At 38.9% G+C, this 72,089-nt stretch overlaps 1 protein-coding gene across 1 annotated transcript; it reads left to right on the top strand.

Moving 5' to 3' along the window:
- The first annotated feature begins 43,096 nt into the window (after positions 1–43,096).
- On the top strand, positions 43,097–45,906 carry LOC149236270 (bZIP transcription factor 16-like). Its single transcript, XM_089372362.1, has 7 exons — positions 43,097–43,281; positions 43,469–43,526; positions 43,659–43,707; positions 44,006–44,307; positions 45,065–45,142; positions 45,317–45,442; positions 45,538–45,906. Exons 1-7 carry the CDS (start codon positions 43,157–43,159, stop codon positions 45,781–45,783), a joined length of 984 nt encoding a protein of 327 aa, XP_089228488.1. The 5' UTR covers positions 43,097–43,156; the 3' UTR covers positions 45,784–45,906.
- The last annotated feature ends 26,183 nt before the right edge of the window (positions 45,907–72,089 follow it).

Raw genomic sequence — 72,089 nt, 5'->3', positions numbered from 1 at the left:
TGACCATCTCTACCCAGCCAAGGGTCAGTACCAATACAGACCTGTGATCTTGAGCCAATTTTCCATGCAAGACTAGAACCAATGATGTGGAATGTGTCAAGAATGGCTTTCCAAATTGTGGATACGTTGATGCAATTTTTTCTCGGTAGACATATCCATTGGTTTAGAGAGAGCGGGTGAATATATTTCTGTGTGACTACCTGAGTCAATAAGTTATCTGTGGATTGTAATCTTCGGCCACTCTTAGCAGCAAGGGCCTGAGAGAAGCTGATAAGATTTTTGAGGCCCCATCCTCCCCATTTTTTGGGCAGGGAAATTTTGTCCCATCTGACCCGTGAAAAATTTATACCTTCCTTAGTCCCCCTCCATAAGAACCCACAATAACATCTTTGAATATTGTTCAGGATGCCTTTTGGAATCCAGGACAATGACATCTAATACACAGGAATGAGTTCTAAGATAAACTTGATGAGGACGAGTCGACCAAACAGTGATAAACATCAGTAACTCCATGAGCTAAGCCTTTTTTATTTTGGCTATTAACCACATCCAATCAAATTTCTTATAGTCACTGGGATTTAGATGGAAACCCAAGTATTTAAGGCCTTGCTCAAATTTGATATGCTGGAATGGAAACTATTCGAGCACATAAGTGATATCTGCTCAAGAGAAACCTATGGCAGATAGAGTAGATTTTAGATGATTAACATCCATTCTAGTGGATTTATAGAATAAATTAATCATACCTTTAAATGCATCAATATCGTAACAAGAGCCATCCAAGAAAATGAGGACATTGTCAACAAAGAGTAGGTGAGTTAAATTGATGTTGTTTTCCACCAACACTCCAACTAGATTCCTCCTTCTCTTGGCCTCCCTAAACATTCAGATGAGTCCTTCCATGATTAAGAGAAAGAGTAGATGATATAGAGGGCATCCTTGATGTAAGCCCCATTAAGCATGGAAGATATCTGATGCAGCGTCGTTGATTAAAATTGCAAAGGTAGAGGAAGAGATACAACACATAATCCAATTGATAAAATTGATGTTGAATCCCAAGTGTGTGAGTAGCATCAGGATATATAGCCAATTTTCTTTGTCAAAATCTTTCGATAATTCAATAATTAATATCATACATTTCCATTCTTTTAACTTTTAGGCTGTGTAATCCTTCTTGTGAAACTCCAATAGCTTCATGTATTTGTATGTTATCCCAAAAGGAAAATTTATCATAAGATGTATGTTGGGAGATGATGGGCTGAATCCCGTTGACAATGATTTTAGCTATGATTTTGTAAATAAAATTACATAGCGAAATGGGTGTGAAGTCATTGAATGATTTCGGGTCATCAGTATTTGGAATGAGGGCGATGAAGGTTGTGTTAAAAGAGTCATACATTCTCATAGAGGTTTTGCATTCCTCAACATCTTTCAATAAATTCGGTCCAATCAACTCATAGAAACCCTAGTAGACTTCCACTGGCAAGCCATTCGGCCCAAGAATTTTGTCTTTCTTGAACCATCACAAAGTCCAATTCTCCCAAGTGATTAGAGCCATAAGCTCTCTATTGTTATCCTCATCAACAAAATGAGCAAAGAATCTAGCAATTCACATGATTGCAACTAATGTGGAATGTCAAGGAGCTGATAAGAGTGATCTAAAATGTTGAGTCCCCATACCAACAAGGTCCCTAAAATTAGATGTCTTAGCTCCATTTTTGTCCTCTAGTGACCAAATGGCATTAATAGCCTTCCTACCCTTGACATATTGTTGAAAAAAATTGTATTATCATCTCCATCCTTTAACCAAATTTCTCTGTTCCTAAGCTTCCATGCTTCCTCTCTAGCTCATAACAACCATATTATTGTTTCTTCCAACTTAGTAACCCACATTTTAGATTCTAGAGAATCATAGCCTCCATCGCCAGGCTGCTCTAAGAGCTCTAGTTTAGTTCCAATGTGTTTTATTGATTCCTCCTCCCTCTTCTTCTTTTTCCCAGCCCACTCAATAGTCTTTCTCTTAAGCCTTTAGAGATTACTGGAAAATTTCCTAGCCACATAAAGCTCTCCCTCATTGGTGCATGTTCACCAGGTATACCGAACCAAAGCCCGAAACTCCTCCTCCTTCAACCAACTTGCATTGAACTTAAAGGGAGCCCTTAGCTTGTTAATGTTGTCAGACATCTCCAAGTAGATGGGGTGATGATTAGTTATACCTCCTATCCCCACCCATTGTCTAAATAAAGGTATGGCTTGTGTCAAAGATTCCTTCACAGAGAATTGATCAAGTTTTCGAGAAATCATAGCTTCACCTAATCTCTAATTCTTCCAAGTGGGAAATATCTTGGACATATTAATATTTATCATATTGTATTTGTATGTCAACTGTGTAAAGAAATCTCAGAGTGAGTCCACATGGGCATGATCTCCCCGGGTTTCTGATATGCCTAGGGAGAAATTAAGGTCCCCCCAGAGGATCAGGTTATCCATTTTCATGAATGAATGCCCCATCAAATTATTCCAAAACACAACTCTTCTAGTGCAAGGCCCACATGCATTGATGATATGAATTTCCATGCCCAAGTCTTCCGATATATGTCTACGGAAATAATGCCTTCCCCTCCCCAGGTACTTAAAATATTGATGGATTTTCATTTGGCCCTAAGAGCCAAACTACCAGAACACCCTCGGGCATCAATGGCTAAACAGGTCCAATCCTTAAACATGCCTTACAATGCATTTATAGTGTGAGAGTTGTGCCCAAGGGTTTCTTGCAGGAAGATGATATTTAGATAGTCCGATGAGATCAAACACTCCAAAGCTAGATTTTTGGGGTCACTAGCTAACCCAAGACAGTTGAATGAAAGGCACTTCATTAGGGACCATATTCTGGGGTGTGCTTTGCTCTACGAACCCCATTTAAAGATAATTAGCGGTAAACAACAATATCCTGGAAAGCCTTATGAATGGATTTAGATATGTGTGATTGATGACCTATATGAATCTTAGGCAATTTAGAGGGATAAAGGGCACCTAAGCCAAGTCTAGAGTCTTGCTGACAGGAAAATATATGGGGAGGGCGAGATAAAGAATGGAGGTTGTAATGAGGTCGACTATTAATCTCAGAAGAAACCTCCTTAGAAGGTGGGAACAAAGGGGCGGGAGTCGGGTAACATACAATAAAATTTTCAATTTGACACGATACAATGCCCAACCCATAATAAGATAAAGGAGCCCCAATGAGAGTGGGTGTAGGAAAATGAAAACAAACAATAGAGTGATAAATGTGCAAAGAGGGGGGATGAGATTTTCTTGCAGAAAAGGAGGCCACCACGAAGCCGAACTAGGCCCCAAATCCATTGTTAGTTCCCTGGGACACCCTCCTCTCCACATAGGGACACTACTTAGATGCCTCATGTAGAGGTGAGTCATGCATGAGTGATGTAGACTTGGCTTGTCGCCTAGACTCCATACCTGCCTAGAGCTTGGCCTCCTCAGCTCAAATCTTATTAGATTTTTTGTTAAGGAGAGGAAAATCTCTATATACATGGTTGACCTCATGGCAACAATGGCATCAAAATGGTACACCTTCGTAGTCCAATTTCTGCAAATGAACAAGCCCCTTGTAATGCAACACTGTTTTGGCCACCAATCCCTCTCTCGTGTCTAGATGAACCAAGATCCCGACATAAGAATTATTACCCGATTCAAGATACCCTTCGTCGTAGTCCAGGAATTGACCCAAATCATCCCCAATGCAACGAAAGATATCTTAAGACCATAAATGTAAAGGTAGTTGAGACAACCTTACCCATATAGGTCCAACCCCTAGTTATTCCCTCTATGGATCAAACAGAGGAGTTCATGGCTTAAAATGTATGGGGGCCATTTCAATGGACCAATACCTAGAAAGGGACCAACTCTCCTATTCCTCTCTGCAGAATTTGAAGGCGAACCAACCCTTGGACATGGTGAATACCTCTGGCATCACATCCATCAATAGACTCCAAACTTCTTGTACCCATTTCCTGAGATGTGAGGATGATTATTTCCTACCTCAAACCTAAACAAACAACACCTTGTTAGAATTTTCCATGATATTGTCGAATCCGATACCATCACCAAGAATTAGAACTTATCGCTCTATTTTAACTTTGTGCATTTCATCTTTTTTCCTTTCCTTTGTGAAGCTGCTCCATCATCGATGCCAAGAGAGGGTACTCTTGTAGGAGAGGGTGAAATATTCGTCGAAACCCAAGGATATACAACCCATGCATCCTTGACTACCCCTTCGGACAGTAATCCCTCAAAGATACCCACAGATTATGAAAACCCTAATCCCGATAAGGGAGCTTCGGCACTAGAAGAAAACCTTATGGAAATCAGTTCTCCAGCAGACGCATGAGTCCTCAAGCCTCCAAAAAGTCCAATTACCCCTTCTATAGAGAACCCTAGGTCACCAAGTGGACCAGAGGGGGTCCCGACGAGCGACAGGCGTACATTAGGGCTATTAGGGAAAATGCAGTTATCAACAAAAGTCAGAGCATCCAAAGAAGTACCAGCAATACTAATCCCTAATTCTTGTGACCCCGACCATATGAACTCCTTTAATGTTGTAATCCCTTAACTGAGCTGGAAATCGGAAAAGTGACTCGTCGAGGTAGAACGAAGAGAAAGATGAAGTTGAAAATCTCCTCCAGGGTTAGTGAACGATGAATAAAGCCCAACGTTCAGGGAGGTAGATGGCAAAGGTTGAATCAAATCCCGAGTTTGATGTGTCGGGTCTTGCCAGATGGACACCGCCTCAAGTGGGTCGACATAATAATCTACTATATCTTCCTCCATCTTGACATTGGAACTTATCCTCATGCAGTAGGGGAAATCCCCACAACCAGTGGAGAATGATCACAGATAGTCAAGTGTAAGAGGCGGGGGAGGCATTGACCAGAAAACATCAATAGAACCGGTTAAAACTGCAAATGACCGTGATGATATAGCTTCAATCTGAAAGAAACTAGACATACAACTAAAAATGGGTACGATCATTGTAGGGCTATAATGAACCCCCTCCCCCCACCATGAAAAAACGTTAATCGCGTCTTAACGATATCGTAGACGAATTCCAAATCGTAGAGCCATCTTCCTCATGCAAAAAAAAACTCAAAATATTTTCCAAAATTATATTATTATTATCAATAAATTAAATATTACATTTATTTTCTTAAAATCAATGAATATATGTAATTTATGATTAACTTATTATTTAATATTCCTAGCCCAAAAGGTTAACTCAATTAGTCAAAAACAGGTTAATAATTTTTAAGTCAAAAAAAATCTAAAATATATTATAATTTAAAATTATATTATTATTATTATTAAAATAAATATTAAATTAATTTACTTAAAATCAATAAATATATGTAATTTATGATTAATTTATTATTTAACATTTCTAGTGGAAAGAGTTAACTTAATTAGTCAAAAACGTCTCATCGAAGTCAATTCTCCTCAAAATTCTTAGATTAAGTGCTATTAATAAACCGGTGAAAAGTGATCTCGTCAAGTTATTAAATATTCATTATGTTTTTAGAAATCTAAATTATGAATTTTCATTATTATTCTTCTATGAAGATCATTTTTTTAAAATCTAAATTATTAATTTTCATTATTATTCTTTTATAACAATTATTTTATTATTAGTTTTTGATGAAATATAAAATTAAAGTAAAAAGTTGAATTTAAAATTCAATAATAATATTATTGATATATTTCTTAGACAATTACCACTAAAACGACTCATTTATTTCCGTAGGACAAAAGGCAACGAGCATTTGTATCAAAATATCATTATCAGGGGAATTTGTTAAATTTAGTGAATTGTAAAATCTTATTTAGTTTAAGTATTTGATGTTTTATATATGTAAAAGATAAATTTGAGTTATGTAATTTATATAATTTTAATAGGAGTTGGTTTTAGAAGGAGTTATGTAATTTATTTTAAGTATTTGATGTTTTATATATGTAAAAGATAAATTTGAGTTATGCAATTTATATAATTTTAATGGGAGTTGTTTTTAGTATGATTTTTTATTATTATTTAGTGTTGAAATTGTATATGGATTTAACAGTTTAAAAAAATTAAGACATTAGGGATTACTTATCAAATTTGTGATTTCAATACATTTTTGTTAAATTTTAGAGAAATTAAACCGAAAAAAAACCACTATTTTTTTTTCAAAATATCTCACTAAAAACAACTAGATTTTAATGTTTTATAAAATTTTCTAAAAATTGAAATTTTATATATATTAAAAAAATACATCTGTAATAATACAACATCATAATTTTATTGAAAAATTCACCTTCAAATTTTAATTAAAATAATTAAATAATTAAACCACTTTTTTATATTTTGTATTTTATTAAAAGTAATTACAATTATATAAACTTTAACATATATTTTTATTTTTTATATAGTGTATTCATATAAAAATATTTTTTAATTAAATTTAGTTTAAATAATTGAAATGAATATCCATTATCTTCTTCACTTAAATTTATTTTCTTTTAAAATAAATATTAAGCTTTTAATTAACTTATTATTATAATAATCTTAAACCCTGAGTTGATAAAATCTCAAAGTTGACAAATCTTTCACGAACTCACTCAATAAATAAATTATACAATATTTCTATTTATAAATTTTTTTTTTTTAATTCTTCACTAAATCTACTTGGAATGCATTTTTTAGTTTTTACAATTTTTTTCATTCTTTTATGTATTTATGTTTTTCACATATTTTACATGTATTTATTTATATGTATTATTAATTAAATATATTATTCAAATTTTATTTATTAATTTTCATTGTACTTCTTTTTTCCTATGTTACCTGATCTTTTTATAAGTTTTAACTATAGATTTATTGTAATTACTTTTCTTTTAATCTAAGTTATATAAAATTATTTTAAATAAAATAGATTTATTTAAAAAAAAATATTAAGATATAGTTTTAAAAAAAAAAAAATTATTAGTATTAGAAATTATTATTCAATCATAGACGAGTTTGTTACACTTAGGATTACTAGGGAGGAGTATGACAATAATGAAATTAATGTTATATATTGCATTGTTGAGTTTAGAAAATAATTTGATATAGTGCCCAAAACTAATCTTTGGAATAAATTAAAAGAGCCAAAAATCCTTTTCAAGTTGAGAATTGTTGTAATAAGGTTCTACAAGAATGTTATTACCTAGTTTAATAACACTAAGGGCTAGTTCATAGAATTAATTGTAAAATATGAATTAAGAAAGACAACCCTCTATCCCCTACGCTTTTTGGCCTATACTTATAAAATTTAGAGGATTTCCTGGGAGAAGCAAGACGTGTCAACACATCTCTAGTTTGAATAATAATCATCCTTCTTGTTTGCGTTAGCAAATTGTTCTTATAGTAGGGAGTTTGTATAACCTTGACAAGCAATTGAAGTTTCTCAAGGATTTTTCTCTAGTATGATTATGACTTCTAACATTAACAAAATTAAGGTTATGATAATCAAATCTAAAAGAATCACTTACGCTAATTTCATGTATCACAATAATAACTCGATGTAAGTGACTTGAAACAAAAATCTTACAATCTATCACCATGATAAGCTCAATTGCAACTATAACATTGAGGAAAGGGTAAATGTGTTGAACTTAAGGCACCTAAGTTACTCCTCATATATAAAAAGTCAAAATGTAAATTCAACTATACATCTAAATTAAATTAAAATATCAGTTAATATAACCTTTAAAGAGCACAAGAAAATTCAAATATTATAAAATAAGCAACAACACAACATAAAGAATTAGACTGCACACAAAGATTTTATCTTGGAAACTTTTAACTGGAAAAACCAACTAACCCTTAAGCTCCACCACTCGTATATTCTCAAACAAATATCATGGTCAGTCTACTATGAATGTTGACCTTGGGCCATACCTAACACCAATGCATTCATTTTGCATCATCTCATCTTTTATCATCTCTCATCATAATTATATCATGTTTATTTATAGGCATAAGAAAAACATAATTCATAGCATCTCAAATCACTATAGGTGATTGAAGATCATTGGCTAAGATCCTAAGAATCTTGGGACTCATAACTATTTTTAGATTTTAGTTGATTCCCTTTAGACCACCAATCGAACATTGTTCTAAGTCAGCTATGTAGTTACACTTGATTGTGATCCCTTGGACTGCTCTAATCAACTATCGACTTCTTTCAATTGCTTGACTACCCATCAATTTCGACCAAAGTCGCTATTCTTCCAACTTGACTATTGACCTATCGACTTATCTTCCTAGTTGATTTGTTCTTGACAAAAATTATTGAGATTCATTCCTAGTCATGTTTCCCAACCAAATTGTTCGATTAACTAAACTCCAATCGATGAATTACCTACAAAAAGCAAACACTTCAAAAAGATAAAGGGTGGAAAGTTTATTATAAACTTGAAAATTGTTGTAAATCAATAAACTTTTGGCTTTGGGACTTAGATATAACTCCTCTTTAGGATCCTCGTCACTCATAATATATTATATGGTTGTGAAGTTTGGGGTTTTGATACTTCTTGAGAGTAAGGAGAAACATAACATAAATTTGAAAGCATTATATAGCTTATAATCTTAAAATTAAAGGTAATGAAAATTATCATAACATTGTCATAAAAGTGAAACTTTGCTTGATCCAGGTGGATATTGGTGGCCACCCACCTGTTCCACTTGGACCCCCAACATTATTTCTTTTCAGTTTCCTTAATTTTAGCACAACTTTCTATTTTTGGAAAATTTTCAGGTCTTGAACTTCTGGAGCCATTTTGAGGCCCTAAATGATGTTTTTTTTCGAAAATGTAGCAAGCCCGTAGCCTCTAGGGTAGGAGCTTGAGGGGAAAACTTATTTTCCTCGGATATATATTTTTAACGAGGTATGATGTGTGCCAAATAGATGTCATATGTCTAAATTATGATCCCAAGATGATGGTGTTCCAACTAATCCTAACATGCCCCACAAACTTTTGTCGCTTCATCTCTTAAGGTTAGGTTTTTAGATGTTTAGGGTTTTCCATTATTCCTCAATAATAAAAAGGCCTCCGAGCGTCATTATTACATAGTCCATAAAGCATGTAGCCATCACATCTCTCCTCATAGATAAGCTACCATCGTCTAAGCTAGTTTATTTACATTTTGCATGTAAACAATTTTCAGTATTAATTATTAGTGAATTGAAGGTCATTTTTCGTTGTAGATCTATGTTTCTATTTAAATCTATATTTCATTTCATTCCTACATAAATCCAGCTCAGTGGTATCAGAGCGGTCTGTTCTTTCTCTATTGTTTTGTGCATGTCCCTAAAAAGGTCGAGGTATAAGGAGTTAGGACTTGAGCTAGTTGAACCCTTTCAAGATTGGCTTCATCGACCTTGACAACCTCCCAAAGTGGAAGAAAATAAAGACGAGGGAGCAAGAGATCCTTTCAAAATGCTACTTGAAGAGGCTCTAAAGTGACAAAGGAACAAGATGATGGATAACTTTTCCCAGATCCTTTGACAGGTATCAATGGGAAAATCATCTTCATCTGACCGTCACTTCGGAGGCACCGCCGCCTTTAAGGTACAAGTTAACTTTGAAATTCCTATATTTGAAGCCCAAATAGATGCAAATCTCTTAGATAAATGGTTAAATATGTTGGAAGGATATTTTTTAGTCCATAATTTTTCCAATAATGTAAATATTACTTTTAGACTCCTCAAAGCTGCCCCCCATATCAAGGGCTTGTGGGAAACCTACTATGAGCAAAAGGACAAGAAGGAACCCTCACTATTTCCAGCTGCACCCACTTGGAATTCTTTCTGAGACACATTTAAGGAAAATATTACCTTGTCGAGAGCTATGAAGATAAGCATAAAATGGACCACACTATGGCAGGAAAGGGACCAAGACGTTTCAGAGTTCACAAATATATTTCATACCCTTTGCATGAATATGGATATCAAGGATTCTGAGCAGCATCTAGTACTCAAGTATCACGACTATCTTCACAAGTACATCTAGGTAGAGATGGAATTAATGGACATATCCTTGCTTAGTGTAGCATATTCATATGTTGTCAAGGTTGAGCAAAAAATTAAATAGAAGAAGCGAGACCTTGGATCTGCGAATCCGAAGCATGGAAAAGGCACCTCCAGACCACAAAATAAAGGAAAAACACAAGGTGAGGTGACCCAGGACAACCCATTGAAGCCACAAGAAAATAATAACACCATGAAGACAAAGGACGACATAGGAAAATGGTGTGAGTTCCACAAGAACCCAACTCACAAAACAAATCAATGTCATGCTAAGCAGTCACCGGTGGCTGAGCTAAAAGCTTCATAGTCAGATGCATTTTCCAACTCTGAATGAGAACCCAACAAGGGGAATGGAAAGGGGAAGAATATTATCGATGCAAATCCTTTTTCCATTATTTCCACCACCAAGGTCCAGAATATTGAGTGCGAAGATCCATAGGAGGGGGAGCATCTCTTTCACTCACAGATATGGGTGAAGCATTCTTTGCTACAACTCATTATCAACAGTGGGAGCCAAAAGAATCTCATCTCAGTTGAGGTCATGAAGAGGTTGGACCTATCGAAGACACCACATTTACAACCATACACCATCAGATGGTTGCACGAAGGGCAAGATCTCTGCATCAGCTACCAGTGTCGCCTACCCTACAACATCAAGCCCTTCACAGATGAAGTATTATGTGATGTTTCTCCCGTTGAATTTTTTGATGTATTATTAAGCCAATCATACTTGTGGAAGCATCAGGTTGTGTATGAGTCCAGGACTCACACAGTTTTTATTAATTTGGGCAGTAATCTATATAGGATACCGAAGGTAGCCCCACCTACCATTATTTCATTTAGTCTATGCTAAGCAATATAGTAATATCATCTCCCAGACCAGGAAATTTATTTTCTTTCTTATTCACTCTCAAAGTAAGGGGAATATCATAATGACATCCACGGCCCCTGGGAAAGGTACCTCCATGCAACAAAAGTAGGTGGATAAGATCGTGGAAGAATACAGGACATCTTCTCCTTACCCACAGGCGTACCTTTGCACTATCGATTCAAGCATTCAATTGATATGACTCTTGAGGCACCTCTACCCAATGGTCCGATATACTGTCACTCTCTTCTGGAAAACGAAGAAATCAAGTGGCAGATCCAGGAGTTACTACAAAAAGGGCACATTTGAACAAGTTCCTCACCTCTTGGGAGCCCAATTGTACTCGTACAGAATAAGGATGGGACTTGGAGACTTTGAATTGATTATCGAGCACTAAATAAAATCATTATCAGGAACAAGTATCCAATCCCAAGAATTGATGACCTTCTTGACCAACTCAAGGGGGGCCAACCACTTCATCAAGATTGATTTGAATTATAACTATGTTGGGACAGGGTCCCCTAGGGTCAATTTTGAGGTGAAAGCCCAAGTTTTGTGGCAGAAAGCCCAATTTTTTGTTATGTAAAGTGTAAAGTCTAGCAAGTTGTGGTCGCAGAGCGTGTAGATAGTAAAGTGTCATAAAGGGTTTTACCCTTTTTTTATGTAAGTTTTGTCAGCTTTAGAAGATCTACCCATGGTCTGTGGACCATGGGATTGTATAAAAAGGAGAGTCTTAGAGAGTCTAAGGCATCATAATGATAAGTGATGATGAAGATGAATGTAATGTGTCAGTAGAAGAGAAGAGCAAAGAAGTCTTAGAGTGAGAGAGAGGCTCTGCAGCTGAGTGCGCAGTGGCCTAAAGTAGAGTCCGCAGTTGAGTACGCGAACCCCTGCAGCTAAGTGCGCAGGGTAGATGGTGGGCTCCAGTATTGTAGCAATAATGCTACAACTCCTGGAGCTTCCTATCTCTAATTTTATCAACCCGGTAGTTCGTACAAACTTGAAAGCGACGGTGCTGTATGCACAAGTACTAGCTCTTGTCGCAGCTGTCACTTGGTCAGCTGGCACAAGTCCGCTAGGGCTCAAGCCAACTTCTATATGCTCTCAGAAGAAGCTTGCTAAATGATGGACGAAGGCTATCTCAGAGGAAATTAATCTACTTTGCAAAAATGAACTGAAAGCCAACCAAAACATGGAAACCCTAGTTAACCCTAATCTGACTAGCTTAACCTCTATGATGCAATGGTGGGAGTGCAAGTGTCTGGAAATGATGCCATTACTTCTAATGATGTGAAATGCATGAACTTAAACTACTTTTATTGAAAAGAACATGTTTTTGTATTTTTTCTTAAATGGTTGGAGTGATGATGATTTTGTTTCTTATTAGGGTTTGGTTGTGCAGAGGTGGTGCGAAAGGAAGGAAAGCTTGGGAAAGGACAGGGGGGCTAGGAGAGGTCCCAGGGGATCCTTAGCATTAGTCCACAGAAGTCTACAACGTTCGGATGCTCGGCAACCAAGTTTGCAGGCTTCTACAGGATGTCTGCAGGGGATCCTACAGGAAACTAAGGAATTCTACAGGAAATCTGCTAACTTCTACAAGATGTGCTGTAAGTGGAAGTTTTGGGTGATGGTGAAGTGATGGAACAGTATGGGTGGATAGGTAAGGTGGAGATGGAGCTTGTGATGACTCAGGGGCAGAGAAATAGGACGGAGAAAGAGTGCACGAAGTGGTTGGTGGATAGAAGGATGGGATCAACGAAAGGTCAAAAAGATGAAGCTACGTGGGCAATGGAAGAGTTGGAAGGTGAACGAGCTAAACAGAGGTCGAGTAGATGGCTTTAGGCGTGGTTAGGAAGAAGAAGAAGAAAGTAGAAGGATATGGAGCAGTGTAAATAAAACAAATTACTTATGTCTTGCACCAAAAACGAGAATTCATTAACCAGTGCTACCTGTGCTATTAAAACAATGAACAACGCTGTAAATCATGAAGAAAAGTAGTGCATGGAACTGTAGTGACGAAGTATGGCTCAAGAGCAAAATGCATGAAAGGATCCACGATTAAACCGACTGTGTTGCAGCTTGCATAAAAGTAGAAAACACTGCGTTTTTTTGGTGGTTGGTAAGACTGCACCCCAATCCCTAAACAGAGATGGCAGTGTAGGCACTAACAACCTTTTTCTTGGAGCTCCAATGAATTACAAACCTCCTATCCTAGTCTAAGCAACTGAAAGTAATTTGACCATAAGCTAATCCTACTCAATCTTGTTAAAGAAATCAAATCAGCAAACTGTATTCTTTGAAATGCATATCAAAACAAGGAAACACAATGCTGGAAAGAAAGGTAAATAACACTACAAGAAGAGGAGATCTATTGCTCTCAGGTTGGGCCCTAACCTGAGAGCTATAGCTCCCTTAAAAGCTCAGAATTAGATCCAAATCTGCTTGCCTTTATTCATAATCAAAAGTCTAATGTCATGCCAAAACTGGCTTACAAAACAAACAAACACCGAGCTGTAACTCGTGCTCAGAGATTACAATAGTAATTCAGAAGGTCAAAAAGCTTCTAACAAAGGCTACGGCCTTCATATTTATACACAATGAAGATCAAGCTGGCTTCCTCCATTCGTGGAGCTTGGCTGTCCAACTGGAAGTCAAAACTGCTGTAAACTGCTGATCCTGTAGAACGTGTTGGCTGCCTTTAAGCTCGGTGGGGAGAGCTGTTGGAGCTCGGAGTTAAGGTGAAAATCACGAGGAAGGTCATCAAGACTGTGGACAACCTCCCTATGAATCCGCAATGTCACCTTTGCTGTCTCCTTGTCTCCATTTACGTGGTCTTTTGCTCTCTTTAATGCCACAAACCTGAAATCATCATGTATTAGTCACATAGATATAATGCCTGCCCTTCTTCCTACAAACAACACGAATATACTAAGAAATGAATGCATAAGTGGTAAAAGATGAATGGTTGAGCAAGGTAAGTAGGCCAATATGAGCCCAAATTGTACCAAAAATTGGGGCTCATCATCACCCCCCAGCTAAAATATTTGCTCATCCTTGAGCAACCTTGCTCCAGCTCCTTGTCCTTGGCCGAGAACTAGGGCCCGGAGCATGCTTTTCCTTTCCTGTTCTTGGTGGCCCTGCCTCTTCTGCCCCTGGCGGTGACGAGGGTGGCGCTGCCTCCCCCTTTCCTGTTTCCTTGAGCCGGGCTTCGGAAGCCGATTGGCCTATCCTTCGTGTCCAGGAAGTTATTTTTGGGCTTCCCCTCTCGGGGGTGGCCGATGTTTTAGAGGGGGATCTTTCACTGGGTGAAGTAGGGACACCCCCTAAAATGGTTTGGCTGCTGGGTGGAGGCTGCGGCTTGCCCGTGTTTATTCTTTTACTTCTCATGGCTTCAAAAGGTAGAGGGATCTTCCTCTCTCTCTTCTCTTTTGGCTTTGGAGGTGTACTGAGGGCGGCTAGCGCAGCGGCTGCCTCCTTTTCGAGAATGCCAGCCTTCTCTTTCTTGCGTTTTGCTTTCTCAGGGCTCCCTGTAGAGGGCCCCTTCTTTTCTGATTTCGGGCTTCCTGTAGAAGACCCTGCTTTACCCACTTCCGGGCCTCCTGTAGAAGACCCTTCCTTTACCAATTTTGGGCTTCCTATAGAAGACCCTGTTTTAGCCACTCTCGGGCTTCCTGTAGAAGCCCCTGTTTTAATGATCTTCGGGCTTCCTGTAGAAGCCCCTTTTGCCAATTTCGGGCTTCCTGTAGAAGCCCCTGTCTCTGTTTTCGAGCTTCCTGTAGAAGCCTGTTTCTGCTTTCCTGTAGACACGGGTGTCACCTCCTTTGCTTGCTTTGCTGCATGGGTTTTGCTTTTTGGTTTGGTTGCAGGTGCTGATGAGGTACTTGGGCTGACGTGGACCACCTCAGCTTTGTCCGTTCTGCTCTTCAACCTCTTTTCTCTTGCTGACAAGATGGGTGTGTCCTCTTCTTTGTCGTCCTTTTTCTCATGCTTCTTCTTTTGTTCTTTCCTCTGCATTGTGGTCGGGGTCTTCTGGCCTGTTTCTCTCTTTCCCTCGGCCACTGATCCTTTTTCCTCACTGCTGGAGGAACCCGTTTCTTCAATCAACATTTTTATGTCTCCATCTCTTGTCAAATTCCTGAATGATTCCCATGAGAGGGGAACCTTATATGAATGAAGCGCATCCTCCACAAGCAGTTTGATCAACCCATGGTGGGCTACCTGATCTGGTATGCCTTCTTTTAACTTTGTGGCACACTCAATTAGGGACTGTAGCAGGAAATAAGGAATGCTCAGTTTCTGTTCTACAGGAAGATCAATCCGGTGCCTCAATTCAGTGAGCAACCGAAAGTGATACCCGTACACGATGCTATAACGACCTTCACAGGTTATATACTTCATGATTTGCAGGCTAACTTCGTTCCATGGTGGCAACAAACTTGTTCTTCGCACCCCATTTTTGTCCTCCGAGAATTCCTCCTCAGGTGGAAAGAATTCTTTCTTGGCCTGCTGGCTCAACTTCCTTTCTTCCTTATCCCATGGCAAACCCATCGGAAGGTCAGTAATTTGACTGATATATTGCGGGGTGAGCTTGAGGCTTAGACCCCTGAAGTTCACTGTGGCCAGTGTCTTAGATTTCGGCTTCAGAGCCTGCAAAAATTCTTCGGCCACTTCATCGTCGTAACCCTGCAGCTTATCACAGAAAGATATCCATTGAACCCGTGTGAAGAGCTCCACCACTTCCTAGTTTTCCCTTAACTTGGTTGAATCAGTGGGTTCTCGTCTAATAAACCCACCCGGCATGATAAAACGGTTTTCTTGACCAGAGGTGGTGATTGTGGAAGAAATTTGGTTTACTGAGACAGAGTGTAGAATGTCATGCACATAATCCACAAACTTATCCCTGAGGAACTTAACACAGTTTAATTACTCTGACATCCTGTAGAATGACAGTATAGGCACAGCAGACAACAATTTCACCATTTTTCTATGACCAGACTGTGGACAACAATTCTGCCACCTTTAATAACCAGTTGCATTATGAGTTCAGGGTTACCTTTTTAATTGGCCACCTTTTTACGTGAGGCACCCGCTTTCCTGTAGAAAACTGCATTCCTGTAGGATGACAGCGTTCCTGTAGAATGCAGCGCGCGATTTTCGGGAGAGACTGCAGTCGGTCTGCGCCTTGGGTGTGCTTCTCAATCGTTCCGATGGCTAAAGTCTCGGCGTATCACACTGCAAAAGGATCAGGATAGCCGCTCGAGTTCAAAACGGTGGTTGATAAATGCATGAGTGCAATCTAGCCGATTAGATTTTGAATTCGGCGGAATTCGTGGCGCGGGGGGTGAGTTGTCCCCGCCGGACCGTTGGGTGACGTCAGCCCATCATTCAACTGTGCGTTCACTTGCTGCCGCACCAATTCCCACAGATCTGCCGCCGCCTCTTCGGTTAAACTCGTTCTCTTCGACGGGATCGCTCTCACGTGCATGTTGCCCATTCTTTTTGTCATGGCCGCCACCCACACATCCAACTAGACCATTAACTGGCCGACGTGGCCGGCCAAATGGCCATACGGCCGCTCAACCCATTCACCTTTACACTTAGCAATCAATCAAAGTAACATTCATGCAGTCTGATGGAAGGAAGGGTCGAGACACTTACCTGCGTGGCTGCACACGATGTTTCGGCTCTTTGGACGCTGATGAGTCGATTTACCTGCTGCTGGCGAACTTACACAGGCCCGGAGGTCCATGTTCACAAGCTGCCATTGATGGATGGGATGTTTTAGTTGCATGCGCTCACGTTTCACTGCATATGGCCAGCGCTGTGAAGAGTATACACTCTAGCGGGCTCAACTGTTACAGGACTCCCGCGGGATGTCTGGTAACAGTTCTTCCTCCTTGGGTGCATGCTGCACGACGATGGATGGCCTCCCGATCAGCCTCTCGGGGCTTCTGGATGACTGAGATGGATATGGTATGAGATCTCCAGCGTTTTTTGTTTACGATTTGCTTTTTCTTGAGAACTCATCGATCTGCTTTGCTGGTGCAGGTAACTTTGTTGCATGTCGACAAGGATGGTGGAACAAGATAATAGCAATGTGCAAGGGTGATAACAGTGGCTTGCATGCATCCAAACCGATCCTTAGCCATTAGATCTCTTCATGAAATGAATTCTGGGCCGTTCTAGGCTTCTACAGGAAGTTTCTTGTAGAAATACAGAGCTTCCTGTAGAAAGGTTGTGTTTCCTGTAGAGAGTCTGCACCTTCCTGTATAAAATCTGCATCTTCCTGTAGAAAATATGCGTCTTCCTGTAGAAGACTCAAGCTGTAATAAAATTGCACATACCTTGGAAAAAATGAGTATTCCTGGAGGGGGTGCTGGTGAGGTGTTCTGACTGCATGATGAGGACCCTTGGCTTTGAGTTGAGAGGCTTCCTCTCCTCCATAGAACACCTGCATGCAATTTTACATAATGAATCTGCCGACCTTGTTTTTTTCTTGTGTTTTTTTTTTCTTTTTCTTTTTTCTTTTTTTTTTTGAAAGATAACAGGGGCGCCTCATTGAGGTTTTCACCCTTGCCATCTGCCTTAAGCGCCTCAAAGAGGTTTTCACTCAAGGATCTTTTTCCCATCTCCCTTTTTTTTGAAAAGACAATAGGGGCGCCTCAATGAGGTTTTCACCCCTACCACCTGCCTTGGGCGCCTCAGAAAGGTTTTCACCCAAGGATCTTTTTTTTTTTTTTTTAGATTTTTCAGGGTATGCCCAAAGCAGGGGCAGAACCCTTCTCTATGACCAACACTGCCTTCTCCATAGTCTTGATGAACTCTTGTCTTGAGAGGGGCTTCCTGTAGATCTTCAATCGATGCCCATTGACAAGCATGGGGATGGCTTCCTCATCAATGGTCTGAATAAGAACAGATCCATTGTCATGACATTTTTCCACTGAATATGGCCCTAGCCATCTAGTTCTCAGCTTCCCCTTGAAATCTTTGTATCTGGAGTCATACAACAAAGCCCAATCTCCCGGCTGAAATTGCTTGTCATGGAGATGTTTGTCATGCCACACCTTTCTCTGAAGTTGAACCACTTCTGAGTGAAGGAGGACCTGCATTCGGTGTTCATCCAATCCATTCAGCTGCAATAACCTTTCTTGTTGTGCATGGCTGAGATCTAGGTCCAGCTGAGCTGCCATCCTCAAAGTGTTGTATTCAAACTCGATGGACAGCAAAGCTTTCTTCCCATAGACCAGCTCATAAGGTGTGAAGCCGGTGGTGGTCTTCCAAGTGGTGTTGTAAGCCCATGTGGCTTCAACCAGGCGATCTGCCCAGTCCTTTCTGCTGCTGCTCACCACCTTAGTCAAGATCCCTTCTAATGCTCTATTGGTGACTTCCACCTGCCCATTTGCCTGAGGGTGATAGGGGGTGGAAGTCCTATGCTTGATCTTGTGATGAGCTAGTAGATCTTCAACCAGGTTGGATGTGAACTGGCTCCCTTGATCGGTGACCAGCTCTCTTGGGTAGCCAAACTTATAGAAGATGTTTTCTCTTAGGAACTCGGCCACCTTTTCTTCTGTTGCTGCTTTGATTTCTTTAGTCTCTGCCCACTTTGTCAAGTAGTCAGTACACACAATGATGTAAGACCTTTGCCTCGAAGGAGGGTTGATTGGGCCCACAAAGTCCATACCCCACTTCTCAAATGGCTCAAGAGTCACTTGAGGTTGGAGAGGCATCTCATCCCTTTGGGTCGGTTTCCCCATTCTTTGGCATTGGTCACACTGACTGACATATCTTCTGACATCTTGATGAAGTGTGGGCCAATAGTAGCCTGCCTGCAGGATTTTGAAAGCAGTTCTCTTTGCTGCAAAATGTCCTCCACAAGGCCCATCATGACAAGTGAGGAGGATATCAAAGACTTCCTCCTCCCTTACACAACGCCTTAAGATCTGATCGGGGCCAAGCTTGAACAGATTGCCCCCGATCCAAGTAAATGAGGCACTTTTTCTGATGATTCTGCTCTTCTCTCTTGAAGATAGGTGCGGAGGGAACTGTGTTGAAACAAGGTAGTTTGCTATATCAGCAAACCATGGAGAGAGTACTGAAATAGCAAACAGATGTTCATCGGGCATCTGGTCATCCACTGTTCCATCCTCATCTGCAGACGAATCCAATCTAGATAAAAAGTCAGCAACAACATTTTCTCTACCTGGTTTGTCAACAATGGTCAAATCAAACTGCTGCAATAAAAGTAACCATCTAATAATACGAGCATTCACATCTGGTTTATTCATTAAATATCTAATTGCAGCATGGTCAGTATGTACAAATGTTTGATAGCTAGTGATATAATGTCGGAACTTGTTCAGTGCATGGACCACAGCCAAGAATTCTTTCTCGGTTACAGTGTAATTCAGCTCAGCTTTGGACAAGTTTTTGCTAACAAAGTAAATGGCATATGGAAGTTTTTGCTCAACTTGTCCTAAAGCTGCACCTATGGCTTTGTTCGAGGCATCAGTGTGGATGTGGAAAGGTAGGACCCAGTTTGGACCTCTCAGTATTGGGGCTGACACCAACTTGTCCTTCAATTCATTTAAAGTCCTCTGACAATCGTCAGTCCATTTAAACTCCACATCTTTTGCCAACAGGCCAAACAATGGCGAGGCTAGCTTGCTGAAGTCTTTAATGAATCTCCGGTAATATCCTGCTAATCCCAAGAAACTCCGGACATCCCTTACCTTTTGAGGAGGTGGAACCTTCTTGATGAGAGAAATTTTGTTAGGATCCACCTGTAACCCTTGGCAAGAAATGGTATGGCCTAGCACGGTCCCTTCAGTCATTAGGAATTCACATTTTTCAGGACTAAGGGACAAGTTCATCTCAATGCATTTGGTTAGGACTTTTCCCAGATTGGACAATGCTTCCTGGAAGTTGGCCCCATAAGGAGTAAAGTCATCCATATAGATTTCTACTGCATCATGGACCAGCTCCGAGAAGATGCTTAAGACAGCTCTCTGGAAAGTAGCAGGAGCATTGCATAGCCCAAAGGGAAGAACTCGGTAGGCAAAGGTACCCCAAGGACAAGTGAAGGTGGTCTTATCTTGGTCTTCCGGGCTGATTTGGATTTGGTTGTACCCGCTAAACCCATCCAGGAAAGAGAAGAACTTCTTTCCTGCCAGTCCATCCAACACTTGATCTATGAAAGGTAGAGGGAAATGGTCTTTCTTGGTAGCTTTGTTCAGTTCTCGGTAGTCCACACAGATTCTCCATTTCCTATTTTTCTTGGGAACCAACACCAGAGGGGACACCCATTCACTATCTGAGATGGGGTAGATGAATCCGGCATCCAACAATTTTTGCAATTCTTCCTTGACAATGTCCTTAAGGGCTGGATTCATTCTCCTCTGGGGTTGCCTAACCGGTTTACAATCCTCTTTGATGTATATATGATGGGTACAGACCGAAGGATGGACTCCTTTCATCTCCTTATAGCTCCAAGCAAAAGCATCTAGGTGCCTGGCCAACAGGCTACACAGCTCCTTTTCCTGGGAAGGAGATAGGGAGGAGCTGATCTTCAATGCTCTCTCAGGGCCGAACTCCACATTCTTGAATCTGGGAGTAACAGGGTTGGTTGTACAAAGATCCACTAAGGTGCTAGCTTGGGCATCCTCCACCAATTTCTCTAAGGGTAGTGCACTGGAAGGTGGATTCTGGATCAAGGTCTCGATCAATTCATCCTCGGTTGGGGGGTCTCTTCTAGTGGTATCTAGGGTGCACATAGGTGCTGAGTACACCTCGTCTTCCTCTCCTTCCTCTAACCAGAGTGGTAAGTCATGCTCTAAGGAGGGTTGGGCAGGAGGGTATAGGACTAGCTTCTTGGACATAGGACCATTTTTGATGGTCATATTTCCTGCACGACAACTTATGTAAGCATCTGCAGTAGCTAACCAAGGCCTTCCCAAAATGAGAGGATATCCCGTAAGCTTTGCCTTTGGTTGCAGAACCAGGAAGTCTGCAGGGTATTCCCAAGAGTCAATAGAGACCAAGACATCCTCCACAATCCCTTCGGGAGTCACGGTGGAGCGATCTGCTAGTTGCAGTACTGTCGAGGTCTTCCTCAAGGAACCCTGAAGATTGAGTTTGAGCATGGTATCCCTGGTCATCACATTAATGGCAGCCCCCAGATCGATCAAGTTGTGAGGTATGATGGTGCCATTGATGTGGACATCTACTACAGGACTTCCAGGATCTAGGTACTTTGGGCAGATGACTTGTCCTAGCATAAGGTCGGACAGTTGTCCTATGACATTAATGGTTGAAGCATCTTTCTTCCGCATGCCTAGGTGTTTGAAACACTTTTCCTTAACCAGTTTGTTGTATATTGGCACATCCTTGATGGCTTGGAGAAGTGGTATTTTCACACACAACTGCTTGAGCTCACCCAGAAGCTCATCCTCCTCTGGGTTGGGTTGTGTGGTGGCTATTAGTCTCTCAGGAAAGGGTGGAATAGCCTTTGGTTCACTTTCCTGTTTATCTTCCTCATCTTCTGGGGGAGGAGGTTGGCGATCTGGAAGAGTCTTTCCAGATCGAAGATTGATCTCCTGGATCTCCACAGCATAGGTAGGGCATGAGGTTTCCCCAGTGTATACCTGCTGGGCCTGTCTATTGTTGGGGTTCGGGTTCGGTTGAGCAGGCATTTGAGGTTGCCTTGGAGGAGCAGGAGGTAAAGGCTGAGGTTGAACTGGTGGTGGAGGCAGAATGGCAGGAGGAGTGTTGTATTGGGGCCTCCACCCCGACTGAGGTGCATTCCACTGAGGTTGTGGCTGGGCATGTGAATGATATGAATGAGAAGTAGGTTGAGTAGGGTACTGAGGTGGATAAGACCAGGGAGGAGGCATGGACCAGGAAGGATGAGTAGGGGGACCCCAAGAAGGCATAGGAGTCGATTGGTTGGGGTTGTAATAAGCTTGAGGTGCCCCTTGCAATCCCTGCTGATGAGGTCTAGATCCTTGTGGCTCCTTTGGTTGAGGTAATAGAGAGGTTCAGTGGGAGCTTCTGTCCCTTGGTACATGGCTTTAAACCCAGGTAAGGTTGGACACTGATTTGTGGGATGGTCCTCCTCATAAACGAAACACACTTCAACCGAATGCAATGGGCATTCGTTCTTAGGGTGTCTCCTTGTGCACCTAGGGCAGAAGACAGCCAAGGCTCTCTCAGCTTCTTCTTTCTTCTGCTGGATCCTGAATGTGTCTAGCTGCATGGCAATGGTCCGTCTCACCTCACTCTTGAGATCTTCTAATTGATTTGCAAGCTCATGTTTGGAGAAAGGGACACTAGTTGAGAGGAGGTTTCCTCTACCTCGTTTCCGAGCTGCCCTGGAGTGGTTTCTAAACACCGTCTTGATGTCCTCATAAGGCAGTTGGTAAATGTCCCCCCCAGCTAACATGTGAAGGGTATCTAAGAGGTCTTCAGGGACTCCTCGGAGCAGGACCAACTTGAGGGATTCAGGGTCAAGTGTGCACCTGGCCCGCTTATAGCTAAGTTGGAACCTCTCCTCGTAATCCTCTAGGGACTCATCATTTCCCATGGTCATCCGAAAGATTTCCCCCTTGGTTTCCTTGGACCTACAGTAATCCCTGTACTTGGTATTGAAAGCTTGTTGCATCTGAGCCCAAGTGGTGATACTATTCCCAGGTAAACCCATGAACCAGCGTAATGCTGCATCCTTAAGAGTTGAAGGGAAGAGTTTCAGCTTTTGCTCATCTTCAGTATAGTCATAGGTTCTACAGAGGACAGGAAACTCAAACAGGAAGGTATCAAGATCTTCAGTAGTCAGTCCATGGAAGTGAGGTAAGGCGGAGGGGCTAATGTTCTTCATTTTCATCTCTCCATTGGTCTCTCGGATGGGGAAGGCACCTTCTATTCTCTCATCTTCTCTTCTATTGTTAGCCATAGCTTCAGATGGAGTGGTCTCTAACTCTTCTTCTTCTATAGGATCTTTGTCTATCTCAGGATGTTCACCTATAGGTTCTTCTGGGTCACTGTCACCAAAGAAGAGAGAAGGGTGATTCAGTGATGTGGTGGGGGTGTTGGGTAGGAATTTGCCTGATTTATCTCGGTTCCTACGAGGCATGAAATGGAGAAAACTTCTTTTTGATTGCTTTTGTTTTTTTTCTTGGTACCTGCAAAACTGAAACAGATTGATCTACAACTAACTATCTTACTGAAATAAAGATGTGGAATTGAATTGAAAGCAGGAAAGAACTAGTCTACTTTGCTCAAATGAAATTGCAGAAATGGAAATGCTAGTCTACGCTTGCAGAAATGAAATGCTAATCTATGAAAGCAGGAAATGTCTATGCTACTTTTGCAGAATGGAAATGAAATAAACTACTGAGCAGAAGGTAAGAGTAAGAAAATAGAAGAATAACAACAATCACCAATACTCTGACGCTTCCCCGGCAACGGCGCCAAAAAGATGGTGGGCTCCAGTATTGTAGCAATAATGCTACAACTCCTGGAGCTTCCTATCTCTAATTTTATCAACCCGGTAGTTCGTACAAACTTGCGACGGTGATGTATGCACAAGTACTAGCTCTTGTCGCAGCTGTCACTTGGTCAGCTGGCACAAGTCCGCTAGGGCTCAAGCCAACTTCTATATGCTCTCAGAAGAAGCTTGCTAAATGATGGACGAAGGCTATCTCAGAGGAAATTAATCTACTTTGCAAAAATGAACTGAAAGCCAACCAAAACATGGAAACCCTAGTTAACCCTAATCTAACTAGCTTAACCTCTATGATGCAATGGTGGGAGTGCAAGTGTCTGGAAATGATGCCATTACTTCTAATGATGTGAAATGCATGAACTTAAACTACTTTTATTGAAAAGAACATGTTTTTGTATTTTTTCTTAAATGGTTGGAGTGATGATGATTTTGTTTCTTATTAGGGTTTGGTTGTGCAGAGGTGGTGCGAAAGGAAGGAAAGCTTGGGAAAGGACAGGGGGGCTAGGAGAGGTCCCAGGGGATCCTTAGCATCAGTCCACAGAAGTCTACAACGTTCGGATGCTTGGCAACCAAGTTTGCAGGCTTCTACAAGATGTCTGCAGGGGATCCTACAGGAAACTAAGGAATTCTACAGGAAATCTGCTAACTTCTACAGGATGTGTTGTAAGTGGAAGTTTTGGGTGATGGTGAAGTGATGGAACAGTATGGGTGGATAGGTAAGGTGGAGATGGAGCTTGTGATGACTCAGGGGCAGAGAAATAGGACGGAGAAAGAGTGCGCGAAGTGGTTGGTGGATAGAAGGATGGGATCAATGAAAGGTCAAAAAGATGAAGCTACGTGGGCAATGGAAGAGTTGGAAGGTGAACGAGCTGAACAAAGGTCGAGTAGATGGCTTTAGGCGTGGTTAGGAAGAAGAAGAAGAAAGTAGAAGGATATGGAGCAGTGTAAATAAAACAAATTACTTATGTCTTGCACCAAAAACGAGAATTCATTAACCAGTGCTACCTGTGCTATTAAACCAATGAACAACGCTGTAAATCATGAAGAAAAGTAGTGCATGGAACTGTAGTGACGAAGTATGGCTCAAGAGAAAAATGCATGAAAGGATCCACGATTAAACCGACTGTGTTGCAGCTTGCATAAAAGTAGAAAAGACTGCGTTTTTTTGGTGGTTGGTAAGACTGCACCCCAATCCCTAAACAGAGATGGCAGTGTAGGCACTAACAACCTTTTTCTTGGAGCTCCAGTGAATTACAAACCTCCTATCCTAGTCTAAGCAACTGAAAGTAATTTGACCATAAGCTAATCCTACTCAATCTTGTTAAAGAAATCAAATCAGCAAACTGTATTCTTTGAAATGCATATCAAAACAAGGAAACACAATGTTGGAAAGAAAGGTAAATAACACTACAAGAAGAGGAGATCTATTGCTCTCAGGTTGGGCCCTAACCTGAGAGCTATAGCTCCCTTAAAAGCTCAGAATTAGATCCAAATCTGCTTGCCTTTATTCATAATCAAAAGTCTAATGTCATGCCAAAACTGGCTTACAAAACAAACAAACACCGAGCTGTAACTCGTGCTCAGAGATTACAATAGTAATTCAGAAGGTCAAAAAGCTTCTAACAAAGGCTACGACCTTCATATTTATACACAATGAAGATCAAGCTAGCTTCCTCCATTCGTGGAGCTTGGCTGTCCAACTGGAAGTCAAAACTGCTGTAAACTGCTAATCCTGTAGAACGTGTTGGTTGCCTTTAAGCTCGGTGGGGAGAGCTGTTGGAGCTCGGAGTTAAGGTGAAAATCACGAGGAAGGTCATCAAGACTGTGGACAACCTCCCTATGAATCCGCAATGTCACCTTTGCTGTCTCCTTGTCTCCATTTACGTGGTCTTTTGCTCTCTTTAATGCCACAAACCTGAAATCATCATGTATTAGTCACATAGATATAATGCCTTCCCTTCTTCCTACAAACAACACGAATATACTAAGAAATGAATGCATAAGTGGTAAAAGATGAATGGTTGAGCAAGGTAAGTAGGCCAATATGAGCCCAAATTGTACCAAAAATAATATGAGCCCAAATTGTACCAAAAATTGGGGCTCATCAGTAGTCTTGAGTTTGTAAGCAGAACTGGAGTATCAATAAAGAGATTATTCCATAAATATCTGTGTTTTGTCTATTTACTTCTGTTATGAATGAATGCGCTATTATGTTATGATGGGTTTATGGTTTAATACTGTATTTATGCGCGATTTTGCATGATTACATTGTTACATGAACACAAGTAATAATAACTGTTTACTTGAACAATATCTTAATGCATGTTAAAGTTATCAGATACTTAAGCCGATCTGGGTAAATATAGAAGTAGGAGTAATCACAGAGCCACATAAGTGGTTGATTCACCTGTTTAGGGTCCACGAAAGACAATCGTAGACCTTCGCAAAAGTTTAGAGGTCGATTAAGAGAATTATATCGATAAGCCCTAAAAGGCTTATCAATCTGCGTGAAGGGATATTTAGGGCATAAAATGACATTACACTAATCTCTGGGTGCAGAAACTTGGTTCCAGCATCTCGCCATACTACTTTGGGTGAGACTTCAATCCGTGCTCCGCAAGTTGATGCTGAAAAGGCCAATAGTGTAGGGATTTGTTTGACAAACTTAACTCTGAACCAGGGTCAGGACCCACTAAGCCAACAAATGGTTTCATTGCCGAGACTGGGATCTGCATAAAGAGATGTGTGATGTTACATCACTGGAATCCAACTATAAAGGAAATTGAGGATTGGTTGGATAGAAAGATCCACGAATTTGCGGCGTAAGAAAACGGAAATCCGCAATTGACGAAAGAACAGTGGTTGGATAGGTATCTATACACAGAGATACACGAAATTTTCTTCTGTTCATTTCCGATCAAACTATACGAGTGGATCGCTAAATTGGCGGACATCCAAGGAAGGTGGAGGCTTCACAGTCCGATAGCGTGGACCCCGGAGTTAGTGCGTAGATTAGAAGCCTGTGAAGATAAGATCGTACGCACTGTCGATCACTGGCTTGATCACATCATAGGAGGATTTGTGACAGAATTGACGGTTGATACCTCGGTCAGCTACAACAAAGCAGAGTGACGCTTCTTCAAGGGACTGTGAGGTAAGTATTTAAGGTCTTTGAATACTTGGATTAAAATCCTCTTGTGTGAAAAGTGGGTTATGCAATTACCTTGATGTTTGGAGCTATGCGAAGTGGAAAGAGCTTTAGGGATAAAGGGAGAACAAGCCCTGAATACAGCCCGCTGATTGGGCCTCCTCTGAGCGACGACAAGGAAGCAGCACGGGCTTCTCCACAGAGCGTTGTCCAATTAATACAAGGATTTCATGAATACCTCATCCACCCATGCCACCTCTGCATTCACCTCCACAGCATACACCTTCGCGCACATCGCCACCACCTCCACCATCGTTCGATATGACGAATACGATGAAATTGCCTGTTTTCAAGGGCCTGGGAAATGAGGACCCGAACCAGTTTTGGTTCATTGCGAAGGTCGTATGGACAACCCAAAATATTACATATGATCAGATGAAGAAAGAAATGTTGCTTACTACTCTACAGGATTGCGCATTAACCTGGTACATTAAGTACTGCATTGATAACCCGACATCTCCATTAGTAGACATCCAGACCACGCTGAATAAGGAATTCAGTAGGCCCAAATCTGAATCACAATAAGTCGTTGGATTCAAGGAAATCATGATGAGGCCTGGTGAAACACCCTAGGAGATGGATCAGAGATTGAAATTCCAAATCCGCGAAGCTAATATGAATCTTACGAATGGGTAGCACCACGTATGGTTTGTAACTTGGCTCTTGCCTCACCTAAGGGTTGCCTTATCACAGTAAAAGATTGGGACTCAGGCAGAAGCCCTAGAAATTGCGATGAAGTTGCATGAGACACTGATTAAAGATGCTGCTTTGGAAGTTCAATAGATTCACACAGAGTTGCAGAATCTTTGCCTAGAGTTTCAAAGTCTAAAGAAGGATAGAGTGGCTCAGCCAGAGGTGCACGAAGAAGTTTGGTGCTTGAAATGCAAGAGTCAGGGCCATGACAAAGATCACTTCCCAGTCTTCGCGAATTATGTTATAGGAGGAGGGCCAATGCCTTTGAGGCCGGAAGCTTAAGCAAGGCCAAGTACAGGGCTCGCACTATGGTGCATTATCTTTTAGGTTGTTGGAAAACATGTGACAGACAATTGTCACTTGCTGCAGAAATTTGTGCAGACATCGCAACAACTCTTCTACAACTTCTGTAAATCGGTGGGCCACGAGGAGCGTAACTGTCGTAGCTATGAGTTGATGATGGAACGAACGCCTGCATATCGAATGCAGATAGAAACTCAGCCTTCGGATCAAGGTGCTAGGGAGCACGAGGAGGATATAAGGGATGCGGTCGAGGCCGAGGAGGAGGACGACCTGGTAGAGGTCGAGGACAGGTTATTTGCTACAATTGCGAAGTGTCAGGACACTACGCGCGAGAGTGTATGAGCCCGACATGCCTGTCGTGCAAATATTGCACTCAATTTGATCACGCCATAGAAAACTGCCCTGTATTAATAACTAAGATGCGAGAGAAGGGGACACAGCTTCACCAGCCTACCCAGAACCTACAGATGATGAGGGTTGAACCCTGCGAAGATGATCCTAATGTGAATATCATGCTACGAAGTAGAATGACGACTGACGAAGATAAAGGAAAGAAGCTAGAAGAAAGTGAGTGGGTCCGCAAAGCTCCAGAAAAGGAGGTTGGGTTTGATCTGGAGTGCGCAAGGGAAACGTTCATGGAAGCAAAGAAAATCTTCGTTGAGGACTCTACCTTAGGAAGTCAGGATAAGCTATCTAAAGAAATGGACCCCTCTATGATTACTACCTTCTTGGAGACCTGTATGAAGCTGATTTGCGATAGAAAGGCCATAAAAGGATTATAGGAATTGATAAATAAGTGTGCCAGAAAAGAAAATGTTCTTGAGGGACCGTGCATAGTCAGGAAAATTGGTAAGCATAAGGCAAGAACAGGGCATGAGATGGGGCTCACTACGCAGATAGGAGAGTATGAGATGGATCAAGTTATTCTGGATCTGGGGTCAAATGCAAATGTTTTGCCTAAACAAATGTGGGAGAGAATGGGGAGACATATGTTGCAGTGGTCTCTGATTCAACTGAGGATGGAAAATCAACAGAAGATTATCCCCATGGGAAGATTACAGGGAGTAATAGTAGATATTTAAGGCACAAGCGTGTTGGCTGATTTTGAGGTGATTGAGATCATTGTTGACAGCAATCCATACCCTACACTCCTTAGGATCGATTGGGATATTGACATGAATGAGGTAATCAATTTGAAGAAGAGAACAATGTTATTTGAAAGGAAATCACTCCGCATAGTGGTACTTTTGGACCATGCAGAAGGATCGCGCTATACTGAACCAGTTGTGATTATGAAAGTGACGATGATTTGGACCAAATCTATAAAATAACAGCGCAAGATCAAGACTGGGTGATTCCGACAACAGATGGACGCATTTCATGGGACCACAAAAGTTCTTGTACATCAGATTCAGATGAGGAATTGGAACACTAGTAGAATAGGTTGCACGAAGTATCTACGCTACACTGTAACATGATGACTAAATTGTTGCGCTGTGTATCGTCGGAGCTAAGAAGTTTGTATTATTATGATGGTTTAATTGATGTTCATAAATTTTTGGATGCATTTGAAAGAGAAGTGCCAAAGAAGCATCACTTCCAAGCCTTGGACTTGGCGCTACACCTGCAAGATGGTGGGGTACGCATAAAGATAGTTTTGATGGATGGCGCGAGTATAGAAAAATGATGAGGTTGCGGTTTGGTCGCCCAAAAGTATGGTTAACAAAGAAATATGATGGAAGGAATGATACGTGCAATCATTTGGCAAAATGGACTGAGGTTTATGGAGCAGAGCCACAACCTGAGTGGGTGCATTTATTCTGTTATACTTTGAATGTAATACCAATGAATTGGTACGTGGAAACAGAGCTCCGCCATGGCACTGAAGAGTGGGACGTTTTGGGACAGGGATTTTTCATGACATTCAAATTTGAGGATGGATTCAAATGCATTAATGAGGCATTACAAGAGGTCAAGGTAACGATCTTCAGAATACCGCAGGGTCCTTTAGATTTGATTCAACCAGATTAGACCACCCAGCTGCGCCCACTGGAATGCTACAATGTGACTGTTGAAGAAGAAGACGAGGATCCTGGGAACATTAATATCCCAGAGGCAAAAGGCCACCACAAAATGGAGGGACCACAAATAGAGAATCTAGATATCACCGCACCACTGAAGACTAGACAAGTGAACATAGCCATAGAACCAGAGCCAAAGTTTGCGAGGATTGGGGACTATTGGGATGATGTCATAGTAGATAAGGTCGTTGAATTGCTCCGTGAGTATCAGGATTTGTTCCCTATGAAGTTTTCAAACTTGAAAGGAATAATAGGGGACTTGGGTGTCATGAAGATTACCTTGAAGCCAGACGCAAAGCTGATTAAGCAAAGGTGCTATCACCTTAATCCAAAGTATAAAGAGAAGGTTCGCTTGGAGTTAGATAAAATGCTTGCAGCAGGTATTATTTAACTGGTAGAGGAATCTGATTGGGTGAGCCCAATGGTAGTTTAGGAAAAGAACCAAAAGGATGAAATAAGGATATGCGTAGATCTCAGGAAGTTGAACGATGCTTGCATTCATGATCATTTTCCAACTCTGTTCACCGCTGAAGTGTTGGATAATGTTGGCGGGTAGGAGGCTTATTCATTCACTGATGGGTTCTCGGGGTACCATCAGATTAAGATCGTGCTGGAAGACAGGAGTAAGACGACCTTCATGACCGAGTGGGGATGTTTTCAGTATACTGTAATGCCTTTTGGACTTAATAATGTGCCGGCGATCATCTCGTGTGTAGTCATCGCAGCGTTCAAAGAATTCATTCACAAGTTTTTTGAGGTGTACTTTGATGATTGGACGGTGTTTGGATTGGTAAAGCTCCATGTGGCTAGTTTATGCTTGATGTTGGATACATGTCGAAGGTATCAAATTGCGCTAAACTTGAAAAAGTGCTTATTTTGCATCCCTTTCAGAATCTTGTTGGGTCATGTGGTATACAAGCAAGGATTAACGGTGGACCCTACTAAGATTATGGTTATAATCAATTTGGAGGTGCCAAGGAGTGTTAAATAGCTGCGCGCAATGCTGGTTCATACAAGATACTATCGGAAGTTTATCAAAAGTTATGCCCAAAATATCGCACTGATGGAAAAGCTGCTAAAGAAGGACGCTACATTCTATTGGGATGAAGAATGTCAGCAGAGTTTGGATATATTAAAAGAAAAAATGATCACTGCGTCGATCCTAGTCTTCCCGGATTGGAAGAAAGAATTTCATGTGGATGTGGATGCGTCATGTATTGCCTTGGGAGCAGTGCTAACACAGGCCAGTGAAGGAGAGTTGGATCACCCAATAGCGTTTGCAAGCAGGAAGTTGTCTAGGGCTGAAAATAATTATTCAACGATAGAGCGTGAAGGTTTGGCTATGGTGTACGCACTCAGGAAGTTTAGACATTACCTGCTAGGCAGAGACTTTAAGATGTATACAAACCATTCTGCATTAAAGTACCTAGTTAACAAGCCTGTGTTGGGGGGGGAATATGCAGATGGTTGTTGTTGTTTTAGGAGTATGATTTCGAAGTAATTGTGAAGCCAGGATGATTGAATGCAGGGCCAGATCATCTATCACACATTGAAATAGGAGAGGAGCCTACCAATTTAGAGGAGGGGTTGCCTAACGCGCAACTCTTTGTGGTGCACGTAGCAAATGATCACTTTGCAGACATTATCCACTTCCTGACTACAAGAACGACTCCAGAGGGATACACTAGTCAACAAAAGAAGCAATTGGTGGTGCGCGTGGAAAACTTTTATGTTATTGCAGGCCATTTGTATAAAATGGGATCGAACGAAATATTTCGATGCTATGTTCCTGAGTTTGAACGAGACAGTGTCCTTGCTGAGGCTCATGAAGGAGTTGCAGGAGGCCATTATGTAGGAAAAGCAACAGTGCAGAAGATTTTACGTGCTGGGTTGTGGTGGCCAACACTGCATAAGGATTCCAAAGCATATTGTAGGGTGTGCAATGCATGTCAGAGAATTGGCAGGCCATCAGGGAGGGATGAGCAGCCTTTGAATCCACAGATGTCATTACAACCATTTAAAAAATGGGCGATTGATTTTGTAGGAATAATTCAGCCTCCAGGAAAGAAGACGGGTGTGCTGTATATCATCATGCGACTGAGAATTTTACTAGATGGGCGAACGCACATCTCGTGAAGGACTGTACAGGGGCAACAATAGCGAAGTTCCTATTTGAATAGGTGTTGACCTGGTTTGGTTACCCGAATATTTTGATGAGTGATCGCGGTATGCATTTCCTTAATGAAACAATCAGCGCGCTAACAAAGGAATTCCAAGTTTATCATCAGAAGAGTACGCCATATCATCCTCAAGCCAATGGGGTAGTTGAAACGTTTAACAAGATATTGGAAAATGCGCTAACAAAGGTTTGCAATGCGCAGAGGAATGATTGCGACGTGCACGTACCAGCATTACTATGGGCTTATAGAACTACTTGTAAGAAGCTGACTGGTCAGACACCTTTCAGGCTGGTCTATGGTGTAGAAGTTGTGACGCTGATGGAGTACATTGTGCCTAGTCTATGCATAGCGGCATTCACAGGAATGGCAGATCGTGAAGACTTAGAAGAGAGGCTCGCGCAACTGTCAAAGCTCGAGGAAGATAGATTTTTGGTTGGATTCCATTGGCAAGTTCAAAAGGAGCACAAAAAACAATGGTACAATCGGCACATCAATTTGTGCACCTTCAAGGTAAACAATTTAGTTTTATTATATGACAACAAGTTTGATAAGTTTCCAGGAAAATTTTAGATGCATTGGCTGGGGCCATACGTTATCAAAGAGATTACCGATGGTGGAGAAGTTTAGCTTGTGAAATTGAATGGAGATCAATTTCTGGGAAAAGTAAATGGAATTTGATTGAAGCTAGACACCAGGGATCCGGCTAGATGACTAAATGATGGTAGCACAGTCTTAGCACTCCAGGAAGCTGCAAGGAGGCATGGGACTATAAACTAAACTGCCTGGGGGCATCAACAGAAGCGTGAATGGAGCTTCACTATAGGAGGAGAGACCGCACGAGCTGCAGATCCAGATGACGATAATTCAGATAGGTGTAGGGAAGAGCAGCCCGGCATTAACTAGTTTGGCACCGGGGACCACTCAAGCAGTAGAGTTGGTTCAATCATTAGATCTTTGGGCAGTTGCATTCCTTGATCGAGCTCTGAGCATGGAGGTGGACGCTAAAAAGGCTATTGTTAGCACTTTGAAGAATATTGGTCTGAACTTGGCTGCGTTCCCCAGTGAATTCCTTCACATACTGCAAGCAGGTGTGATCATAGAGATTCAGGCCCGAGAGTAGTGCGCACTAAGCTTGATCAGTGAATATAAATTCAACAACGAACAGATGTTCTTGGAAAAATCAGCGGTGCTAGAAGCGTGGAAGAAGGTTTAGGATCAGAATGATCGAACTGCAGTTGTGGTGGCCGAATCATGCAGAACAGTTCCTAAACTGCATATACCTGAAGAAGCGTCATTAGAGGCTAAGATTAGGAAGTTGGTTGCAGGCATGCGCGACGCGAAAATAAAAGTGGCCAAGGTTCAGTTTGAACTAAACCTGAATATAATAGAGCTTGAGTTGAAGTCACAACCTTCAACTCCGCCAGAGGTTCGAGAAAAGTGTGAAGCCACTACGAAGGATGGAGTCACCGCAGTAGATGTCGCGGTGGTGGAGTGCACTGCACTCTTCAAGCAATCTATGGAGGTACTTAAGGCTCTCCAGGTAGATCCTAAATTGTAGAGGTTAAACACAAAGGCCCGTGAATTGAAACAACAATATGATGAAGCAAGAGCGATGACTTGCATCGTCACTATAACGCAAAGATTGGCAATGTTGTAGGAGGCAAAGAAATTGCTCGAACAAGTGGAAGCAGCGCAGAAGAAAGAGGCAGTTCTCAAGGCTAGAATGGGGCCTTGGTTGGATGAGGCCTATGTTATCTCTGCCACCATTGAGGAGAAGTTTGTAAGCCTACAAAGAACGTAACAGATGATCAAGGAAGCCAATGCAGGACTAGCAACAGAGCAACTAGTGGAGCAGATCAAACAGGAAGCCACGCAGAGCGTGACTGAGGTAGCAGTGGCGTAAGTGGAGCTGGGAGGTCTCCGCAGTAAGATCTTTGTGCTAGCAGAGTGACTCGAGGGCAATTCACGATATTTTTTTTGGGGACCTGTTGGGACAGGGTCCCCTAGGATCAATTTTAGGGCGAAAGCCCAAGTTTTTGTTATGTAAAGTGTAAAGTCTCTACAAGTTGTGGTCGTGGAGCGCGTAGATAGGAAAGTGTCATAAATGGTTTTACCCTTCTTTTATGTAAGTTGTGTTAGCTTTAGAAGATCTACCCATGGTTTGTGGACCATGGGATTGTATAAAAATGAGAGTCTTAGAGAGTCTAAGGCCTCATAATGATAAGTGAAGATGAAGATGAATGTAATGGGTCAGTAGAAGAGAAGAACGAAAAAGTCTTAGAGTAAGTAAGAGGCTCTGTAGCTGAGTGCGCAGAGGCCTAGAGTAGAGTCCACAGCGGAGTGCGTGGACCCCTGCAGCTGAGTGCGCAGGGTAGTCTTGAGTCTGTAAGCATAACTGAAGTATCAATAAAGAGATTATTCCAGAAATATCTATGTTTTGTCTATTTACTTCTGTTATGAATGAATATGCTATTATGTTATGATGGGTTTATGGTTTAATACTGTATTAATGCACGATTTTGCATGATTACATTGTTACATGAACACAAGTAATAATAACTATTTACACAAAGAATATCTTAATGCATGTTAAAGTTATCAGATACTTAAGCTGATCTGGGTAAATACAGAAGTAGGAGTAATCACAGAGGCGCATAAGTGGTTGATTCACCTGTTTAGGGTCTGCGAAAGACAGTCGTAGACCTTCATGAAGGTCTAGAGGTTGATTAAGAGAAGTATATCGATAAGCCCTAAAAGGATTATCGATCTACACAAAAGGAGATTTATGGCATAAAATGATATTACACTAATCTCTGGGTGCAGAAACTTGGTTCCAACATCCCCCCATACTGCTTCGGGTGAGACTTCAATCCGCGCTCCACGGGTTGATGCTGAAAGGGCCAGTAGTGTAGGGATTTGTTTGGAAAACTTAACTCTGAACCTGGGTTAGGACCCGCTAAGCCAACAAACTATCACCAAGTTCTAATAGAACCCACAAATGTATGGAAGACCGCCTTCAAATCCAAGGAGGGCCTTTTTGAGTGGTTGGTCATGCCTTTCAGGTTGAAAAATTCCCCTGGAAATTTTATGAGGCTGATGGATGATATCTTATGACCCTTCACCAACTCATTTATGGTTGTATATATGGATGACACCCTTGTGTTTAGAAAGAGCTGGGAAGAGCACTTGCAACACATTATGTAGGTCCTTCAAACACTACGACAACACAAACAATGTGCTAATTGGAGAAATGAACCTTTGGCATGTACCAGGTCTAATATATGGGTTACATTATTGATGAGCAAGGTGTGCATGTGGATCTAGCTAAGATCCAAGTCATTCAGGATTGGCTAACCCCAACCACTCTAACAGAGCTCCGCAACTTTCTGGGCCTTGCTAATTTCTATTGAAGGTTCATGTTGGGATTATGTCATATCACTTGGCCTTTGAGTCAAGTTACTAAGGGCAGATCAAAAGAAAAGTTTTTCTGGCCCAAGTTCCAACAAAATGCATTCGTTGAGCTGAACCACCACCTTTGCTCTACACCAGTAGTCACATTACTAGAGCTGCAACAACCATTTGAAATTGAGACAAATACCTCTGACTATGCTATTGGTGTAGTTCTCACCCAACAAGGGATTCTTGTGGCCTATCATAGTGAGGCACTCTCTGATACAATTCGAAAATACCCCACCTATGATAAAGATATATTTTCCATCATGCAGGCTTGATGATAGTGGAAACATTACATTTCGGGGAAGGAGACAATCATCCACATAAATCACTAACCTCTTTAGTTTATACAAACACAAGGGAAGCTGTAGAATGATTTCCATCAGAAATGGTCCACATGTCTGCAACAAATTCATATGAAAATCAAGTACAAGAAGGGTAGCACCAATAATGTTGCAAATTGCCTCAGTCAGCCACCGGTTGCATTGCTGACCATTGTTCTCGACTCTTGTAGGCATGAGACTTCTGGTTGTTACAACTTTACAAAAATGATCTAGAATTTTCCACCACATATCAGATGTTGATGGATGGAAAGCCATTTCTAGACTTCCACCTCCAGGACACACTTTTATGCCACCTAGAACAACTTTGTGTTCCTTCAAGCGAGTGTGCCAAGATGATTTGGGAGGTGCACTACAGTCAATTTGTAGGACACTTCGATGTAGAGAAGACAATAGTAGTACTACAAAAGTATTTTTATTGGCCAAATCTCCGACATGATGTTGGAAAAAATATCAAATGCTAGATTGTTTGTGCCATCACCTTGCTGACCATTAAGAAACAAGGCTTGTATACTCCTCTGCCTACTCCTGACCGCCCCTGAGAATCCATGACCATGGACTATATGTCTGGCCCCTTCCTTCTACCAAGCATGGAAATGAATATGTATTTGTGGTTTTCGATAGATTTTCTAAGATGACCATATTGGTTGCGTGCAAGAAGAGTATCACGGCAGAAGCCACTGCCAAACTCTTCTTTGAACAAGTGTGGACGCATTTCAGGATCCCGCAATCCATTATATTAAATCAATATAGTAGGTTCCTAAGTGCATTCCATGGTATTTTTCAAGGATTTACTATTTTACCTATATATAGTATTGTAGGCAACTATTCTAGTTTCAAAATTCATATGTATAGAATGTAGGAAATTATACAATAAAAAAACTGTATTTTACTTATAAAATAGGATTTTTTTGGCGAATATCATCCATTTAATCATATATATGTCAAAAAAGACAAATTTTTAATGAAATTGGCAAATAGTTTTTTTTGAAAATGTCCCAAAAATAGCCAATTTGTGAAATTTCTCCCCTAAAACTTTCCCTAGTGCATTATTTTCGAGCCTTTGGTCATTTTTGGACAGCAAGCTCACCAAGTTTACTAAATTCCACCCCTAGACTGATGGTGAGACAAAGATCATCAACAGGATGATTATGCACATACTTTGCATGTTCAACTCTAAGCATCTGCGAACATGGGATGAGAGTCTTCCCTATGTGAAACACTATCATAATAGGGCTCTCCATAGCTCAATTGGCCACAACCCTTATCAAGTGGGCATATAGTTTCATCCATTATGTCCCATTGATGTTGCACTGCCTTTTGCAACTACACAGGAAGGATATGCCCATGTTCAACGTGAAGCTAATAAAGCCACTAGGTTTATTGGACACATTCATCACATCCGCCATTAAGTTCACAACATCTTGAATAAAGCTAATGCTAAGTACAAACAATGACATGATCAACATTGTGTGGCACATAAGTTTCAATTGGGCAAAAAAGTGTGGTTGCATTTGCAGAAGGAACGCCTTGTTTGAGCTTATCGGAAGATTTGTTCACTCTGATATGGGCCTTACACCATCACCAAGGTTGTGTGAGACCACACTTCCAAGCTCATTATCAACCCATTTGGTATGCACTCCATATTCAATGTGGACCGCCTTCATCCATACTTTCAACCATTGCTTGACACATCATACATTGCTTACCAGCTAACACCAATAGAGCTCAACCTAGACTGCATTGAACATGTTGCAACTGATCGGATCATGAACACACAGATCAATAACACTCGCCATCAGAGGATCCAACTTTATCGGGTTGTTAAAGAAGGCCAGCTCCTACACCAAGGCAAGTGGCTCATCAGGGACCAAGTTTAGCAAAAGTTTCCCCATCTCATGGAGGCTCTCAATGTAATGGGGATCATTGCTTCCTAAGGGGGGCGGGAGGGGGGGGAGGATAATCCAAGTGCATATTGGTGGCCACCCACCTATTCTACTTATACCCCCAACACTGTTTATTTTTAGTTTCCTTAATTCTAGCACAACTTTATATTTTTGGTGGTTTTTTGGGTCCTGAAGGTCGAGAGTTGGTTTGATGCCCTAAACGACATTTTTTAGAATATGCACCAAGCCTGTAGCCCATAGGTGAGGGGCTTGCTGAGAAAACTTTTTTTTTTTAAGATCTTTCTAACGAGGTATCATGTGCGTCAAACGAAGATCATATGCCTAAATTACCACCCTGGGAAGTTGGCGTTCCAACTAATCCCAACGAGGCCCACAAAATTTTGGTACTTCATCTCCTAAGGTTAGGTTTTTGGATGTTTAGGGTTTTCCATTGTTTCTCAATAATAAAAATGCCTCTAATACTCATTGCAACATAGTTCAGAAGACATACAACCATCACATCTCTCCTTGGATTTAAGCTACCATTGCCCGAGTTAGTTTATTTCCATTTTGCATGCAAACCATTTTCAATTTTTGTTTTTAATGAATTGAAGTTCAATTTTCTCTCTAGCTTTGTGTTTCTGTTTAAATTTGTATTTCATTTTGTTCCTGCATAAATCTCGGGGATCATTGCCCCATTAAGAGCATGGTTGTGACTAGGTCCTTAATGTACATGAACAAGATAAACAACAAGGAAGATAATATGATTCCTAAGGTTGCCTCAAAATCCAATCAATACTACTTGTGTGTCAAGTAAGAGTGGGATAAAGATGAAAAGTCTTAAATAAATCATTGGCATATGAAGGAAGAGGTCACTTGCAAAATAAAAATAATATTAAAACTATTATTTTATCCAAATTCAAGGATACACTATGGCACGATGAAGAATAAAATGATAAGAGAAAAATAAGGCATTACAATGAGGTGATCAACCTTAATATAGAAAATCAAAAGTATCTTTCTATTATAGTTATTGTAAAAAAAAAAAATCAACATTGCTATTAAAATCAAAACAAAATCATTATTTCCATAGTGAAACAAGGCATTGAACAATTTTAAAATGTTGTGGGTGGAAAGAATTTGTCATATTTGTTACATTAAAATGGTTGAAGAGAAAACAATTATTTTCTCTTAAAATTTCTTACTTCTTATATTAAATGTCAATTTCAAAATATTTATTATAATATTAGCTTTCTTAACGGCTTAACTCATCAAAATTGGCTTATATTAAAAATGTCTCTCTTAAAGCTTTTCCCACCAATAAAATTAAAAATAAAATCAAAAAAAATATTTATATTTATTTTCTCTTTTGTCTTTTTAAAAATAATAAATTTATATTAAGCTCAATGAATAATGATAACTACCACCATCACTATCATCATCTTTATCTTTAAAAAAATTATTATTTCTTTTTATTTTACTTTTTTTTGTTCATACAGTGAAAAGTTAAAATTTATATTTTGTAGTTCTATAAAATATATATATATTTCAAAAATTGTAAATATCAAAATTAAAAATATATACACTTACTTTTTAATTTTCGAATTAAAAAATCATTATTTTTATTTATTTACTTTATATTTTAATTAAAAAAGCCCCCTATTTTATGAACTCTTTTTTTTTCAATTTCTATAAAATTCTTCGAATTTTGATTCTTATTCTTTTGTACACAGTTTAATTTTATTATTTATTTTGTCCAATAACCAATAAGTTCCCTTCTCTTTTATTAGTTTTAATTTTAGTTTACTTTATTAAAAAATAAGAATTTAAAATTTATTTAAAAAATAATAAATTGTAAAATTATAAATTAAATTTAAAATATAAAATAAGGCGCTTATAAAATGTTAAAAAGTTAGTAAAATACAATGTATGGTATATAAAAAATTTAAAATTAATCTAATGAAGATATTGAATATTTTTTCATTATTTTTTTAATATTTTTTTTCGGGTAAGGTTAAGTTTATATTATTTTAGAATTTCAAAATATTAATATGCATTGCTCATTTATTTATAATTTTTTAAGTTTGTGGAAGGAAATTTCCATTTTTCACGAGGGACATATATTAACCACTTTTAAAAAAGAAAGTTATATCAATAAAATATTAACCAAAAATCAACCAATCTATTAACTAGAAAATTAAAGAGGAAAATATCTTTAGAAAACATAAAAACTTCAAAAGTTTGAGGAGGTCACAGAAGTAGGGTATTTGGAGTTAGAGCCTAGAGGAGCTAAAGGATTTGGCTCACATTGTAGGTGGCTCTCAAGGTGAGCTAGCTAGGAGTCCAAGCTTTCTAGACATGAATTTTGAAATATTTGAGCACATTTGATGTCATTCATGGCAACAAATATGCATGTCGTATTTGTTCCTATTGTGTCTCCTTTAATACTTTGTGAAGAAGAGTTTTGAGTTTCCAAGAGTTATTGAGTTAATATATTATTTTTGTCTTCCCCTACTATAACCAAGGTTGGTAAACCAATTGGAAAAATCGTCAAGAATATCTGAGTTCAAAAAAACAAGATATTCATCAATAGGCATAGTCTCAAGGCGTCGAATCTTTACTCAAATCTCAGGTGGAACAATGTAATGGTAGATATCCTCAACCTCATCAGCTTGTTCTTGGGCATAGGTTCCAATATGAGGATTTCACCCACCCTCACCTCTGCGGCCACCTCACCCACCTCGGTGACTGTGCATGTGCCGTGAAGGTTGGGTACTCATATTGTATAGACACTAGGGGATCAATGCGACTACTGCAGAACTAATAGGCGAGGAATAGAAGAGGGATAGACCTGAGGCAAAAATTGAAAGCATGTTTGTAGATAGAGAGCAGGAAATGAATGGAGCAAGTAGAGAAGATAAATATTACCAAAAAAAAACTCCAGGAAATAAAATCCATGCCAACCTTCTTAGCCACAAAATGTAACGTCAACATAACATATAACCATGAAAAAACCTACAATTGAGCTTCCAAAAACAAGAGGAGTTGAGATAGAGAACACAGAAAGTTCCATCAATAGAGTTAGTCAGAGTGGTCGAAGGATTGAACTAAAGCAAACCTTTGAATACTCCACAAAAAAAACAGAGGAAAGAAACAAAGTACCAACCAACCCACCAACAAGCAAAGGACTAGCCACACTCCTATAGGCCCTGGTTCCTCCCACTCTGATAAGACTCCACCTCAAGAAGACCACACACTTGAAATCTCATAAAACAAAACACTACTACCAAAGCTCCACATATGTTTTTAGACTGAACTGTAACCGAGGATGAGATGAGAAAAAACACTAGAACTATGGGATAATGAATTCTCAGTGTAAATTTGTAAATCTCTGGTCACAAACCCACCCATGCCAAATAGAGGAATAACTCATCATTGCTAACTCTCTACCTTAGCTGACTGGTAGTCGAAGCTAAATCGGATATAGAAATCACCACCTCCATCCGCATTAAATTCATTCACATGCATGTGCATATGGGGGCAAGTCATGCTACCTCCCTCTTAAATATTTCTTAAGATAATGGGGTGACAGCGTCACCCAACACCCTACCATTTGCGCTTGCCACCCCATGAGAGAATTCTTTTCATTAATATTATAAAATTTTAATAAATTTAACTATTAATTATTTTATTTATTTAATTGTTAAATTTAAAATATATAAATAATAATAATTAAATTATATATATATATAATTAAGTAATTAATTCCAACATTAAAAATAATTAATTTTTCAATTTTCTATTTCTAATTTAACTCATAAATTTAGAAATAAATTTAAAAAGGATGCTATAAAATTATAATTCAAAAGACTATATAAACAAACCTTAAACAAATAAATCTTAAACCTTTATAAAAATTCCATATATTTCACGTACTCCAATAAAAACATAAATATATACTAATAATTATGCCTTAAGGCGTTCCCTCTGGGAAAGACATCCCTAAAATGTGACGTGTGCGATCCTGAGCCATTGATTTTGTGTGTTAGATGATTGTGGTGTTTTCTGCTGTCCTTTTAATCTGTTTTTTTCATAGAAAAATAGTTTTTTTTCCATGGTAATGGGCCAATGAAAGGCCAGGCCTAGCCTGCTGGTGATGAGACTCTTGTGCTGCGGTGAGACTCTTCGCAGAGACTCTTCATGTCTTTCTTCCAGCGCTGCAACAATAGCCAATAAAAACATCCGGGATATCATCGCTCAAAAACTTCCCCTCCTCGCAGCAGTAGAAGATCTGGTACTCAAATCTTGGATTGTCTCCCGTGCATGTTATCCTGAAAACATAATTGCAAGATCAGTGTTAGAAGCGTCGGCCGTAGTAGCAGTGACAATTTGTATTTTAAGTTCAATCGTCGGATGGCTTGTTCAGGGCCCAATTATAGACGTGTTTCCTGGTGTCAAATCTCGGTTAAAATTCATCACAACAAACATGGAAGTCGTATTCATCCTGATAGGGTGGGCAATCATCGGCTGGAGATGTCTTACCTCTGTAGCGTACTATACAGTACTATGGAAGATGGCAAAGCTGGAATCCAAATGAAAGATGGTATACCTATTTCCAGGTAGAGGACTTTTGGACCAGGTACATCATTGAGTTGCAGGAAGCAGCATCCAAGAAGCAGAAAAGTATTGTTGATGAAAAGGTAAATAAAACGATTGGCTCGGAAGGAATAGAAATACGTTTCTTATGGGCCTTTTTATGGGGTTTGTTGCGATGTGTGTATTGGCTGCAATCTTTTATGGTTTATACTAGTAAACTCTGTTGGTTTATGGCAGAGTTCGTGTTGGATAATAGGTGTATGCAGAAAATATCCTCAAAGTTTTTATCAAAGCCGGGTGAAACAGAGGACGGGGATTTTTCAGAATACACGCCAATTTTGGAGAACGTGGACCTTCTGTGGGGGGCTCCTTGGACCGTGTTTGTAAAACACCGAAATTCCATCAAGAAAGCAAAGGAACTTGTGAAAGAGGGCAACATGGATGGTATAGAATGCGATACCCTAATCTGGTTTCTAAGAAACTATAGAAAATCAACAGGATGTGTGGGTATACGGAGTTTGGATCCTGCAAAATTACAAAATAAAGCGGGTTTGAAGTTCTTGTGGAAAAGAGATCCTGGCCCTGTATTAGATGTGGAAGAGCATTACATATACGTGAGCAAACTGTCATTGAAGCTAACAGCAGTTTCATTGGTCAATATAATCGTTCGGTTGTCACCTGATTGTGGGAGAAATGCTTTAAAAGCATACTCTGAGGCATGTGAACTGATGGATTTGGTGGAGGACTCAGATCCTGCAACCGATAGCTTGCTGAGTAAAGCGGCAGATAGTGTATTCAAAACATTACAGGACATTTGGTCATTCTATTATTGAATTTCTGCTATCATGGAAACTTCAATGAGGTTCTGATATATATTTTCAATGGATATAGGTTTCAGTCCCTTCAGGCACTGAAACAGAAGCAAAGTCCTTGATGGGTAAAGGTCAAAGCTCAATAAAGAAGGTAAAAGGAAATTTAGAAAAACTTCAGATACTTAGTACAAAAGGAGGAAATGGGAAAGCATTGTCCAGTTCTACAAATGGTGCATTCCCACAGAGGTAGGTATTTGAAGCTGTTTTTTTTCGGTTAATTCTGACAGTATAACAATTCCATTTGGAATCCCTGGAATGAATCTTAGCTTAACTTATATTAAAGTGGAAATGGATTCTGGACTTTGAGTTGGAGTCCTATTAATATCCTTTATTATGGTTGCCTGTTATTTATCCAAGTAATTGCTGGTTGCAGTGGAGGCAGCGGTAGTGAAGGTTCAAGTGAAGGTAGCGAGGGAGTCAATTCACAAAATGTAAGTTCCTTCCATATTATTTAGGTTCAAATTTTTGAAAATTAATTTTATTTGCTGTCTGGGTACTCTACCAAATATGTCTTTGCTGTTTTATATTAATTATCACTGCATTCTACTCTGTATACTTTTCAGGGATGCGAAACAGGTAGGGCAAGAAGCTTGGAACCACTAACCATTAATGGTATGTTTTAACTATCATGTATTACGGAATGCATTTAAAATTTCTTATGGCTATTCATGAATCCTGTTATCAGGGGATCTCCTGATTTCCAGACTAATTTAGTAATACTTTTTATTTTCCATTACAGTTAGATCACTAATAACTTCTAGAATATTTCATCTTGAAGGGATGTGTGCTACTGCTTCCTTTTAGAAAGGTTGCGTTGTTCATGTTTGATATCTAGTCCTGAATCCTAATATTATCAATCTAGCTAATGGAGTAATTTAGTAACATTTGTTGATTTTCACGACAATGACAGGAACAAGTGCTACTGATGCCAATACTCTAGCATATAATGCCCAGGCTGGAGAAGCTAATACAACTGTAAACAGAAGCACAATGGCTTTGGTTCCACCAGCACCTGTTCCAGGAATGTCAACAGTTAGTCTACCTACTACAAATCTAAATATTGGAATGGGCATCTATAATGTGCCTGCCCAAGGATCTGTAACTCCTGTAAAAGGAAGACGGGGAACAACTAACAGTGTAACAACAATTGTTCCTGCAGCATCTCAACTCATTCCAGGTCATGATGGAGTGCCTTCTGAATTATGGGTCCAGGTATGCATACCAAGCTTTACCTTCTATGTATCATTCTATCTTGTATTGCATCAGGTTAATGGTGCTGTTGGCCATTCTGTGGTTGGCTGGTTAGTGAATATAAGCTGGATTTACTTGCGTCATCTTCCTATAGACTTGCTCAGACTTTTGGTGCTTGCTTTGTTTTCTTTATCAACTGTTTTGTGGGATGACAACCCTTCTTTCATCTTTTCTGGTTATGCACAATCCATGAAATATGATTTGATCACACTATCATTATATTCTCATATCCATCTTGTTCTTACAAGTCCTTTGAACATAAGTGCATTTCTTAAGAAGATTTAGATAGAAGTGGTCCACAGTCAATTATAACTCGAATAAGCTAAATCTCATTTGTAGGGCTCTTTAAGTAATAGATGGTTTAATGCATAATAACAGTTTTATCTGATATGAGGGCAGCATAGTTTGATGATATAGACCAGAAGAGATTCAGAAGCAGGGAATATTTCCTGGCTGTATCTATGTAATAGGTGGGCACTCTGGTGTTTACCCCAACACATCAATTTGTCATTTCCTATTTCTTGGGAAAGTTTTCCTTTCATATTTCTGAAACTTCCGTGTGTTTCCCCATTACATACAACTTAGGGTTTTGTATTTTTTTTTTGCATTCACCTACAGTGTGACCTTTTTATTGTGAATTATTTCCAATATATTGATGAGCTTTAAATATGTTGAACTAAATAAGCTTGTACATGTCCTAAACGAGCCTGTGAAACAGGATGAACGGGAATTAAAACGACAGAAGCGTAAACAATCTAATCGGGAGTCAGCTAAACGCTCTCGAATGAAGAAACAGGTATAGACTTGTTCTTAGTATTTTTATCAGAGGCTTGCAGAGATAGAGAGGTAAAATCGTGAGACATGAACAGACAAAGTCTGTTGTCATTGTTTTATGAAAGCAGTAAATACTGTTCAATTGATACCCTGTCTGCTGTGCTGTGCTGTGCTAACACCGACTTCCATGAAACAGATGGAATGCGAAGAGTTGTCTGCAAAAGTTGAGACACTGACTTCTGAGAACATGGCACTCAGAAATGAAATAAATCTTATAGCAGAGGAATCTGAAAAGCTTGCTTCTGAGAATGAATCACTAAAGGTAACATATCTTTCGTGGTAGCGTAGACAAGTCAGTGTGGTTTATTGGCCTTAGGATATGAAACTTTTTGGACATTGTTGGATTATGTGAAACAGGTAATGTTGAGGAATTTTCAAAGAAAGGATAGAGTAGGAGATTCAGAAAGAAATGGTCCTAGAGAGACACAGTCACAGTTTATGCAGCAAGGAGGCAATGGCTATCCTCAAGTTCTATCTAAAATAAGCAATTTGAGTTCTAGCCAAAGAGATGAGCAAAGGGAGAGTGAGATGAGCGATTCAACTGGTAAATGTCATGCCGTATTGGAAGCAAATGTTCGATCTGATAGAGTGGCTGCAGGTTAAAGAGAGATCCTAGTTTGTAGGTTATGTTAGATGACAGTTTGTGTATACCAAACCGTTTTGTTTGTTTTGAGCTATCCTCATATCTCTGTAACTGCTTCACATGAACTTTCTTCTAGAGTAGGATCTAATACCCAGGAAAAAGATAATAATGAATGGCTGCTTAGAAAGTACTTCATCGAGATATACGATGATGAGCGTTCTTCTGGTAAAGGAATTGGCCCACCTTGGATTTGAATTGGGTCCAGGCATGGGAATCATCAGGTTAATTGTAACTTGCTGACCCTAGCTTTTAACTTTAGGGTCATATAATTTATGCATTGCCCCCCAAAGTTGCTGTAATATAGAATTGGGTTTGAAGGATTCTTGTACGTAAACAAGCTCCCCGTTAAAGATTACCATGTTCCATCTGTATTCCATATTCAATGACTAGTATTTTGGATGATGCTTCTGTTATTAGTTGATAAATTTTTCATTGCCTAGTATTTTTAAATTGTGTTGTAAGAAGAGTTTTTGAACCAGTTATTTTACTAAGATTAGCTGTGCATGGATTAAGCTGTTGGAATAACGAGGGCACTCACTCAGTACTGAATGTGATTATGTTTTGAATCAATGGCTTGCTTGTATATCGTAGTTAACATCGTGTTTCATGCATTATTTGTTTAAAGCACGCAGATGCAAATGTCAATCTAGGTAGATATGTTTGAGATCATCATGTATCACCAAATATCACCAAGAATCTGCCTAACTGACATGTCTAGTATCTCGTTGAATGTACTACAAATATGTCTTGTTCTCTTTTTAAGAACATTGTAGCAACAAGAACTTCATGACAAGAGTGGGGGTGTGTGCAGGAGTACTGAACAATTAGCCATAGCATTAGATCAACATTAACAAATTCATCACTATAGCAGTAAATTCAGCACTAATTATGAGTAGCTTGACAACATAATTCAGAGAGTCTTTAGAGAATTCAACAACCATAACAGCAGTTAAAATACTCTTAAATTATTGCGCTGAGCATTTTACAGCTTAGTATAACTGACATGTCTAGTATCTCGTTGAATGTACTAAAAAAATGTCTTTGTTCTCTTTTTAAGAACATTGTAGCAACAAGAACTTCATGACAAGAGTGGGGGTGTGTGCATGAGTACTGAACAATTAGCCATAGCATTAGATCAACATTAACAAATTCATCACTATAGCAGTAAATTCAGCACTAATTATGAGTAGCTTGACAACATAATTCAGAGAGTCTTTAGAGAATTCAACAACCATAACAGCAGTTAAAATACTCTTAAATTATTGCGCTGAGCATTTTACAGCTTAGTATGATGTGTAAAGCTGTTTGTCCGTGGCCAAAATAATATTTAATATTGGCTCATAAAAAAAAATTAAATAATTGTATAAATAAAAATTTAGTGTCAACTCATAAAAAAACTTTAAATAATGATATAAATAAACAATTATAAATCTATTAACCCAACACAGTTCCATCATTATTATTCACATTAGCTAATGGTATAAATAAACAATTATAAATCTATTAACCCAACACAGTTCCATTATTATTCACATTACCTAAATTTCTGTTAGCTGCTCGCTTTGTGTTCTCTGTGCTCTGCACTTACAAGTAAATTCGCTACACTCGGTAGGAAAAAAACAAATATACGAACATGAAAAAACAACTGTAAAAGATCATTGAGTATGTAAATTAACAAAAGTGATTTTTATACATGCTGCTCCATGTAGAGTCAAGAGACTTCATAAATCTAAGACGATTGATTAAGGAATTGGCACTTAATCAGAAGCTCGATCATTTGAATTCTGAAATATAGTCACACTCAGACTTATGTATGTAAATTGTTCACAGTAACAAAAAGTAACGGAAAAATGTCATTCAACACTACACTGGGTATGTAAATTGTTCACAGTAACAAAAAGTAACGGAAAAATGTCATTCAACACTACACTGGGTCCAAGGGAGAGGACCATGTTGGGTTTAAGGGAGAGGACTCGGCTAGAATTAGTGAAAAAAAAAATGGATGAAACAAAATTATATATGGATGCAAAAATGGAATATCTACCTCAATGCATGTCTCCCAAATAGCAAGGAACGAGTGAAAAAATATGGATGAAACAAAACTACACATGGATGCAAAAATGGAATATCTACCTCAACGCATGTCTCACAAATAGCAAGAAGCTAAAGGAGTTTGTAAAAAAAGAAAACATGGATGAAACAAAACTACACATGGATGCAAAAATGGAATATCTACTTCAATGCATGTCTCACAAATAGCAAGGAGCTAAAGGAGTTTGTTATGGAGAAGTTTCTTTAAAAGGTATGGGGAAAGAGGAGTAAAAAGAAGTACTACATTGAGGAATTCAACCCTACTTGTAATCTACAACAAAAATAGTTCAATGGAGCTAGCATTTCGTGGAGGGCAAAGGTTCTTATTGCTCAATTAAGGACCAACTCACATCAATTTCGCTGTGACAGAGGGCGGTGGAAAAGGCCTAAAGAAGCTTGGGAAGAATGGGTATGTATATTTTGCACGTCTGGAGCAGTGGAATTGGAAAAACATTTCATTTTGGAATGTGATGCATTCAAAGACATCATAGAAAGTTATGAGAACATGTTCGCATAAGTTTCTTGGCATTATTTGTTTAGAAAAAATTGTTAGAAAGTTGGACCAACTCATCATCAATTTAAATTGGGAAAAAAATTGAATTACAAAAAAATAAAAAATAAATAATCTAATAAACTATTTTTAATCACACATAAACCCTAAAATATCATTTCACTTCATTAAATTTAACACAACAAAAATTTGACACAATAAAAATGAAAGATAAAACAATAATCTAATTCTCCATTATACAAGCGAAACTGTTATCGCTGTGGAAATATTCGCAGAATTCCTGTCAGAACAATAATCTAATTCTCCATTATACAAGCGAAACTGTTATCGCTGTGGAAATATTCGCAGAATTCCTGTCAGAATTTCCAGGAAAATGAAGAGCGTTCTGTGTTATCTCTAATTATCGAATTCCCTCAGAAGTTTACACGTTCCTACTTATCAAATAGACCTTATGATTAAGAAACAAGTCACAAACTGACCTTATGATTAAGAAACAAGTCACAAACTGAAAGTAATAACATTAGGGGTGATCGTATGTTTATGTTTAATAATTAAAAAAATAACTGGAAAACCTTTTTGGAAATACGAAAACAACACTCCAAGGCTAATATAATAAATAAAAATAATTTTTGTTAATGTTTTTTCATTTTTACTTATATATATTTTTTTAATTTTTACGCCGTAAGGCGTTCCCTCTGAGAAAGACATCCCTAAAATGTGACGTGTGCGATCCTGAGTCATTGATTTTGTGTGTTAGATGATTGGGGTGTTTTCTGCCGTCCGTTTAATCTGTTTTTTTCATAGAAAAATAGTTTTTTTCCATGGTAATGGGCCAATGAAAGGCCAGGCCTCGCCTGCTGGCGATGAGACTCTTCTGCTGGCGATGAGACTCTTCGCAGAGACTGCCGGCTGGCGATGAGACTCTTCGCAGAGACTCTTCATGTCTTTCTTCCAGCTCTGCAACAATAGCCAATAAAAGCATCCGGGATATCATCGCTCAAAAACTTCCCATTATTTTAGCAAATCAAGGTAACGCTACAGAGAACTCCTCGCAGCAGTAGAAGATCTGGTACTCAAATCTTGGATTGTCTCCCGTGCATGTTATCCTGAAAACATAATTGCAAGATCAGTGTTAGACGCGTCGGCTGTAGTAGCAGTCACAATTTGTATTTTAAGTTCAATCGTCGGATGGCTTGTTCAAGGCCCAATTATAGACGTGTTTCCTGGTGTCAAATCTCGGTTAAAATTCATCACAACAAACATGGAAGTCGTATTCATCCTGATAGGGTGGGCAATCATCGGCTGGAGATGTCTTACCTCTGTAGCGTACTATGGAAGATGGAAAAGCTGGAATCCAAATGAAAGATGGTATACCTATTTCCAGGTAGAGGACTTTTGGACCAGGTACATCATTGAGTTGCAGGAAGCAGCATCCAAGAAGCAGAAAAGTATTGTTGATGAAAAGGTAAATAAAACGATTGGCTCGGAAGGAATAGAAATACGTTTCTTATGGGCCTTTTTATGGGGTTTGTTGCGATGTGTGTATTGGCTGCAATCTTTTATGGTTTATACTAGTAAACTCTGTTGGTTTATGGCAGAGTTCGTGTTGGATAATAGGTGTATGCAGAAAATATCCTCAAAGTTTTTATCAAAGCCGAGTGAAACAGAGGACGGGGATTTTTCATAATACAGGCCACTTTTGGAGAACGTGGACCTTCTGTGGGGGCTCCTTGGACCGTGTTTGTAACAAACCGAAATTCCATCAAGAAAGCAAAGGAACTTGTGAAAGAGGGCAACATGGATGGTATAGAATGCGATACCCTAATCTGGTTTCTGAGAAACTATAGAAAATCAACAAGATGTGTGGGTATACGGAGTTTGGATCCTGCAAAATTACAAAATAAAGCGGGTTTGAAGTTCTTGTGGGAAAGAGATCCTGGCCCTGTATTAGATGTGGAAGAGCATTACATATACGTGAGCAAACTGTCATTGAAGCTAACAACAGTTTCATTGGTCAATATAATCGTTCGGTTGTCACCTGATTGTGGGAGAAATGCTTTAAAAGCATACTCTGAGGCATGTGAACTGATGGATTTGGTGGAGGACTCAGATCCTGCAACCGATAGCTTGCTGAGTAAAGCGACAGATAATGTATTCAAAACATTACAGGAACAAACTGCAGAGAATGCTCTGGATACTACAAGTGTTGTATACATGGAAGATGCAGCGGCTACAATCGATAATCTTGCAGAAGAAAGTAAAAGGAAAGTTACGGTGATTGAACATGGAGGAGACTCTCTGGATTGGAAGAAGGCAGGGGCAGGGAACGCCTTATACAGATTATGCAAGAACATTGATTGCAGTTCAACAGGGAATTTTATGGAAGTGGTCGATGAATTACAGAGTGCTTTAGCAGACATTGTCGGTGGTTGCATAGAGAGTGTGGGGAACGCGTTAGTGGATAACTGCACTAAATGGGCACAAGATTTCCAAGAAGGTAAAGTTGCTAAAAGCAGTTTACATAGCCGGGAAAAATACGGCATTGTTGGATGGGTAAGCAATGCTCTATTTGCACTTCGTTTTATGATTTTGATATTGTCGGTGGCAACAAGATTAAACTTCCTCATTGGTCATATCAAAGATCTCTTAGGAATGGTTTATTTGGGTTTCAAGTCTACTAGGTGTATATTGTGCATTGGTGAAGCTCACTCCCAGGGAACCACCCCCACGCAATTCCACTTTTGGTTTTTGTCATTCCACTTTTCAAATCTCAGCCAGCAGACCGAGAGAGCCAACAAGCAAATATCCAGGTGTTGAAAAATCCAAGCATGTCACCAAGAATCAAACATTAAGTGTTTGCCAAGAAAGAAGAGGTGCGCCCACGAAGAGAACTCATGAATATCAAATGCACAACGCATCCAATAAAGAGATGAACACATTTCCATATATACATTTTAAGAAATATTTTTGCGTTGGAACTTGGCAGGTTCATGCTTCTTCGTGAGACCAATATAAATGTACTATTTCAACATCATTGGTGGCAGATTTATGCAACATATTTGATCGTTTAAGTTTAACATATTTGCCTTTTCTTTTCCTACAAAGAAATTGCTCTTTATATGTGTTGTAGTTATTGGGATATTATTTAGGAACTAGCAGGCATGGAAATTTATATTTTTAAATCCCTAATTCTCCTCATCATTTGCAAATTGTTCATCTTCATCTATGCAAGAAGATGACTTAGCTTCAGAATGTTTGTAAGAGAGAAAATGCAAATTTTAGCAAATATGGAGCTAATAATAAATGCCCTGTGGTGTCAGAACATTGTTTTCTTGGTTTCCTTTGAGCAATATCATTAGAGAGCCGTATATTCTTCAAATTGGTGAGGGACCTTCAGCCCAATGCATCAGTGGCGTCATGGGATTAGATGTTCCTCTTCCAATAGTGGCAGATTTATTCAACATATTTGATCGTTGAAGTTTAACAGATTTGCCTTGCCATCACATTCATCTCCTCCAAATTCCTTTTCTTGATATTTTTCTGACTTTCAAAAATTGTCAAAAAAACATTAATTAATGTTATATGCTATTGCCTTACGTCGTTTCCATTGCAACATCTGGTGCAATTAAATTAATTAAATTGTAAAATGATGTATAATGATGATTGAATAATGTTACAAATTTAAGTTAACACTCAAATTTCCAAGGCCAAAACCCTCAAGAAGTGCCAAGTTGTGTTCATGACTGCACAGGATGAAAGACTCAGAATAACATCTGAAATTCTTAATAGTATGAAAATAATCAAACTACAAGCATGGGAAGAAAAATTTAAAGAGCTGATAGAAAATCTCCGAGCTGTGGAGTTCAAATGGTTGTCTTCAGCACAATTTAATAGAACATATGGTACCATACTCTACTGGATGTCACCCATCATTACTGCATCTATAGTTTTTGCCGGGTGTCCTATCATAGGGGATCCACCGTTAACTGCCACAACCATATTTACAGTGCTTGCAACATTCCGTGTGATACAAGATCCAGTGAGAATGCTACTTGAAGTTTTGGCTATATTAATTCAGGTTAAAGTCTCCTTAGATCGTTTTGGACAAGTTCTTACAATATGATGAGCTGAGACTAGATTTTGTTGTGAGGAAAGCACTTTCCGGATCCTAGTATACCATCGAAATTCATCAAGCCATACTCAGCTGGGATCCAGAATCTTCATTGACAAAGCCAACATTTGAAGGGAATAAATCTGCACATTAAAACTGGAGAAAAGGTAGCAATTTGTGGCTCAGTGGGATCAGGGAAATCTACTATGCTATATACAGTTCTTGGAGAAATCCCAAAAATTTCAGATGTAAGTTGAGCATTAACTACTCTTCTTGAGCAAAAGTAACCATTTCATAGTTCAACAAGATTGTAGATGTTGCTTTTTTGCTTTCTATATACATAAATTCTTCCATAAACTTTTTGATTGGACTACGTGCAGGTTGAAGTATATGGCAATGTTGCCTACGTGGCACAAACAACTTGGATTCAGAGTGGTACTGTCAGAGATAACATACTCTATGGGAAACCAATAGACAAAATTCAATACAAGAAGGCAATAAAAGCTTGTGCATTAGACAAGGATATAGAGAGTTTTGCTCATGGAGATATCACTGAGATTGGGGAGAGAGATTGAATATGAGTGGAGACAAAAACAAAGGATTCAGTTGGCTAGAGCAGTATATAACGATGTTGACATTTATCTATTGGATGATCCCTTCAATGCAGTCGATGCTCATACAACGTCAACTCTATCAAATAAGGAGGAGACATTACATAAGAGAGACTCAAAGACTTGCTAATATTGCTTGTCGTAGTATGAAAAATCTGGTTTACCTCTGTATCAGATCTGTAAAGATCTTAGAATGAGATCTAGACATATTAATGTGAAAATTTCTGTGCATATTAAATATAAAAGATTTGAGTTTTGGGTTATCAAAGCTATAGATTGTGAACTACATGGATCGCTTGATAGGATGGCTAGTTTGATTTATATATCAGGATTGCTAGCTTCTTTGTGGTGGTAGTGTGAGATCAATTCGGAATTGCTACTCGTTTCATACTTCAAGAGGGAAATGAATTTCCCAATGATGGTGGTGATGAAGGAACCTAGCAAAAGCATAGAGAATAGCATAGTTGATTGGATAAAAAAATCAATTGTGTAAATATAAATAACACACCCTACAAAATGATGTCTTCTTGAATATTGATCAATATGAATGATTTTCCTTTCACAGTTCTTGTGTTTTGATTCTTTATGAATAGGAATTGATTCATTCAACTAAAATTGGTATTGTTGATTTTGATGGTACTTCTGTTCTCCAGCTTGATGATTGGGTGTTGTGCCGAATTTACAAGAAAAATGGTCATTCTCAGGGAGTACAAGGGGTAGAACAAGATGAATCACCAAGTGCAGATGAAGTGATGGCTTCTTTTCCTAATATTTATCAGCAAAACAAACTGTAACTGCCCAACATTGCCTCTTTCAGTGGGTTGTTGGAGAGTGACGATCCTTTCATAGATGGTTTTTTAAACGATGAAGCCATGGATGGCAATGGAAACAGCAGCAAACTACCTCAAGTCCAGTTCTCCAACCTCTCTCACAACAATTTCAGCAATAACAATGACAACAACAGCGATTGTCGTTATGAAGTTGTCCCAAAACAAGAAGAATTAGCAGTGGATAATGACAACAAATTCAATTCTCTCAAGAGGACCCTCTCCTTAGCATATGGGCACGATGAAACCAAACTTGCAAAGAGATTCAACAACATGTAGAACAACTATAGCTACAACGTCAACATTAATGTTTTAGCCTTGCTTAATTCAATGCAGCCCAATCAAACTTTCCAACAACAAAACTTCCTAAGCACATTGCATCATAAGGAATATATCCTGGCAGGGATTTAGTTCATCACAATGTGACATGGTTTAAGGTCTTCATATTTCTAGGCAAATACATTAGAATGTTGTTTGAAAAGATTAACATGCCGCTCCTTAAAATTTTGTATATCGATATGGATACCCAGTTGTTGTTCGCGTGAATTCATTTGTTTAACTTCACCTTCAACTAGGCAATCTTTAAGGTATCTAAACAAGTTCAATGGATATGTATGACTACTTTTATTCCATTTCATAGGCACTTTAACCCCTGAATAGGGTTTTTGGCATGGCTTCCTCAATTCAAATTCATTATCATCGACCCTTGCTTTCAAAAATGCCCATTCACATTTCAATATTCTTCCACACATTATGCCTTACGGCGTTTCCTTTGCAACATTAGGTGCAAATGCTAGTTATAAATCATTTAATTTGTAATCTAAAAATATATGGATGTTTTTCCCCTTATAATATATAAGGGAGTGATCCTAACGAAAGTGGAATTTTTTTACCCTTAGCCAACTAATTAAACACTTGAGTGGAATGCATCCATTGAGCAAGAACATTTTTGACAGATTGGTTCTTTTGTATTTTTTCACTTTTCACTATTTGCTTATCATTTTTTTTAATTTTTTTTTTAAATGAATTAAATATTTTTATTTTGATTTTTAACCATAATTATATATTCGAATTCAAGCTTCTGATTTATATCATAATATATAAAATATTTTTGGGAAGAAGTCATACGGAAGATTTTAGTTTTTGAACCAACAAGTGTGATTCATCTTCGGGGTACATAATTATATATTTATATTTAATTATTATATTTCAATATATTTTTTACTGATTTAGATAATATTATTTATTAATTAAATATTTTCAACAACTATATAATATCATTAGATATTAGATTTTGATTTCTTTTATTAATCTATATAATGTCATTTATTTCTAACATATTTTCAGTTTGGAAATGAGAAAATCCAATATCTTTAGTTAATCTCTTCTCCACGGATAACATATTTTCAATTTGGAAATGGGAAAATCCAATACCCTTAGTTAATTCCTTCCCTGAAGATGTCCCATTATTTCAAGCCTTTAAGGATCACTTTTTTTTTTCTTTTTTTTTGAGGTTATGGTATTATTATTATAAATGGCTATATGCCAACTTTATGAAATCTCAAATACATGTTCACCTAAGTTGGAATTTTTAATTAATTTATATTCTTTTTTCAAAATAATAAAATCTTAAAATCGTTTTAAATTGTTGAAAATTTTCAAGTTATACTCGACCATATTCTAAAACTTATATATCTTAAAAATTTGGTTATCAGCTTGAAGTACTAGGACCTCCTCCCCATATATATCATGAAAAGAAGAAGACTATTAATTTAAAATTTACTTTAAAAATAACGAACAACTATAATTATTTTAAAAAATAAAAGTAAGAAAATGACACAAACAATATATAATAATACTCAAACAAAGAATATATTTCGGAGAGAGTTCATGAATCACTCTGTTAGGTTTTCTGAAGGAAAACTCTGTACATTCTGCAACAAAATCACGATCGCAGCATTGTACCTAACCATCTGACCACACTGCAATCTAATGCACTGACAGACGGAATGAGTGCGTTTGCAGGGAGGGGAGAGATCCCCTCCTATTGGAATATCGCGACAGGAGAAACGAGTGCCCAAGGTGTGAGGATGACTGCTGGTAACGAGAAAAAAAACAAGAAGGGATCCCCATTCCTTGGTGCCCAATGGCAAGCTCGCATGTGAGGTCAATGCCTTCCGCAGGTGGTTAAAAAACTAAGATTTGTAATACCCAACAACAAACTGGTGACCTACTAAAAGTTTATGAAGGATCATGGACTAATTTGTAATTTTATTGGGGTTTTCCCTACTGAAAGAGATTTGGTAAAATGGATTAAGCACAAATGGCAACCAAAAGGCCACATAGAGCTGAAGCTGGGGGCTAGAGGTTTCTTTATAGTAATTTTCACCAGTTTAGAGGATAAGGAAAGGGTGTTTGAAAATGGGCCTTACTTCTTCAACAATGGGGGGCTTTTCATGAGGCACTGGGAAGAGTGTTATAACCCTGACCAGGAGAAATTTCTGGTAGCCCCAGTGTGGGTTAGGTTATTTGCCCTACCAGTATATTTATGGGACACCAACATCCTGGAAGGAATCGAGAACTCTATTTGGAGCTTTGTTAAATTTGCAGACTCAACACACCAGGGAAGGTACACCTCTTATGCTAGGATCTTTGTGCACATTAATATAATAGAGCCTCTACCAGAATTCATTGAGCTAGAATACCATGATGAGGTATGGCAAAAATGCCTAGACTATGAACATATTCCCTTCAGGTGTCGTAGATGCCATGAATATGGACATCTGTACCATGACTGCCCGCTAAACCAATAAGACCCCCAAGCACCTCCTAACACCAATGGTCAGGCCAATACACGAGAGGATGCCAAGGGTTTTCAGGAAGTTCAAAGGAAAAAATTGAATCAGAATATTTCACAGACCCTACCTCAACCGCCACCCGGCTAAGGTCTACATAATAACAATAGATATGACATCCTCGCGAAGGAGGAAGAAGCCATTATTGATCATATTTCATCTCTAGGCTAGGAAAATCACACAACTCTGTAGAAAGGAGGAAACAATACAAAAAGAAAGGCAGAAGAGGAACCCTAGGACAAAGAGGCCCCCACACAACCAATAGAACAAGCTAACATGGAGATCGATAGCCAAAAGGAGGATCTCAGTACAAAGGAATAGGTCATGCAAAGGTTGTTGAACGAATGGAGGCATTTGGACGAACGGTTCATACCAGAGGATCAGAAACAATTATATAAAGAAACCTTTCAACAATACAAAGCCAACCAAGGGACGATAGATTTAGATCAACCTGAAAAATTGGGATCCAAAATAAGCCAAGGGGGGGAACAGGGACTTCATGGAAAAGGAGGAAAGAAACACGGGAGAAAGAATTTGAATGAGTCCATCCAAGTGGTAGGTGAAATGTTGGTTAATTTAGGAAGAGTGGTGTCATTGTTGGCAGTCTTCCACCAACTCAACAAACCTTCTAAATTATTATTACATCCTGGAATGTAAGAGGCCTCAACAGTAGAGGAAAACAAAGATATTTGAAAGATAGGCTCAAAAGAGATAAACCCAGTATCATGGTGATCCAAGAAACTAATATTTCAGAAATAAAGTTAAAGGATATTGTGAAGATTTGTAAGCCCCAGTACGAGGTAGTTTCTCAGGATGCTAGGGGTAGTGTTGGAGGCCTTTCTATCCTCTGAAACCCTGTGGAAATAATCTTTGAGGACTAGGTCAGCCTCCCCAGAATTATTTCAAGAAAATTCTGACACATTGGAACCAGATTCTGGGCTCTACTGTCAGGGGTATATGGGCCTCACATTCCAGGAGAAAAAGGGGGTTTTCTCCAAAATCTTGAAATACTGAGAAAAGTATATCTAGAATATCTCTGGATAGTAGGAGGAGACTTCAACATAATCTCATCCTTAAACGAGAAAAAAGGGGGAATTTGAAGACCAAATGCGGACATGGAGGCATTCAGAGAAATAATCGTTCATTTTCACCTTATGGACATGCCAACGAATAATGGAGTCTACACTTGGAATACCAGGAGGGTGGGCACACATCAAATCACATCTTGTTTGGACCACTTTCTGATTTCTGAGCAGGTGATTAGCCATGATATCTTCCTTGAGGCCTCAATCCTCCATGCATGGGATCAGACCATTAGCTAATTAGATTGGAGATAGACCTAAAACTTGGACCTAAGAACCACCCCTTTAGATTTGAATCCTTCTGGCTAAGGGACCCCACACTCATGAAGAAGGTGGAAAGATGGTGGAAGGAGAGTGAAGAACAAGGAAGAAATCAAATGCATACCTTCCAACTGAAACTGAGGGAACTCAAGTATAATATCAAGAAATGGAACCAGGAAGAGTTCAGTGATATCATGAAATACTGGAATCAATTGAACAACAAAATGCAAGAAATCCAACAGAAGATCATCAGTCAGGGCAAATCTGAAGACATAGTGGAAGAGGAAGGGCAGTTAATCAACAAACTAGATGAGCAATGAAAATAAGAAGAGATATTATGGAAGAAGAAGTCTTGAGTTCAATGGCTTCGTGAAGGGGAACGAAATACTTGTTTCTTCCACAAAGCCATGATCCAACATCACCAACACAACAAGATCTTCTCGCTAAAGGATGAAGTAGGGAATAGACTAGTTCAACATGAGGAAATGGAGGATCTGACTATCAACCATTTCCAATCCCTCCTTTCTAAACCCGCTTAGGATAGGTCTGAGGCCATTCATAGAATCACACAAAACATTCCTCATCTCATTTTAAGGGATCATAACCTCGCCCTTATGAGGGCAGTCACTTTGGAGGAAATAAAGGATGTTGTCAAAGGCATGGAAAAAAATAAAGCTCCTAGTCCACACGGTTTCACGATAGAATTCTACCAAGCAGCCTGGAGCTTCATGGGGCAAGACATCTTGGAGGTGGTGGAAGGATCACATCGTAACCAAAAGGTATGTCTGGGACTAAACTCTACTTTCATTTCTCTAATACCTAAAACATCCAAGTTTGAAGATCCCCAAGGGTTCAGGCCTATTGCGTTTTGTAATGTCATATATAAGATCATTGCCACAGTCATTGTTAAACGCCTCAAGCCTATAATCGCGAATCTTATCTCCCCATACGAAACGATATTTGTAGAAGGTCATCAGATCCTTGATGGCTTTGTCACTTCCCAAGAGAGTGTTCACTCTTTGAAGCATCTTAAATCCCTGGGCATGATGATAAAACTAGATATTTCCAAAGCTTATCACCATCTTAATTGGGCGTTCCTCACCAGCACCCTAAAATATTATGGTTTCGACCAGAGATGGATTAACTAGGTCCTCTCCATGGTTTCCTCTCTTGTGTTTTCTATTATGCTTAACGACTCTCCCACTAGAACCTTCAACCCCTCTCGTGGCCTGCGACAGGGTGACCCTATCTCTCCATTCCTTTTCATCCTGGTGGCAGAAGGTCTGGGTAGATATCTGAAGTCTGAAGCTATGGATTCTCAGATCCATGGTTTGAGGTTGTGGGGCAATGAAATCCCTATCACACACCAACAATTTGTGGATGACATTATGCTCTTCTTCCATTTATCTCTGCGAGAATATTGGCACATAAGAGATATTCTTCAGGTTTTTATGGAGGCATCGGGGACCATGATAAATAATGATAAATCATGTATCTTCTTTTTCAACACCCCGACGAGCATTTAGAACTTATTGTCTTGAGTTTTGGGCTTCGACATCAACTCCTTACCCTCCAAGAATCTTGGCATGCATTTATCTTTGAACTCTTTAAAAACCTCATGTTGGCAATCTCTGCTCCAAAAATTCCAATTGAAGCTTAATAGTTGGGCCTTCAAATCCCTCAATCTAGCTGGTCGTACTATCCTCCTAAAATTTGTTCTCTAATCCATCCCGATCTACCAGCTTTCGGGGATGGCAGCCCCAAAAACTTCATGTGCAAAGATGATTGAAACCTTCAAAAAATTCTTATGGGGAGGCACACAATAGTTGAAGAAATGGGAATTGGTCTAGTGGTTGAACCTAACAAAGCCGAAGATGGAAGGGGGACTGGGACTCTGGGACCCTCTCACACTGAATCAAGTAATGGGAGCCAAACTCTGGTGGTGTTGGATAAGAGGAGGATCTGACCTATGGAAACAAATATGGACTAGAAAATATGGCATGCCAATTCACACCAAAGACATTCTTAGATACTCGGACCCTCCCAAAGGCTCAACAATATGGAATCTGGCAGTACAGAACAATGACCTCATCAAACAACATTTTTTCTAGGAAATCAGAAATGGGAAAACAACCCTATTTTGGTATTATTCATGGAAATAGAGAGAAAAACTATTTGGGAGACAGGATTTGAGTGATTTATTCCTCTATACAAATGGTCATAACTTTTATACGATGGATCATTATTGGAAAGACACCTTGAATAATGATGGATGGAGGAAATGGAAAGAGCATAGGGATTGGCCACAACCCCTTGATTCAGATCAATGACAATAGCTAGACCGAGAGTTAGAATCCAGAAGCTCACAATTCAGGATGGAGCAGACATTCTCAAATGGGGATACACTACGAGGGGTACATTTACCATTAAGGAGGCTTATAATCTAAGGGTAGGATGGGGTCATGGTCACCATCACCCAATTTGGAAGAAGATCTGGACAAGTGGATGGTGGCTTAAAGTACCTTACTTTCTTTGGCTGGTATGTCCAGGTAAAATCTCACTTGGGACCAACTCCAAAAGAGGAGTATCTATGGACCCTCGTATTGTATTCTATGTGGTTAACATAATGAGGATTTGGAACACCTTTTAAACTTGTGTTCTTTTGTGGAGAAAAAGTGGAGGCAAGTGGAGGACCTCTTTGGACGGTTGGACAGAGATCATCAAAGCATTAGAGAATCTATCCTTCTATGGAAAATAGGTTTATTTTTAAGCCCGATCCTCAATCGGGCTTAGGGATTGGCTCTGGGCTTTACACTTTGGGCTATATGGAAAGAGAGAAACTAAAGGATTTTTAAGAACAACAAATAATCTCAGGAAGAATTTTGGATGGGGGTCACCCAAAACATCTGGGAAATAATCTTGGCAGAGAAATGGCTGCCAAACGACTGGCAGGTAGCTCCCCAAGAGGCCATAATCCTCCATTGCTTGAATCTATCGCCATCATGATTGCCCCGAACTCCTAGAAACCTATAACGAGCCATGTGGATTCCTTGCAGCGCTTCACGACACCTTCGGAGGGGTTCATCAAGTTAAGCTTTGATGGGGCCTCGAAAGGAAACCTGGGCCCCACGGTTTTTGGGGGCTCTTTAGAGACTCTCGGGTGAAAACACGCCTAATATATGTTGACCACTATGGCTATGCGAGTAATAATGAAGCAAAATTTGTAGCAGTTAAACAAGGTCTTCTCATGGCTATTAAGTTGGGTTATAAGAAGCTAGTGGTGGAAGGAGACTCCAAATTAGTGATTGACATTGTTAAAAAGTTGAGTCAGGGGGCTAAATGGGACAAGCTTAGCCACAGTTGGAGAATTGCCAGACTGGTGCAGGAGGTAGGTGAGCTTCTCCAAAATTTTGACTATGTCATCACAACCCATGTTAGAAGAGAAGGAAACAAAGCAGCATACTTCTTAGCTAATTGGGGTTGTTTCCACCAAAATGAGCCATTAGAGTTGGCTTGACCTACTCAACCCCCAAAAGGTAAGTTAAATCCCTAAAAGAGATCCTAGAGCAAGACAGGGCACACAATTTTCAAGCTTCCAAGCCTCTAAATTGATCCCCCAGTTGGGGTGTGAGCTGGAGGGAAATGCCATCATGGTGAATTAATGGGGGTCTCCTCAAGGTATAAACCCACCACCCTCCACATGCTCGAGGCATATGGTGTGGTGGCTACATGCATGCAAGGTATTAAGGTCCCCACTAAAGGTGACAACGCCATTTTGTTTTGACAATTGGTAAGTTGCTCTGCGAGGGAAGTTGGTAATCATGTAGTGTATGGTAAAGGATTGTTGAAAGGTGGTGGTGTTGGGCTCTGTGGATCGACGCAAGAGTAAGCGAGGTGGCGTTCTTGGCTTCTCCCTGTGTTGGTTAATGGGTATGTGATCTGCCATCTTTTTCTTTCCTCCATGCATCGACTGAACTGTTTGATGGAATTAGGATTGTATGGTTTTGAACCATCGGGGTTTCAAAGGAAGAGGGGCTCCATGCATCTACATGCGTTTGTATGTCATCTGAAGTAGGTCCAATCACCTGGTATTGTTTTTGTGTCTGTTGTTTTTGGGATTTTTCTATCCAGGATGGGGTTATATTGGGAGCTTGTTTCTAGGTCCGTCTTTGGGATTACCTCCTGCCTCGACCCAACATCGAAAGGGTTTAGGGAATGGTAGGTCTCAACTTCGTTTCTAGGTTATGTATTTTCGAATTTCCTTGGGCAAGGTTAGGGTTTTTCTATTGGATATATTGGAGTAGAGTTAATCTCAGCGGGTTCCGTCTTTGTGGGCTCTATGGCATCTGCCCAGTGGGCATTGTCTCTAGCATATGTTTATGCCTTACCTTTGGTTTTGGAACATGGTTTGTTTCTATGGATTAAGCTTATGTGTTTTCTCCATACGAATTATCAATTGTTATGTTAGCTAGCTCTTGGAAATGGAGTCGCATATCTATTCAAGTCGGTCAATAATGGATGTATGTAATGGAAGAGCAAGGGGGTGATCTGTTGGGTTCTATACTGGAAATTATTGGTTCATGTTTCTTCTATGGCGGGTGTGTGCAGCGGTAGTGTCTCCTAGAATCTGGGAGTTTTTGGGCTTGGGCTACCACATGTGCAAGTAACTAGATTAGTCACAACCTCCACAACAAAGTGTAGGTGTAAGGCAATGGTTCGGTCAATGACAGCAAAGGCAAGAAGCCCATCCTCGAGGGGCCACAATAGAAGAACTGGGGGGCCTCGATGACATGGAATCCTAGCTCCTCTAGGGGTAGAACGCGGGGTCGAAAGTCAGTCTCCAACATCATAAATGATGTGGCTACAGCCTATCATGAAGGCACATCAGAAGAAATTTGACAGTTAATGGAAGAATGGGAAGCAGATATGAACAAGAAGGCTGACATGATGGAAATTAACGCAGAAGACTGGCGAGTTACGGAGTTGGACCCAAGGTAGACCCGAGATTGCATCACTCAATTAAAAAAAAGTCTATTCGTGTATTGGTCTATGAAGAGTGTCCTAGCAAAATCATTGGAACATATTTATGTGGGTATGGCAGCAATAATATAGGATTTTCCTGACTACAAACAAGAATTTCAGAAGCTCCAGTTTCAGATGCAAAAGTAGGATGGCCGACTTTGGCCTATTGAAGAACATATTCCTTGTATTCTCCCATAGACAAATCTCCAGGGATCCAATGCTAAGGACCCAACTCCGGTGGAGACTGCATGTGTTGATGGCGCAGAGTAGTTTGATAGTTTGTCTCTCGGTTTATTTTTTATTTTTTGTATGTTGGAAGCAATTAGTTTTCAGTATGCTGATAGTTATGTTTTTACGTATATAGAATTCAGGAAATGTAAAGACAATCAAACTTATTTAGTTTGGTTAGAAATACTTGTTATTTTTTGTTACTGGATGGTATTTCACGTTGTTAGGTCACTGACAGACTTGATTTCCCTTTGGGCAAGTTGAGGCCATCTAACAATCTATATGTAGATGTAACTTCTTTTTATATATTAATAAAAAAAGAAAGACCTACCAAACTTACAAAAAAATTATTCAAAGAAATATTACATCCAAAACCAAATCTACCTTTTAACACTTAAGAGATTTGTTTAAAATTAACAAACAAGTTTATTTGAAATTAACAAACATGTATCTCCTTTCAACTTTCAAGTATCACCTTTGTAAAGTACTCAACACCAAAACTCATCATGTTTTCCTAGTGTTAAAAGATTTGTTTAAAATTAACAAACAAGTTTATTTGAAATTAACAAACATGTATCTCCTTTCAACTTTCAAGTATCACCTTTGTAAAGTACTCAACACCAAAACTCATCATGTTTTCCTATTTAATGAATATACTAATGAGTTTCAATATGAAAGGGGTGATGTGAAAACACTTATTTTGGCTGAAAACCCTTATTTCCTATATATTTTCTTGGGTAAAATAGTTTATTATTTAGTCATTAAAAACATTAATGGTTTTGACTTGTACTATCACGAAAATTTAATGTTAATGCATATGAAGAACCATAAGAAATGTTTAATGGCTTTTTGACTTCACCCTTGAGATAAGTATTTTTGGATAATCAATAAATTGTTTATAATCAGTTTATTGATAGGAAAATATTAAGATTATGATAAAATCCTCTTAACTTCGATATTTTTACTTTGTTAACAAAACCTTGGAAGTTGATTCCAATTTAAGCACAAGCCACGGAGAAACCATAATTTTTGAGCTCAAAAAATTGTGACCACATTATTCGCATTCATGCATGGATACAATTTCCTCTAAAATGTAGGCCGTGATTTTCATGGAATTACAATAATTTATTTTTAACTGCAAGTTACATTTACCATGATCAGTAGCCTCTTCTAATTAATTAAAAAACAAGTAATAAAAAAAAAATTCATCTATTTACATTTCATCTTACTTCCTTTTAATTCTTAAGGTTCTTATTCTTTGTTTCTTTTACGCTAACACCATTATATCTCATGCAATTGGTTAATTCATTAAAAGAATTGGTAGATATTACATATGATTGTTGTACTAACTTACAGTTCATTTTAATTTACAGTGCATTTTAAATTCCAAGTGGAAGACCAATGATGATAAATTCATGTTTTTACATTTTATTTTCTACGATGTTAGGAGAGTATGTCTTATATGTAGGTTAAACAATTTATTACTAGCAATTGCCCCTAAAGGTGTAAAGATACACCGAAGGAATGGAAAATTTGGGAATAAGATTCCTGAACTATTTTTCCCTATATCAAATGGAGTGGGACAATAAAAATAGATAGACGAACTGTTTTCCTTTATATATTCATTCGTTGAATGGATGGGAGGTCGGCAAAGAAAAACCTACAAAATGGAAAGTGGATGATGATATTTATTGAGACATCTAAAAACCAATGCTGATATTGATTGATTGAGGCAACCAACAAGTTTGTGGTTTTGTATTTTATAAAATTAAAATCAGGATTTCCTGATGTCAAAACTGATACTGATAATCAAGATTTGAGAGACTGATATTGATATTGGATGAGGTATACAACAAATTTGTAAGTATGTATTTTATAATATTAAAATCAAGATTTCCAGAAACTGATATATCTAAGTAATTTCCAGAAATTGATATACTACACAAGTTTGAGTGAAGAGAAGAATTCGCATGACTTTGGTGAACACAAGAGTTTCTCAGTAGGGTAGTCTTGTCATTCCCACATTTCATCACTTGCTAGGACTTAGAGGACTAAATTTTCAGGAGAATCCAACCACTACAAATGGTAATGTCTCAGGCGACCACCATGAAACTTCCTCTTCCAAGGAGGAAGACAAAGACAAGGTACAAGGTCAAGCAGTGAAGCCATGATGACTTTAGGGGAGTTAGGGAAGGTCTGTAGCTTGCCATATTTCCCTTACAACATCCATATTTCCTTCTTCATTGTTTAGGGTTTGTGATTCATGGTTTTTGTCCTCCCTTGAGACTACCTGATTTTCCTCAAGGATTTCAAGGGTGGTGGATGCATCTGTTGGGTAAAATTTATGGCTCGAACAAAGTTCTTAGAAACAAGGAAAGCTCTTACCATCTTGGAAGGTTTTGAGGGATGTGGAGTCCATATTTTGTTTCCATTCCACTGATGTGAAGGGCCATTGTCTATGGTGCAGTTGGATTGTTGAAATTTCTTATGGGTTTGTCCAGTGCAGAGGAGATTTAATTTCCTCACTTCTTGGTTCATTCAAGCATACTTGTGCATCTTACCTTACGACAATCATATTTTTCCAACTATTATAATGAGAGCGATGATTTTCCCGGATCCGGGTGTCTGACGGCATCGAAGGCACGTGGCCAGAGGTATGGATGAGCGCGTGGTTTATCTTCAATGCCACACACCCTCACGCAGCCTTGGTCATTACTCCGCCTCTGCTCCAGCTTAATGCGACTTTAATGATGCCTGTACATTCACCTACGCCAGTTAATTTCTTGATCATGGCGCTATCAACTCGCCATAATCGCGCTTATCCTCTCCGCTCTGGCTCCTCCTCCATTGCAGTTGCAGCGGCTCGTTCTCGGCCTCTCTCAGAAGTTAACCGGGCTCTGGTTTGTTGGCGGAGCTTCTGGCTTTGCCTTCAAGCCATCCTCTGCTTCCCCTGCTCCTTAGTCCACCTCCCGCTCGCTGCCCTGAGCTCTGAAGCCAAGTTTGTCATTTTCCTTCTCTGCTTCCTTTGTCTTCCTCGAAGCCAGGATCATCACGCCCTTCCAGCCATGCCGAAACTGCGACAGCGTATGAGTTGCAAAAGGGGCAGCTCACGCGGGCAAATTGGGCGCCAGGCCACCTCCTCCCCGATAGACTCTTCAACCTCCAGCCCGGACCTTCGCTCAGATAGGTACCCTGCTACTCGGAGTGGACGGGGTAGGGGTAGAGGATTACAGATAACAGCACCGAGCTCCTTCCAATCCATGACTAACGCCGCTCGGTTACGCTTCCCCTGCAGTCACGGCTCCTCCTCCTTTATGGCCACGGTTACAATCGAGATGAGCGAGCTCAATTCAGGTCAAGGGGTTGGTTCCTTCAGAGCGACTTCGGACAGGCAGGCAGAAGAAGAACCAGGCCCCATCCAGACAAACCTCGATCAGAGCAAAGCCTCAGGTTCTGGTAAAGGTAAAGCTCCTCAAAGTATGAAGCTTCAGGCGAGCTCCTCTGATGACGACGATGACTACAAATATGGATGTCGCATCACCGAGGAGCCGCCTGACACCTCTCCTGATGCTTAAGCAGGTTGGTTCTTTCTGGTTTTCATGGATTTCTGCCAGCTCGAGAAGGTTCACTCATCACTGTCTTAGATATGTTGACAAATGCATTAGCTCACACTGCCAGTTTTTCACACGAAAGGGGCATTCTGCCAGCCTTCATTTTCCAATTTTGGTCGCAGTCACAGTCACCTCTGTTTACAGTTATGGGTTGTCGTGTAGCGGGTCACAGCTACCAAGTCTAGTTTTACTGTCTGGGTTGTCGTATAGCTCTGGTTTATTTCTCAATTCCAAGTTTTGGCTGTCATATAGTCCCGGTTTATCTAAGTACTATTATGGGGTTTTCTGTATTTTTTCCTCACTCATGAACAGGCTCTCCACAGCTCTCAAGGACACTACTCTATTGTACTTCAGCATACAGCTATGCCTTGTTTGTAATCATGCTGCAATTTTGGGCTAGCTCTACGAGGTCACGGCCTCGGTGTAAAATATTTTTGTATTAATATAAAAGTAGCCTTATTCAGAAAAAAAATAAAAAAAAAATGAGAGCGATGATTTTAAGAAATTTTGTAACAATATTGCAAGCAATACAGTGAACTGATTCAAAAAGGGTCAAGTAGTGAATCCAGGATGATTTTAGGGGAATTAGGAAATGTTGTGCAGCTTGCCATATTTCCCTTACAACATCCACCAGATTCCATTTTTTTTTATGGGATTTCATCAATGTTGTTAAACTGGTGCAAAGTATCTTATCCTTCTTCATTGCTTAGGGCTTGTGATTCAAGGTTTTCGTCCTGCCTTGAGACTACTTGATTTTTCTTGGGGATTTGAAGGGTGATGGATGCATCCATTGGGTAAAATTTATGGCTTGAACAGAGTTCTTGGAAACGAGGAAATCTCTTACCATGTTGGAAGGTTTTGAGGAATGTGGAGTCCAGATTTTGTTGCCATTTTAGTGATGTGGAGCTCCATTGTTTATGGCATAGCTGGATTGTTGAAATTGCTTATAGGTTTGTCCAGTGCAGAGGAGATTTACTTTCTTAAACTCAAGATTGAAATGTACATCACTTTGGAATCTCTCTTGAGCAGATATGGGCATTCGGCATTCGTTTCCCAACCCTGGGAGAATACCAGGCGGAATCGAGATTGTAAACGCTGCGTTAATCATTGGGACTTTGTCCTTGGCCCAGTCAGCATATAGAAAAATTAGGAGATTTTAGTTTAAAGGTAGAAATGGGGAATGAACGTTAATAAGAACATAATCAACAAATATGAGCTAAGGACTCTCGGAGAGGGAAGTTTCGCAAAACTTTTCGCAGCCTACCTTGACAATTGTTTGACAATTCAACGGTAGAAAACAAAGTAAAAATGACAACTATGGAAAAAAAATGTAGACGATGGTAAGCAGCCAATTAATTCAAAAGAAACACCTTTGGTGTAATTATATAATTTAATTTATGAATAATTTTATATTATATTTAATTTTTATAAAAAAAACAAAAAAAACAAAAAACAAAAACAAACAAACATTATATAATTTAATTTATGAATAAATTTGATGTGTATATTTTATTTTATTTTTTAAATATTATTTTCTTAGAGTTTCTTCTTTATTATTATTTTAAATATCATTTATTAAATTTAATCTTCTCTTAAGTCTTTACTCACAAGTTTATATTTATAAATTTTATTCTAAAATTTCTTAATAATGATGGATGCTAGTCATTGGTCCTAACCTTTTATATAATTAAAATTCAGATTTTAGAACTATTTCTATATTTTATAATTAAATTTTAAAAAATTTCATTCATGTATAAACTAAGAGAGTTGTCTTTAGTGCGACTTTTTGGACTTTCTGCTGCTGGAATCCGGTGGAAAATGTTGAGGTGAAATCTTGATTTGTGTTATTTAAATAGGTATTTTTAACTGTATATATAGATTCAACACCATGAAAAACCCCTAGGACAGTTCGATTGTGCAGGGGTTACCCATCAAATTTGTCATTTCAATAAATTCCTGCCGGATTTCAGAGAAATTAGACAACTCGTAAACTAAGTTGATAAGTTGAATAAATTTGATTGAATTAATTATAATTGATTGCTTGCCTAAATAATATTTAAGCTACAAATTATTCAAACATACATTTCATTTTATTAGATTAATTATGATTGATTTATTATTTAAATAATATTTAGAGTTTCAAAATATTATTTTATTTTTTACAAAGTTTATTTTAATTTTTCATAAGAATAATAATATTTGGTAATAGTTTGAATTATATTCAAAATATCTACAAATATTTCAAATTTTACATGATTTTACTAAATTGTTAACTTGATTTCAATAAATATTGTATATAAATCTTTTTAATAAAATATTATAATTTAACATAATTTTATTAAATTATTATCATGATTTCAATTTTTTTTTTTAATGATATAATATAATTTTTATAATGAGATACTCACCTCCTGTGATATAATTTAAATTTAAAATAAGCAAAAATTATACTGCAAAAGTTTTGATTTATATTTAAATTTATATTTAATTTTTATAATTTATATTTAATTATAAATCTAAATTTTAGATTATGAATCAACTTGAAAAAACGATATACGTGGAAAAACAGATTTAATTTACTGACTTGCACTTTTTCCACCCGATTTTAAATGTTTTATTTCCATTTACTCTGTAACCTGGTTTAAGTTGGGCTTTGTTACAACCAGATAATACACGTCAGTGTCGTACAGACGTAACCGTCGATAGGACGAAATGAAAGTCGGCAAAGAGAGCCGTCGACAGTATCTGAAGTTTCGCCAAAGTTTTAGCAGTGTGCGCCGTCGACAGTATCTGAAGTTTCGCCAAAATTTTAGCAGTGTGCCTCAACAACGGTTTGACAAATCAATGGTGGAAAACAAAGTAAGAGTGACAGTTGTACTGTGGAAAATAAAAGGGTAGACGATACAACTGATTCAATAGAAAAACTTTGGGTGTAAATATATTTGTTTCCATATCATTATTTAAATTTAGGATTGGAATTCATAGTTTTATAATATAGTTTAATTATTTTTTATTTTTTATTTTTATTTTTAATGGGCATCATTTTATCTTAAATTTAATAGAGATTTGTTGGAATTGTAAAATTGAATTATGCAATCTATACAATCCAAGTACCCAAAATGTTTTTTTTTTTTTAGTGTTGAATCTATTTATGCAATAAAAAATAAAATTTTCAATTTCACCAAAATTTGTATTTCCTAATTTTAAGATAAAAGATTAAAAAAAAAAATAGATTAGTTATACTACACTTATTTTTTGTTAATTTATGAAACCAATTACAAACATTATACCTCAAGGAATCACCATATATCAATGACCACATTTTATATTAAAAAACTAATTAAAAAAGGAGTTGTCTATAATGCGACTTTTTGAAGATTCCGGTGACGGAATCCGGCGGAAGAAATTGAGGTTAAATCTTGATTTGTTGCAGTTAAAATGGTTTTTTAACTGCATATTTGGATTCAGCACCCTCGAAAACCCCTGGGACGATTTCATTGTGCAGAAACTACCTATCAAACTTGCGATTCCAATAAATTCCTGCCGGATTTCGATCGGAAAAACCCGCCGAAAAGGCTTTGAAAAAGTCGCGTTATAGACAACTGCATTAAAAAAGACTTACAATTTTATGAATTGAATTTTTCCTATCAACCTACATCACCAAGTGTTTTATGAATTGACTTTTACCTATCAACCTACATCAATAACACTTAGTACACACACACATTTAATTGAGAGCTTTTGACATGTGTTAAAACCACTGATATTTCCTTCATTTAAGCCTGTGTTACTAGCCTCGAGAACATAAATTGAATTTAATTACTAGGTAATTGTTGTTGGTTGTCAAACCACTTAGTGTTTTCTTGTAGGCTGTGAAATCACTAGTGCTTGCAATTTTTTGTTAAACCACCTAGTCACTGAGTGCTTACTTGAATGTTTTTAAACCACCTGACTACTGAGTGCTTGTTCTTGGCTATAAAACCACAAGTGCTTGTTAATCTATGGTTAAACCACCTACAAAAGTGGAATCAATCATATGAAGTTGAGTAATGCACTCCTTTAAAATTTAGGTGAATCCCTATGTATTGAAGCTCTTGAAGAGCTTGACCAAGCCATTGGTGTGAATTTACCCCTGTGCAAGTAGTTCCTCGGACTTTGGATCAGACTTATCGATGATCAACTACAAGACATATTACAGTGTAGTTGGATTAAGTTTGGGTGGAGAGTGGAAGTCCCTTCTTGAGTTTCCAGTTGATTCAACACATTTAGATAAGTATAAATTCCATGGTCGAACAAAACATACCAATACAAAGTATCATTTGATTCAACGTTGAGGCCAAGACTATTCACCTATGGCATTGTTCCACAAATGAGAAAATTACAAACATATTCATCGAAGCATTTGGAAGAGAAAAGTTTGAAAAGTCCAAAATGATGGTTGGACTTACAAACCCCCCATCATATTGTGGGGGAGATGTTAGACACCTAATCCTTCGGGATTGGGTAATTGAAAAACATCTCCTTGTCCTAATAGATTTAACACATTAATACATTCATACAAAATACCTCTTAAGAATATAGTTTTAATAATCTCAGGATCTAGTTTATGCTCCTTGGACTGTTGAATATTGTACAAAAACATTTTAAGATAATCCTTAAGACTCTCATCTTCTCTTTGTGTCATTTTAAAAATTTCTTCCCTCAAGTTACAAGCTTTGCAATACTATTAGTATTTTTATAGGAGAACTCTTTGCATCTCATCCCATGTCTGGATAGTATTCCCTTCCAACCCCATGAACCACCATAAAATTCCATCCTTAAGGGTGGCAAGGCTTGTTTTAAGCTTCTAAGCATCATATGAATAATCAAAATTCTTGCATAAAATATCAAACTCAAAAAGAAATGTATTAGGGTCCTAATGAGTCATTCCATAAAAGTGTGTTAGAACAAATGGGGGAATGTTCTTCATTTGCACTATGGAATCAGGATCCACAATAGGGAACTGAAAAGTGATTTCCTCCCCTGCATTTTTTTCTCCCCTTCCTTCACCATTTGC

This window comes from Pinus tabuliformis, chromosome 8, assembly GCF_031772625.1.
Source record: "Pinus tabuliformis cultivar Carrire ecotype Pingquan chromosome 8, CPIR1, whole genome shotgun sequence".
NCBI lineage: Eukaryota > Viridiplantae > Streptophyta > Pinopsida > Pinales > Pinaceae > Pinus > Pinus tabuliformis.
This window is presented reverse-complemented; position numbering and strand designations above follow the sequence as displayed.

What these genes read in the sequence shown, in the direction of transcription:
- LOC149236270 (XM_089372362.1), top strand. Translation starts at nt 43,157, where the DNA reads ATGGGTAAAGGTCAAAGCTCAATAAAGAAGGTAAAAGGAAATTTAGAA. An exon ending in AGGGAGTCAATTCACAAAAT is followed by an intron (nt 43,527 to 43,658) that starts GTAAGTTCCTTC and finishes TATACTTTTCAG; the next exon opens with GGATGCGAAACAGGTAGGGC. An exon ending in CTTCTGAATTATGGGTCCAG is followed by an intron (nt 44,308 to 45,064) that starts GTATGCATACCA and finishes CCTGTGAAACAG; the next exon opens with GATGAACGGGAATTAAAACG.